Source organism: Equus przewalskii, chromosome 31, assembly GCF_037783145.1.
Source record: "Equus przewalskii isolate Varuska chromosome 31, EquPr2, whole genome shotgun sequence".
Classification (NCBI taxonomy): Eukaryota; Metazoa; Chordata; class Mammalia; order Perissodactyla; family Equidae; genus Equus; species Equus przewalskii.
The window spans coordinates 11,041,466-11,113,554 of record NC_091861.1 but is presented as its reverse complement, the minus strand read 5'-3'; the positions used below and the strand labels follow the sequence as shown (position 1 = coordinate 11,113,554).

The window sequence follows — 72,089 nt, the reverse complement described above, 5'->3', positions numbered from 1 at the left end:
CTAAGCTTCTCTCCTCCTGCCTGCTCCATGTCTGTCACTGGAACCATCATCCCACCAGTCACTCAGGCTTGGAGCCCGGGAGTCATCCTTTACACCTTCTCCCTCACTTGCCACAGCTTAACTGGCTCTTCCTACACCGCATCATATGAATTTGCTCACTTTTCTCCTAGTATCACAAGCTTGCTTCAAGCAGGCTCCGACTATGGTACTAACTTCTTCACCAACCTCTCTTCCCCATCCTCCCCTCCCCCTCTTTCAATTCATTGTTGACACTACACTATATTACTTGCCTCTTTTTGCTCTGGTCTTATCATTCCTGGGCTCAGAAACTTTCAACGGCTCCCCAGAGCCTAAAGAATAACATTCCAACTCGTCAGGCTGGCGTGCAAGGCTCGCTACCTGGCCCCAGCCAGCTTTTTCAAACCTGTCACCCTCTGCTCCTTTTATAGGCACCTACACAGCACTGCACTGGATTCATCATCCTTTCATCTTTGCATTTTGCAGGCTCTGAGATTCCTGTGGGATGCCCTCCTCCCGTTCCCCACGCATTAGAATTCTACCTTTTCCTCAAGGCCCAACTCAAATGCCACACCTCCGAGGAAGGTAGCCCAGGATCCCCCAGCCAGGCGTAATTTCCCCCTCCTCAACTTTCTCTGCTTGCCCCTCAAACACTCACATGCCTTGTCCTTCAGTGTCAGGGCACACATCTATCTGTCTTACAAGACAGGGAGTCCCTGGAGAGCAGGAACTGTGTCTAACCCCCTCGCACTGCTCACATCCAACGCTGGGTCTCATATGTCACCAGCGGCCCACAATCGTTCGTTAAATGGATGAATGTGTTGGTGAGTAAAACCCTCTATTCGAAGCAGTGTGAACATCTTTGTCAGGAAGATAAATGCAAGAAGCCCCAGGAAGCACGCACACCAGCAGATGTGCGGGAATAACACAGCAAGATTCTCCCTTCTCTGGCCCACTCTCCACTAGGAGAAAGTTTTCCTTCAGTTTCTCATTTAAGCTAATTCCAATTTTACATCATTTTTATAGGAATTATTCATTTCATTCTACCACGCTTAAAAAAAAAAGAAACTATTGCAACAACTTGGTCCTAATTTTGATCTTCAAATTAGAATGGCTAATGAGAAAACAGAGAAGGTCTTGTCTAGAGCCTCCTTCTGGGGAGCTCGGCTCCTCCTCAGCCTGCAGGCTGCATGTCCCTAGGCTCCATGTCTGTTTTGTTCATTGCTGTATTCCCGCAGCTTTGCACAGTGCCTGGTACACTGGAGCGGCTCAAAAAATGTTCGTTGAGCAAACAAATAAATAAATCAACCAATGAGTGAAAACCTTGAGCTACTGACCCAGGCTGCCCCAACTTGCCAAGAGTACCCCCCGCTCAGCAGTCAGGTGTCTGCAATGACCTTGGACCCTGGGAACCCAGGCACCTCTCCTAGCCTGCCTCTCCCATCAGCAGGCAATACCAGGGACATCTGGGGGTCTGCAGCTGTGGGAGGGTGGGCTCTTCAGGGTCAGGGGCAGATCAGCTACTGTTATGGCTTGAAATATGGCCTGTTGCTGCCAAGCTCTGTAGCCTGGGGTCCCCTGCTCTGATTATCCCCAGAGAGAATTGAGAGTCAGAGTTCTGTGCATCATACATTAACAGTTTGTAGAAAACGTGGCACATATTATGTTTTCATCCTTACAACAAGCCTACGTGGGACTTTGTGTTATCCCGACTTTACAGGTGGGTCTCGGAGGAGTAACCCATGTGCCTAAGATCACAGATCAACGTGGTCAGGCTGGGGCCAGGACCCAGGTCTGGCTGCCTGCAGAGTCAGGACTCTTCCCACCCAGGATGCGAGCCTGGTCATTTATATACCTCCGGAATGCAAGCACAGGCCTCAGAATTGAGGGGGTTAATATCTATCCTTCTACACAAAGGTTTAGCTTCTCCCAGGTTTCACCTGCCCCTGCCATCAACCACTCACACACTCAGTCCCCCACCAGGTAACTTCGGACCCAAAGGAGCCGCCACCCCTCTCGGCCCAGCCGCTTAAACTGCGCGGGCTGGGGCGAGGGGGTGGTACGCACGAGTACAGCTTTGGGCGCCTGGTTTGCAGGTGGCAGTCCATTTCACTGTCTAGGGATTGAAGCGGGACGCGCTCTGGGAGTGGAGAAGTGGCTCTCGGCTGGCCGCAGCGGCGTGGCTGCCGGCTGGCCCTCCAGCATCCCAACTCCTCTCCCATCTCCAGCTCCTGCGGACACCGCCTCTGCAGGGCCCGCGGGAAGACCCGAGAAATGAGAACACCAGCGACCCCTTGTGGGGCTGAGGAGGTATCGCAAGCGGCTATGAATTCCCGTGCACACCAAGCGGTGCTCAACAGACTGAACACACAGTACTGTCTCACACGTGGATCTTCTATGACTTTTTTTCAAATATAGATATATTTCTGTTTGGATTAATAAATTATAAACTCATTTAAAAGCTCATTTCTTAGTGCATTTTCTCTTTCTATGAATATAAAATATGCAATACTCTAATGAGCAGGAGGCCCAAACAATTTTGTTTAACCTAAACAGAGGTCTCCATTTCTAAAGGGTGTAGTGTGGATGGAAACACTGTAAAGTGCTGTGCACCAGTGAGGGCTGCTCATTACTTACTCTGCCTGGTTGACGCATTTACTGGTCAATGCCCAGGCCATGACTACGGGTGGGGTGTCTGGTCACTGCTGGGTCCCCATCAAGGGGCACAGGCCACTTCTGAGGCCTGACAACCTACTCCTCCTATGGCCAGGTTAAGAACTAAATAGCACTGTGAACGTCCATGGAGGGAGGAGCACCGGAGGCTGAGCGAGTTTGAGAGGGGTTTCATTTACTCAGCCTCCGAGAACAGAGAGAAGTGTCTTCAGGCTTCTCCTTCTCCCAGAAGGTGTCAAGTTTATAAACTGAGGCTATCAATGACCATAGCCCAGAAGGTCATTGTGTACAGTTTTTTCCCATCTATTAAAAATATCGTACTTATTGCCTTACTCTAATCAACCAGAAGAGCGAACCAGGAGAGGTGGGATTAGCCCAGTTTTCACAAATAAAGAAACTGAGTCATCAAGATGCTAAATGACTAGCCAATGTCACACAAGTAGCGTGAGACAGAGCCAGATCAGGGTAGGAGTGTCTGTCTCCTCCCACAGCATCACCACCACTATATCCTTCTGTCTTTAGCTCAGCACAGCACAGCCTAACCCAAGCGGCCAGTGGCAGACGTCCTTATTGTCAAAGTATTCATGCATCCGACAAAACTTTTGCGTCTTCAGAGCTGACGTGCTTTGTTCTTTCTATTAGGAGCAAGACGTTAAGGAAGCAACAATGACAGGCTCGCACCAGTTAAGCCGTGGAAGTCAGTGTAGAAGTCACTCTCCCTTAAGAAAGCAAAGAGTAATTCCATCTTCATATTCTGCTGCTGGCAGACAGGCCTCGTGCCTCCGGCCTGCAGATGTCCTGCAGTGCCAGACGTATTTCTGTTTCTCTCCTTGCTTTGCCAACTTACACCCTGCCTGTTAGTGACAGACATCAGTAGTTAAGGCCGGCAGAGAGGTCTCCCTGCTGAGAACTCGCATTCTCAGAAGCAACAAGGCCCTTGGGCACCGGGGGTAGGGGGGACACAGGCAGATGGAAGGCCATGCAGCTCCCAGCAACCTGCCCGAGAGCGGAGAGGGCGTCCTTGACACCAGTTTTCTTCGCTTCCCATGATTTATGTCATGCAGCCAGGCCGTTCTCTTCCCGATTTATGGCCACCTGTCCTGCAGAGAACATAAATTACTACATCTATGGCAATTTAAATCTCAGGAAGAGATAGGGGAAGACACCTAGGCTGGCTGCTCCGTCTCCTGGGGTATTAGAAGCAATTACGGTGGGATTGTCGGGCTGCAGAAAGCCTGCAGAAGATCAGGAGAGCTGTGCTGGCTCCCTGTGACCCCCGCCTGCCTGCCCTCACTCTGTGTTTGGGGTCAATCACGCTCCTTCTATAAACACAGGCTCCCAATGGAGGGAGGGTGCCAAAATTCAGAAGATTCAGAGAATCAGCCTAAACCCATGGAGAAATTTCAGGATGCTATTCCTGCAAGCACAGAACTTTCGCAATCCAGAGGGAAAGGTGCCAGGCACCAAGCAATGTGCTGGAAGAAGAGAGAGAACATGCTCTCTTTTTCATAAGAAAGGACGACCATCATTTCCCCAGATCACTTGGCTGGTTTGCACATAGGATCATTGAGATCTGCCCCGTCCCCAGCTTATTTTATAGGGAACACCCACAGCCTGAGTGAGAGGGGTCCTGATGATCACAAGTCATGTGAGACAGAGCAGGCTTCCTGACTCCCATCAAGGGTTCTGTCCTGACCCACCCTGCCTTTCTTCTCTTTGGAGCTCCTCTGCAGCCACAGGAAAGCAGGGAGATGGAATGCTGGTTTGTTCTGATGGAGAGGAGCAAGCACGTTTTGAGGAACAGCTATGTCTGGCATTGCTGCTTCTCAAAACTCTGCTCCCCTCACCAGTGTTCCACCACGCACAGGAACTCTTCCCTCCACATTTTATTGTGATAATTCTCAAACACACAAACAAGTTACAAGAATTTTACAGCGAGCACCCATTTACCAATCCCATTACCCATTTACCAATCAATCACCTGCACTCTAGACATAACTTTTCAGCGTATTTCCTTTATCATGAATTTGTCCATCCGTCAACCCATCGTCACTTTTTTGCATTTCCAAGTAAGTTGCAGACATGAGTAGACTTCACCCCTAAACGGTTCAGCTGGCATATCGTTTCCTAGTGTTAAAACGTTCTTTACTTTTTAGGGGAAGTAAGATTTACATGGAGTGAAATGTACACATGTTAAGTGTTCCTTCGTATTGACTTTTTGCAGAAAAATTAATTAATGCTGTTTTGAGTGTTGAGAAAAATACAACATTCCTCAAAATGATGGGATTTGCCTCAGGCTGGTCTGTAAGCCCCTCTTTGATTGTCCCTGCAAATCCACACCCAAGGGGGGCACTCAGATGAAAAGCAGCCATTGCTCTTCACTTCAGGAATTCCTCTCCCTAGCTCCCCTTGACCCACCGTGCTGGACTTCACTCCTGACTCCCTCTCTCTGCCTGGTGGCCTGGCTTGTTGCATGCCAGCTGTCTACCTTGCTGTAGCCTGGCCCTCATGCAGGACGCTGGTCTCCATGGACTCAGGTGCTGGCCAGAGACGTCAGGCCTAGAGTCTCACCCCTGGGGGTAACACGTAGGCTGGGATGACAGTAGTCACCCCAGGCTTCAGCTGGCCCAGGGACGGGGCCAGATAGTAGATTCTCAAACAGCAGGATGGGGAGGGAGGGACTAGTGCTGATCAAAGGGACCTAAATCATTGGCCCAAAAAAGGCCGTGAGCAACAGGACTCACATTGCAGGGGGCGAGTCTGGTCTCACAAACCCCAGCATGACTTCCCTGGAATGTGCTCTTTCATGATGGTTTTGACGTCACATGGCCACACCTCAACTGCGTTCCTTCCCCAAGTCTTCCAGGGCTTTGCCCAAAGCAGTTGTCACAACCTCCCTTCCTCCCCACACCCCCTCTACAAGTGACACCTGGGGGCACAAGTCAGGGTCAAGGCTGAGGGTCTCAGGAGCTGCAGCAAGGAGACCTGACACCCCCACACACACCTGTGACCCTGCCTTCAACGTGGAAGGGACCAGTGAAGACCAGCATCATTAGTTCACATTCAGAGTTTCAGCAAGATCTCGGTCCCAGATTTGGCAGATAACAGCACTGAAGTGCATGGATCCTGAATTATTGTTTGAGCAAAAGTAATGCAGGCTGATTATCACACATTTAGAGACTACATATAAGAATATATGTGGGGGCCACCCTGTGGCCCATTGGTTAAGTTCGCACGCTCCGCTTTGGCAGTGCAGGGTTTGACTGGTTCGGATCCTGGATGCAGACCTGGCACCGCTCATCAGGCCATGCTGAGGCGGCATCCCACATGCCATAACCAGAACAACCTACAACTAACATATACAACTATGTATTTGGGGAGAAAAAACAGAAAAGAAAAAGATTGGCAACAGTTGTTAGCTCAGGTGCCAATCTTTAAAAAAGAAAAAAAAGAATATATATATTTTCCCCACAATTCCGTTACCAAAAGGCATTGGTAACCCCATTAACATTTTGGTTCATAACCTTCCAGCCTTTTATCTACTTATATACATTTATATATTTTTAAACAAAATTTAAAAAAATAAAATAGTAAATACTATCTATACTGTTTTGTCATCAGCTTTTTAAAATTAATGTTATCTTAACTATTTTTCTATGCAATTTAAACTTATTCTCTGTAATTGTCTTTAACTTAACATTTTTTTGTTTTGAAAATTTTAATGTAGAAACAAAGGTAGAAAGAATAGTGCAGTGAATCCCGACACATCATCACCCACATTCTGTTTATCAAGATTTTGACAGGTTTTTCCATGAGTCCTTGTTTATTTTTTTTTTTTTTTTGCTAAAATAGTATACAGCATGTCCCAGACATCATGTCAGCTCGTCACCTCACTCCTATATACTTCAACACACCTCTCTAAAACATACAGATATTTCTTATATCATCACGATACCATTATCACACCTAACAAATTTTTGGTATCATGTAATTCTCCATCTGTAATAAAATCTGCCAAAATATCTAAACAATGTTTTTTTTTAAAGTTGATTTGTTTGAATCACGAATTCTAAATGAAAAATAAAGTTATTTGTGCGAGCAGGCATTCTGGGGACCAAAACACCCAGGAATGTTTTCCAAATTACCCAGTTATTAGGACCCCCTTCCGCTTCAAGACCATGTGTGAGTGGAGTTCTCACCACTTCATCTTGGAGACACTAAGCCGCCCAGTCCTACCTCTTCAGGGTCTCCAGCGGCTCCTTCCTGTCCATGATCCCGGTGTCTGGGTCCACTGTGGTTAAAATGCACCTGGACACACACACAGAGCATCATTCAAGGGACAAAGCCGAGTGACCTTGGCCCTCCCCCCTCTCCCGCACACGGTGGAGGAGACTCACCTGGAACAAGCCATCACCCTTTTCAGTTCCACGTCACCGATAAGAAGCTCATGCCACGAATCCTAGGGAATAAAGCACAAAATTTGCATAAGCACTTCTGAGCCCGAGCCCTGACACCCCTAGGTAGGGACTTCACAGGAAGTGACACCTAATGAAGCCACTTACGTCAAAGATGGCGGACTTTTACATCCATCCTGGATGACCTTCCCGGTCCCTCTGTGCCTTTGAAATGTCAGTTCATTCCCCTGCAATGAAATGCTTGCTCCCTCTGCTCTACTTGTAAAACTGGGACAGAAACTCACCTGCTACAGGCAGTCTCCCTGACTGATCCTGCTTGACTCAAGGAGGTGGGGTGGGGAACGGAGGGGACAGAGAGTGAAAGAGAGGAGGGGGTGTGGAGAGGCGGCATTATTCTAGGTTGTATCAGATCCCTTTGTGCATGCCTAAAGTGGATTAAGATCCTTAAGTCCTTGAGTAGATCTTGCATTATCTCCCTTGGCCAGAGATGCACAAATCAAGAGCAGACCCCAAAGCCTTGTTTTTCTTCGCATCTCCAGCCCAGGAAGCTCCTTGGGCATTAGCCTATGGCCTGGGTCACTGGTGCCTACCTTTCAGGACAAACCAAATCAATGCACTGCGCCCTTGGCACCCAGCAAGGGAGATACAACACACATATATGAAATGTTCATGATCAATATTCTTTTAAAAAGGTCCAGAAACTTTGAGAAAAAGCCTAATCAGGCCACACACTGTGGGTCGGTGTAATTGTGCAGGTGAGAATTATTCTGGCCTTTAGAGAAGAAATCCTCAGGCTCCTCTGGTCCCGGGAAGTTTAGGGAACAGATGGGATCCGAACTGAGTCTCACAGGATGGAGATTTTGAGAGGCACAAAAGAAAGGTGAGGAGACTCCAGGCAGAGGGGGCCACCATTAGTAAGAAGGACGCTGAGGGGACAAAGGACATCTGATTGCAGTTCTGACCTCACCTTCAGAAGGAAGTGCTGGCTGGCTGAGGGCTGGAGACAAAAATCCGTGAGTTAAAACAAACCTGCCCAGGCCTTTGTTGATCACGAGCCAGAGACAGACTCACAATTTAATTCTGATAGCATGTAGCGTTCTTGATATGCATATCGCAGATTTTTTTTTTTTTAATTATAAAATAGGTCTTAACTGCATGTAAAGCTGGGCACACGGGATTAGAGCAGCCCCAGCCTGTTCTGTGTGCATTTATCCACTAGGGGGCACTGTAGTCCTAAAACCATAAAAGATCCAAAAAGAGAGATAAGAGGGTTCCAGTTGGGAAATTAAATGCGCAATAAAAACTGCTGGAGGGGGCCAGCCCCATGGCCAAGTGGTTAAGTTCATGTGCTCCGCTTCGGCAGCCTGGGGTTCACCAACTCTGATCCTGGGCACGGACCTACACACCACTCATCAAACCATGCTGTGGTGGTGTCCCACGTAGAAGAGCTAGAGAGACTTACACCTGGGATTTGCAACTATGTACTGGGGCTTTGGGGAGAAAATAAAAGAGGAAGATTGGCTACAGATGTTAGCTCAGAGCCAATCTTCCTTACCAAAAAAAAAAACAACCCACTAGGGATTGAGTCACAAGTAAATAAGGTAAAAATTGTACCATAATGAAAGCATCTATTTGGCAAAGGGGAGGAAAAGGAGAAACTATTATATGCTGAGCTCACACTGTGGGCCAGAATTGTATTTAAACCTGAAGAGCCCTTGAAAGTCTTCCTACCAGAACACATTACGTGGAGGTGATAAGAAATTTAAACGGGACAATCCGGGTGTGGGAGAGGCACAGACACAGCATAGTGTGGCTTTAGAGAAGGGAGGCAGCTCTTCTGGGTGTGGTGATCAGAGCAGACTTCACAGGGGAGCTGGCTGCTCACCCGGGCTTTTAAAGAAGAGCAAGGGTTTCTAAGTGGGGGCAAGGGGCAAGATTCGAGGCAACCAGGACACAGGAGAATATATATTAGGTTCTCGGTCCAGTTTGCCTCTCAGAGCTTTTATTGGAAATAAAGGCTGGGAAAGCAAATTGTGGAGAGATTATGGAGGGACTTGAATGATGGAGTGGGCAGTTCAGACCTTTTGAGAAACGAGGAGTCACTGAAGCTTTTCAAGCAACGCCGTAACGCTGACTACTTGTCACAAATTTTTAGAGTAGAAGAGATCACACTGGTGTTCTGGGAGGCTTGGCTGCGGCCACATCCAGGACCACTCAGTGGTCCTGACTGAGATTATGAAGGTGTGATCTAGCTGCTGGCCCAGAACAGAAAGGGAGCAGATGTGGTTGCGGCTGAAAGGAATAGGAGCGAGGAAGGAGCCAAGGGTGACTTAGAAGCTCCGAGCCAGGGGGAAAGAAAGAATATGGCACCTTGACAGAAACTGCGAAGTGAAGAGAAGGAGTTTGAGGAGGTGATGGGGCTATGGGGTGGGGAGCACGTAAGGACAAGTTTGCTATGTCAACATGTGAAAATGCCCCACAGCTAGTTGGAAATGTGGGCCCAGCACTCCGGAGGGAGTCCACGGTTGGACATTTGGAAAGGACCTACATAAGGGTGACAGATGGTGAAGCTGCGGGAGAGGACGTGATCACCAAGGGGAGGTAGAAAGGACGGCCAAGGCCAGAGAGTTTGGAAGCCCCTGCCTGAGTGAGGAAGAGAAGGACAAACAGCAAAGGAGCAAGAGAGGGCAGTCAATGGCAGTACAGCCAGTGAGACAAAAGTTCCCAGAAGTGGTACCCATAGGTCCAAAGGGCAGGGTGACGATGAGCAGGAGGTCACACTGTGGTCAGGGAGGGGAGAAGGGTGGCATCAGTTTCCCTGCTGGGCATGGGGCAGAAGTGAAGGCTGAAGAAGTGAGGGCCAGGAGCACAAATGATGGGCGTGAAGGGAAGCAGAGAAGGACCACAATCACTGAGAGGTGGGTTCTGAGATGATGAGTGGGTCTGCTTTCCAGAAGCTTCCATGCAGCTGCTCAGTTCCCTCCCAGCTGACTGTGACAGCCAGCTCTCCCCCAGCTGCACCTGGCCCCTTCTCCAGACTGTCCCACAGATTTGTACGATGCAAACCGCTTTCTGTCACTCTCTTGCCTAAAAATCCTTCCCAGACCCCAAAATCCTGACACCAAGGACCTTTTCTCTCAGCCCCTGTCCCCTCTTGAACCCCAAGGCTGCAAGACGGCAGTTCTCTCATGTCTCCAGAGCCCTGCACATGTTCCCTCTCCCTCAATGCTTCCTCCTCCTTCTTCAATTGGCCAATCTTGACTCATTCATTCATTTAACAAAGAGTTAGTGGGCACTTCCTACGTGCCAGGCTCTCTTCTAGGAGCTGGGGGTACAGCAGTGGTCAAGTCCTGTTCTCAAGGAGCATGTATAGGGGAAACAGACAACAAACAATACCCAAGTAAACACAGTGTGTCAGGCGGGGACATGTGCTGGAGGGTACTGGGGTGTGCAGGCAAAGCCAGGAATGGGGCAGTCAGGGAAGGCCTCACCGAAGGGGAGGGGAAGGCCTCAGCAGGGAAATGAAAGAGGTAAGGGAGCGAGCCATGCAGATATGTGAGGGAAGGTATGCCAGGCATAGACACCAGCATGTGCAAAGGTCCTGGGGTGAGGAGCCAGCACGGCTGGAGCAGAGTGAGAGAGAAGGGGAGAGAGATAGGAAATGGAGCCCTGGATCTAGCAGGGCATGGGATCACACAAGGCCTTGATAGTCATCATAAGGATCCCATTTTTTACTTGAAGAGAGAGAGAGAACCACGAGAGGGTTTTGAGAAGAATGACATGATGCGAATTACATTTACAGGATTACTTTGATCAATGTGTTGAGAATAGACCACGTATGATGGCAGGGGTAGGTCAAAGGTAGAAGCTGGGAGGCAATCACAAAAAACCATGTGAGAGAGGGTGGTGACAGCCCAGGGAGGGAGTGGAGGAGGATGGGAAGAGGACAGAGCCACCAAGATCTGTCCACTGTTTGAACGTGGGAAGTGAGAGAAAGAGAAGAACAAAGGGTGGTTTCCAGTTTGAGGCCTGAGTAACTGGAAGTCAGAGCTGCCATCTACCCAGATGAGCAAGCCCGGGCGGAGCTGGCTTTGGAGTGGAAATTCAGCCCTCAGTCCTGGACATACTGAAGCTGAGATGAGACATCCAGGGAGAAATACGGAGACGGTGGTGGGAGAGTTCTGGTGTAAGGATATTGGTGAGGGAGTCCTCAGCATAGGGAAGGTTTTGAAAAACACAGATCAGAACCATGAGTAGAGACAGGCCAGCTCAGCCAGAGTGTGGTATTAACATCCAAGTTAAAATATGAAATGTTCCCAGTTAGGGAATGCTCCGAGTCAGAAAGCGGGAGAGCGCCTTCAAGGACAAGATCCAGTTCAAAGAAAATTCCTACCTCGGAGGTCCTCTCACCTCGTGGTACCATCTCAGAACTTTGGGGTAGGCAATGTCCTCAACACAACCCGTGACACAAAGATCACATGGTGCAGGGAGCTTGAAGGGGGCTGTGGTCAAGGGAGAAAGCTATTGTCTGTGCCAAGCTCCTCTACTCATTAAAGGAACAAAACGATTGCCACCTCTCCACGGCACTCTCTATGTCTTAAAGCTTCTCCACCAATTATCAACCTTGATTCTCACGTTTCAACTGGGCAGAGGCCATTTGAAATTATCTACATTTTATAACTGCAAGAGGCAGAGGCCTCCAGGGGTTCAAGGACTTGTCCGGGGTCATATGACCACTTACTGGAGCAGGCATATTGGAATCCAGGTGTCCGGATCTCACGCATGCCCCCTGAGACCCTCAGAGCTCCTTGGGCCTGTGGCACGGTCTGGGTCTGAGACCCGGCTCCCCTGCTCCTTGCTGTGGTGCGGCTTCGGAGGAACCGGGTCACCTCCCCAAGGCCCTCCCTTCTGGCTTGTAAAACAAGAATGCTAGCTTCCACCTTCCAGGCCTGCTGCCCGGAATAAAAGAGACAATATACGCAAAACACAATGGGAGCATGAATTAGAAATCCTCCTTCTCATTTCTTGTGGCCTGAGAAGGAAAACCCACCGGAGAAATGGCTTTCCTGGCCACAGCTGGTGAAGATGAATATCAACAAGACGGTCAGAGGCGACCAACACTGATTTTCCCTCAAGTCTAAGTCAGGCTGACCTGTGGTGGGCATGAGCAAGAACTGAACATGGAGGGACAGCCCACCCCAGGGTCTTGAGGGACAATGCACGCTGTTCACCCACCTCACGCAAGGAGCTGACTTGCCATCTTTAGAAGACAATGATAAGCTTGGAGTGTTGCGACTGAGTATAGAGCACCTCATATAAAACATTTGGGCGTACTTTTATTACCATCCATTGACTGACATTGCGTTGGTACTTTTCATAAGTTACCTTATCCAAATTGATCTTTTAACAAACCTCTAAGGCAACCCTGGGGAGCAATGGTCACCCCACCTTCCAGGGAGGGAAGTGAGAGTTAGAGGGACTGCACAAAGTCACGCAGAGGTCAGGGAGGAAGATGAAGGCAGACCTCAGACCCTCTGGTTTGAATGTGGGAATGAATTTTCTAGGAATTTTCTAGATTGCTTCTCTTTCGGCACACCTTGCTGCCTCCTCACAGCAAAACTGAAAGACAGAATTTGTTCCCCTGAGTATAAGGGGTTAGAACTCGTCACTTAGACTCAATTCTTCCCAGTGCACAAAGAGTGGGCCTTTCCTGTGTCCTTTACCTTTCCCTTCCCATCTACAAACACAGGCACAACCAGAACTCCTGAATTCCCATCTGACGGCCAGAGCCTCCGTGGAGTCCCCACAGCTGGGTGGCTGCTCCTCACTGAGCCTACGGCCACCAACCTCTGTCTTCACGGTAGACAAGGAGAGAATCAAATGAGACCTCCAAAGGCAATTATGAGGGTAAATCTGCTGCCAGAATCATGTGGTACATTGGAAACCCTTCATGCTAAGGCACAGTGCAGACATCTGAGGCCAGACTGAAGGTGGCACTGGATGAGTTTTAGGGCAGTGCCATCTCAGCTTGGGGCCAAAGCCCCTCCACCCCCCCACCCTCCAGCAGCCATGCTACAAATACCTGTACTCCCCAAGGGAAAGTCATCTTCAACAAGACGTGAGCTCATTCTGTCTTTGTTCCGTGGCCCGCACGGATCGTGTATTCCACGCTAAGCAAATTTGGCTCAAAAAAGAATCCGCCTCCTTGGGAATTCTCCTTAGAAGCCTCAGACCTAAACTGCTCCTTGACACCAGCATCTCTACCTCATCTCTATTTGTATCCACCACGCAGAAGTCTGCACTGATCAGGTGCTCAAGAAATCCAAAAATTGAACTGTCAGGTAGTATAGGGCCAATGAATAATGCATCCTTTGGAATAACCTAGTCCAACGTTGAAGACCCTCATACCTTAAAAAAAAGTGAAACCTAAGGAAAAAGGGCAAGGACGGCATAGTGTTACCTCTGCATAGACACCACACCCTGAAATCACGATATTGGGCCTGAAGTTTGTGGCTTTAACTTTCTTCTCCAGCCTGGAGTTCAGATCTGCCAATGATGCCTCAGAAAAGATCAAAAATGGGCTGGCATCTGGGTAAGCAATCTGGTAAGGAAATAGAAGTTGTTATAATGTGGCACACAAGGGAAGTTCTCAGAGGTCACATGTGTCTAGTTCCTGGAACCCTCTCCTCTCCCTACCCCCTGCCACACACACACACACACACACACACACACACTTTCTCTCTCTCTCTCTCTCTCTAAGTTCAGTTATGCACCACATAATGACATTTGGGTCAATGAAGGACCTCATATATGTCAGTGGTCCCCTAAGATTAGTACCATACAAGCTAGGTCTGGAGTAGGCTATACCATTTAGGTTTGTGTAAGTACACTCTGTGGTATTCACTTAAGGATGAAATTGCCTAACGATGCATTTCTCAGAAACTCTCCCCATTGTTGACACATGACTGTATTTCTTTAGTTCTTTTTATAGAAAAGTCACAGTGATTCAGAGGACTCAGATAGCCTTGCCAATAACAAGAATTACATGATGGAGTGAAGAGAACATGGCCTTGGGATCCTAGAACATCCCTGGGCAAGTGCCCTTGGGGAAGTCACTTTACCTTGCTAAGCCTCCAATTTCTCAAATGTCTAGTAAGGTGGTTGGGTTGGATGACCTCTTATGAGTGATAAAAAATATTCACTGATTCCATGGATATTTATTTTTTACACAACCCGCAAATCAACGTTGAGTATTTATGTTGCCCATAATTTTTTTGAAAGGCCATAGTAATTGTGCTACATGACATTGTGCTACCAACCCTACTTTTACAAGGAACCCTTATGGCCTTGTTCCCTGAAGAGCCAGTCTGGTCATTTTAGGTCTGTGGATCTCTGTAGCAACACTCATTTGCGCAATTGCAATCACACTGTAAAAAGGCTGGACTCCACATGCAATTACAGAATGGCAATGGCGTGGAAAAGACACCAGCATAGAACAGTGTTGGAACCCTGCTGCCACTGGAAGGCTTACATAAACAGGAAGGCAGATGCTCATGGGCAAAAATGCAAGAATCCCCCAAAACAGGAAACACGGATCACGCTCCCAAAGGAAGGGCTTTATTTCTGCCTATTGCATGTCCAGGCTGTGCCAGGCCTGGGGGCCGCCTGGCAACATGACAAAGCTGAGCTTAGCAGACATGCTCCTCTGCCTGACGGACTGTAGACAGCCAGCCTTCCACAGGGCACACCAAAGCCAAGGGATGCTCCTCTGACCTGGTCTGTGGGCCGGAACACGTCCTTTATTTGGTGAGAATTTCTCGGTCGCATGTGAGGCTCGAAGTGCACCAGGCGGTAGGGCCGCGTCTTCAGGAAGCTGGTTATCCACTGGGCCGCCTCCTCGCCACAGTCCCTGCCCTCGATCTCCAGGCTGTGCACTCTGCAAGGGGTGGCAGGAGCAAAGAATGGACATGGCTTTGAAAATCTGGGGACCCTACCACGTCTGACACCTATCAGAAGAGCTGCGCCAAGCCGTGATCTCGCTGCAGTTCCTTAATTATCAGAAGACATAATTTTAGCCAGGCCCTGTCTCTGAACCATGGGGTGTGCCTCAATTAAGGCACAGTTTCAGGTCTCGGTTTCCCCAGTTTTAAAGTACAGTGATACATACCCATGCCTCTCTACCTGGAAGGAATGCAGGGAGGATAAAGTAAGAAAATATTTGAAAAGATACTGAGTTCTCCAGAAGAACACTAATGTATCAGTGTACGCTTATAATTACCGCAAAATCTGGTTCACCCAGCTGGACAGCAACCATAAATCTTTATTAATAGGCACAGTTTTACTTTATCAATATGGTGATAATAAAACTGGATACAGCAATGTAAGTGAAAATATTCCACAAAATCTAAAACGTTACCGATAACAATAATCTAATCTGATTTGATTGCTAGTAATAACTCTGTAGGATTTGAAGTACCCCCTCCGTGACACACAGTGTGCAGGACTGTTTGGAAGTTATCTGTATTTCACAGCTGTAGAGAGGAAACACACCCTTAGTATAGGCTAGTCTTGAGGGCAGGAGCATTACCACTGTGGGAATTCAAGACAACTGTAGGTGGCGCCTGGGTACCACATGAGAGAATGGTGACTGCACAGAGAGAGTGATGCTCCTCCGTTTAGTGATAGGAAGTCTTTAACTTCTGGCAACACGTGAGAAAAACCTCTTTTAAAAAAGAAAGAACAGACCTGACGTCCAAAGACCTCTATAGGCAATAGTTTCTAGATAGAATTAGGTAGCATTTTATCTGTAGCCCATTTATCATTTCAGTGACCTCCTACATCTGCAATTGCACAGGTATCCATATAAGGTTTCCTTTTTAAATAAATGGGTTTAAGGTTTCTTAAAAATCTGAATAAAGTTAAAGAAAAGCATTAAGTAAATAAGAGTAGAGGTGGTTTGTGATTCGGCATAAACCACGGTTGTGTTATGCAAATGTCTGAACTTTGGGCAAGGGAAGGAGTCAGCAGACCTACTGGGTGTGCATTCTGTTTCCACAAATGACGAGCTCAGTGACCTTGGGGATATTTCTGATCTTGGGCCTTGGTTTCTTCCTCTATAAAATGGGGATAAAATCACAACCTTCTCGTGAGGATTAAGGATAATCTATACGAAGTCCACAAAACGATTCTTAGCTTTGGGATGCACTCAGTGATGGTAGTAATTACACCAGGGTTTTTTTTCCAGTTATTTCAAGTCATCTTTGTATACTTACTCCATAAAGCAAATATTTAATTAAATAAAAGCATCTATTCTCTAGTAAAAATGTATGTGTTTATTATATTATAAAATATATTGAAAATATATACTTTTTAAAAAGCATGCACTTGTAGATATCTCTATATAATTTTTCCTAGCTTTATTGACATATAACTTTGTATAAGTTCAAAATGTACAACGCATTATTGCTTCGAGACACTTATATATTGAGAAATGATTACCTCAGTAGTGTTAGTTAACACTTTCATCACTTCACATAATTACCACCTCTTTTTTGTGGTGAGAACACTTAAGATCTACTTTCTTAGCAACTAGCAAGTATATAATACAGTATTGTTAATAGAATCACCATGTTGTACATTAGATCCCCAGAACTTAGTCGTCCTTTACTGGAGTTTGTGCCCTTTGACCAACATCTCCCCATTTCCCCCCCTCAGCCCCTGGGAACCACCATTCTTCTCTGTTTCTACGAGTTCAGCTTTTTCAGAGTCCACATATGTGTGAGATCACACAGTATTTGTCTTTCTCTGTCTGACTTATTTCACTTAGTAAAATGCGCTTAAGGTCCATCCATGTGGTCACAAAAGGCAAGATTTCCTTCTTTCTCATGGCTGAATATGTTCCATTGAATATATATACTGCATCTTCTTTATCCATCCATGAGATGGACACTCAGATTGTTTCCCTATCTTGGCTACTGTGAATAATGCTGCAATGAACATGGGAGTGCAGGTATCTCCTAGAGATTCTGATGTTGTTTCTTTTGAAAATATATACCCAGAAGTGGGATTGCCGGATCATATGGTAGTTCTGGGGCGGGGGGTGGGGGGAGGAATTTGTAATTTTTATTTTTTTGGTGAGGAAGATTGGCCCTGAACTAACATCCATTGCCAATCTTCCTCTTTTTGCTTGAGGAAGGTTGTCCCTAAGCTAACATCTGTGACAATATTCCTCTCTTTTGTATGTGGGAGGCCACCACAGCATGGTTTGATGAGCGGTTTATAGCTCCACTCCCAGGATCAGAACCCACGAATCCTGGGCGGCCAAAGCAGAGTGTGCAAACTTAACCACTACATCGCCAGGCCGGCCTCCTGTTTTTAATTTTTTGAGGAAGCTCCATATTGTTTTCCATAGTAGCTACACCAATTTCCACTCCCATCAACAGTGCACAAGGTTTCCCTTTCCTCCACATCCTTGCCAACAATTGTTAGCTCTTATCTTTTTGATGATACCATTCTAACAGGCATGAGGTGATATCTCATTGTAGTTCTGCTTTGTATTTCCCTGATGATTAGTGATGTTGAGCATCTTTTCATGTACCTGTTCACCATTTGTACGGCTTCTTCAGAAAAATGTCTATTTACTTCCTCTGCCTGCTTTTTAATTGGAATGGTTTCTTTTCTGCTATTGAGTTGTATGAGTTCCTTATTTATTTTGGATATTAACCCTGTATCAGATAAACGGTCTGCAAATATTTTCTCCCATTGCACAGATTACCTTTTCATTTTGTTCAGTTTCTTGTGTTGTGCAGAAGCTTTCCAGTTCAACATTGACTCATTTATTTATTTTTGCTTGTGTTGCTTGTGTTTTGGCATCAAATCTAAAAAATTGCTGCCAAGGCCAATATCAACGAGATTTTTCTCTGTTTTCTTCTAGGAGTTTTTTGGTTTCAAGTCTTATGTTCAAGTTTTCAATCAAGTTAGTTTTTGTGAGTGATATAAGATAGGAGTCCAGTTTCATTCTTTTGCATGTGAATACTCAGTTTTCCCAACACCATTTATTGCAGGGACTATCCTTTCTCCATTAAGTATTTTTGGCTCTCTTGTCAGATATTCGTTGACCGTATATGCATGGGTTTATTTCTGGGCTCTTGATTCTGTTTCACTGATCTATGTGTCTATTTTTATGCTAGTACCATACTGTTTTGATTATTATAGCTTTGTAGTATAGTTTGAAATCAAGAAGCGTGATGCACTCAGCTTTGTTCTTCTTTCTCGAGACTGCTTTGGCTACTCGGGGTCTTTTGTGGTTCCATGCAAATTTTAGGATTGTTTTTTCTATTTCTGTGGAAAATGCCATAGGTATTTTGATAGGGATTGCACTGAATCTACAGACGGCATTGTGTAGTATGGACATTTTAACAACATTAATTATTCCAATCTATTAACATGGAATATTTCTCCATTTATTTGTGACTTCCTCAATTTCTTTCATCAATGTCTTATAGTTTTCAGTGTACAGATCTTTCACCTCCTTGGTTAAATTTATTTCTAAGTATTTGACTGTTTTTCATACTATTGTGAATGGGATTGTTTTCTTTATTTCTTTGTCAGATATTTCGTTTTTAGTCTTTAGAAACACAATTGATTTCTCCATGTTGATTTCATACCCTGAAACTTTATTGAATTTGTTGATTAGTTGTAACAGTTTTTGTTTTATTTTGTTTTGCTTTGTTTTGTTGAGGAAGATTAGCCCTGCGCTAACATCTGCTGCCAATCCTCCTGTTTTTGCTGAGGAAGACTGGCCCTGAGCTAACATCCATGCCCATCTTCCTCTACTTTGTATGTGCGACACCTACCACAGCATGGCTTGCTAAGCGGTGCCATGTCCACACCCAGGATCAAAACTGGCGAACCTTGGGCTCCTGAAGCGGAGCATGTGAACTTAACCACTGTGCTACCAGGCCAGCTCCTAGTTGTAACAGTTTTTAATGGAGTCTTTAGGATTTTCTACATATAAGATCATATTATCTACAAACAAAGATATTTTATTTCTTCCTTTCTGATTTGGATAACTTTTATTTATTTTTCTTGCCTGATTGCTTTGGCTAGGACTTCCAGCACTATGTTGAATAGCAGTAGTAAGAGTAGACACCCTTATCTTGTTCTGATCATGGAGGAAAAGCTTTCTACTTTTCACCATTGAGTATGATGTTAGCTGTGGGCTTGCCAAATATGGCCTTATTATATTGAGGTACGTTCTTTCTATATGCAATTTGCTGAGAGTTTTTATCATGAAAAGATATTATATTTTGTGAAATGCTTTTTCTGCATGTTGAAATTATCATACAATTTTTATCCTTCATTCTATTAATGTGCTATATGACATTGATTGATTTGCTTATGTTGAACCATCCTTACATCCCAGGGATAAATCTCATTTGATTATACTTTATGATCCTTTAACTGTGCTGTTGAATTCGGTTTGCTAATATTTTGTTGAGTATTTTTGCATCTATATTCATCCAGGATATTTACCTGTAATTTTGTTTTCTTGTAGTGTCCTTATCTGGCTTTGGCATTACAGTAATGCTGACCTTGTAAAATGAGTTTGAGAGTGCTCCCTTCTCTTCTACTTTTTGGAAGCATTTGAGAAGGAGTGGTGTTAATTCTTTAAATATTTGGTACAATTCACCAGTAAAATCTGTTCTTAGACTTTGTTGGGAGATTTTTGATTACTGATTCAATCTCCTTACTTGTTACTGGTCTGTTTAGATTTTCTATTTCTTCATGATTCAGTCTTGGTAGGTTGTATGTTTCTAAGAATTTATCCATTTCTTACAGGTTATCTTATTTGTTGGCACACAATTGTTCATAGTAATCTCTTACAATCCTTTGTATTTCTGTAGTATCAGTTGCAATGTCTCCTCTTTCATATCTGAGTCTTCTCTCTCTTTTTCTTAGTCTAGCTAAAGGTTTGTCAATTTTATCTTTTCCAAAAAAAACCAGCTCTTAGACTTCTTGATCTTTCCTATTGCTTTTCTGGTCTCCATTTCATTTATTTCTGCTCTGATCTTTGTTACTTCCTTCCTTTATGCTAACTTTGGGCTCACTTTGTTCTTCTAGTTCCTTGAGGTGTAAAGTTAGGCTATTTATTTGAGATCTTTCTTTTTTCTTAATGTAAGCATTTATCACTATAGACGTCACTCTTAAAACTGCTTTTGCTGCATCCCATAGTTTTTGGTATGTTGTGTTTCCATTTTCGCTTGTTTTGATTTTCTTTTATTTCCCTTTTGATTCCCCCTTTGACTCATTGGTTGTTCAGGAGTATGTTGTTCAATTTCTACATGTCTGTGAATTTTCCAACTTTCCTTCTGTTTTGATTTCTAGTTTCACACCATTGGGGTCAGAAACGATACTCGGTATGATTTCAATTTTCTTCAATTTGCTAAGACTTGTGTTCTGCCCTATCGTATGATCTATCCTGGAGAATATTCCTTGTGCACTTGAGAAGATTGTGTATTCTGTTGCTTTTGGCTAGAATATTGTGTAAATGTCTGTTAGGTCTATTTGGTCTAAAGTATGGTTTGAGTTCGATGCTTCCCTATTGATTTTCTCTCTGGATGATCTATCCATTGTTAAAAGTGGGATATTGAAGTCCTCTCCTATTGTTGTATTGTCTATTTCTATTAGTATTTGCTTGATACATTTAGGAGCTCCAATATGCATACGTATTTATGATTGTCATATATTCCTGAAGAAGTTTCCCTTTTATCATTATATAATGACCTTCTTTGTCTCTTGTTACAATTTTTGGCTGAAAGTATATTTTCATTAAATATAGCAACCCCTACTCTCTTTTGGTTTCCCCTTGCATGGAACATCTTTTTCCATCCCTTCACTTTTAGCTTATTTGGGTCCTTAAAGCTGAAGTGATACTCTTGTAGGCAGCATATAATTGGGTTTTGTTTATCCATCCAGCCACTCTATGCCTTCTGATTGGAGAATTTAATCTATTTACATTTAGAGTGATCATTGATAGGTAAGGACTTACTAATGTCATCTTATTAATTATTTTCTGGCTATTTCATAATTCCCTTGTTCCTTTCTTCCTCTCTTGCTGCCTTCCTTTGTGAACATTCCATAGTGATGTGCTTTGATTCCCTTCTCTTTATATTTTGTGTACCTACTGTGAGTTTTTGCTTTGTGGCTACCATAAGGCTTACATAAAACATCTTATAGACATAACAGTCTATTTTATGCTGATAACAACTTCAGTCTCATACAAAAACTCTACCCTTTTACTCCCCACTCTCTTTTATGTTTTTGCTGTCACAATTTACCTGTTTTCATATTGTGTATTCTCTAACAAGTTATTTGTAGCTATAGTTATTTTTAACACTCTTGTCCTCTAACCTTTATACTGGTTAAGTGATACATACCACAATATCATAGTATTAGAGTATTCTGAATTTCATTGTGCACTTACCTTTACCAGAGTGTTGTTTATTTTCATATGTCTTCATTTTACTAATCAGTGTCCCTTCATTTCACTTTGAAGAACTCCTTTCAGCATTTCTTGTAAGGAAGGTTTAGTGGTGATGAACTCCCTCAGCTTTTGTTTGTCTAGGAAATTCTCTCTCTCTCATTCATTTCTAAAGGATAATGTTGCCAGATAGAGTATTCTTAGTTGGCATTTTTTTCTTTCAGCCTGTAAGGTTTCTGCTGAGAAATCTGGTGATAGCTCTTGTAAGTTACAAGCTTCTTTTCTTTGCAGCTTCTAAGATTCTCTCTTTTTCTTTGATTTTTGACAGTTTTATTATAATGCATCTTTAAGTTGAGTCTGTTTGCTGACATATAAGCTTCATGAACTTGGATGTGCAAATCTCTCCCCAGTTCTGGGAAGTTCTCAGCCATTGTTTCTTTAAATAAGCTTTCTGCCACCATCTACTTCTCTTCTTCTGGAACTCCAATAATTCAAAAATTGTTTCTTTTAATGGTATCCCATAGATCACATAGGCTTTATTCATTCATTTTCTTTTTCTTTTTTCTTCGTTCTCCTCTGACTGGATAATTTCAGAGACCTGTCTTCAATCTCATAAATTCTTTCTTTTGCTTGTTCCATTCCGTTGTTGATGCACTCTATTGGATTTCTACTTTCATTCATTTTATTCTTCAGCTCAGTTTGGTTCTTATTTTATGATTTCTACTTTTTGCTTAACTTCTCATTTTGTCCATTTGTTGTTTCCCTGATTTGATTGAATTTTCTTTTTATCTTTTCTTGTATCTCACTGTGTTTCCTTTAAAAAGCTATTTTGAATTCTTTATTGGCTAAATCACACATCTCCTTGTCCTTGGAATAGGTTATTGGAAGATTATTATGATCCTTTGGCAATGTCATGTTTCATTAGTATTTCATATTTCTTGGAGTTTTGTGTTGCTGTCTTCACATTTGAGGTAGCATTCACCTTCTCCAGTCTTTACTAATTGCTTTCAGGAGAGAACTACCTTGTATCAGCCCCACTAGGAACTCTGAGGCTTTCTCAGACCTTCTATGGATACTCCTGCTCCATGCTTCTTGCTCTCTCTTGTGGCAGAATTCTTAAGCTTGTATGCCTTCTCAGTCCTGGAACACACCAGGCCAAGTGCTGACAGCCTTGCTTTTTTTCTCCCAAAAGTGGCACTAAGGCTCAAGTTTGTGGTCTTTCCCTGGCCCACAGATTGTGGCCACCTTTCCATGCATGCTCAATAGCTGTCTGCCAAAGCTTATCATCTGAAGTACACACAGGGAGCCAGCCAGGGTGGTGGGGTCAGAGGCAGTGTGGGTGAGGCATACTGAGAGCTGGAGGCACCCGTGGGCCAGTTGAGGGAATCCGTGGGTGAAGTGTCCCCAGCAGCTCATGGGCAGGTTTCATGATAGAGTCTGTAATGCAGTTAGTAGAATCCATGTCCCTTTAATGTCCTCCAAGAGTCCTGTTGAAAGTTCTCCCAGCCTCTTCCTACCCCCTAGTCATGCAGCTCATGATGCAATACTCTGGATGGGGTGAGAGAGAAATGAGTCTATTTGGCAACATCCAAACAGCTAAGGAAGTTGGATGTTCACTCACAGATGCTCACTTTCCCCCACAGGAGAAATCATGGGCCAAGAATATCTCTCTTCACCCTAAGCTGTGCTGCCTTGGGGGAGGGATGACATGGGTAAAGTCAAACTGCTCCTCTTACCCTCTCCATGGCATCCAAACACATCATTTTTTCCTCCACCAGTGTGCTGGAACTTCTCCAATAGAAACCCGGACTTCCACAAGGGCTCTCTCATCTGTGGGTGATTGTCTAAGACAGTATTTTCCAGGGGCCCCCGGACTCTAGCCAAGAGAAGCTGGAGCCAGTTCACAGGCCACTGCAGGGTCCACAGCCGGGACCAAGGTCTGTAAGCATATTATCCAAGGCACAGGTAGGCAAGACTCTCGGGTCCCTTGGTATATCATGCCAGATCCCACAGCTCCCACAAAGGCACTTCTGTCCATGGATGGAGGCCAAATTGTTGTTTTCAAGGGGAGGGACATGAACAAGGGATGTCTTATTCATCCATCATGCTGGCATCCTATATAATTTTATTAACTGTTCTTTATATTAAATGAGAAATTCGTATTAACAGTGCCAGGGTTATTATATTAAGCTGTGACATTAGTTCTGCTCAAAGTTTTCATGAATTTTTGCATGAATAAACCTTGTTATTGAAGTATAATAGTCATATAGAAAGTGCACTGTCATAAGTATATGGTTTGATGCATTTTCACACACTTCCATCCCACCCCTCCTAAATTAACCTCCTAAGAGTCAGAGGGCTGAAGTACACATGCCATGTCTGCAGAGTAATGAGCTGGTCTTGTCAACAAACACCAAGAGCATCTATCTGCCTTACTCTTTTCTGGATCAAGATGAAGAACAAATGAATGAAATAAAAATACCAAAATTCACACATCCAAATGGGCATTACCTTCCAAAGGAGTCACCTTGGGAAGCAATACAATCATTCTAATACTAATTATCACCAATCTAGAACACTCAAAGGAAGTGAGTCTTACTACTTTTAAAGTTAATCTCATTCTCTAAACCAAAAAATCATCTTTCATAGCTTTATTCACCAGACTTAGCTCCAAATGACTTTTTTTACCTTCTCCAAAAATCAAATCCACCATAAGTGAGTGAAGATTTCCAGAACTGAGTAGTGCATGAGAGGGTTAGCCTGTGTATGTGTCTGTGTGTATGCAGTGGGATGTCTAAAATGTTCATTTCTGAAGCATCCTGAGCAATGGCGGCATTACCAAAATCTACGTATCAAGACAGTCTTGAACGTCAGGTTCTTATTAGACGTCTTTTTGCTGGTACCCATGCAAAAAATCAGCCAGCCTCCTTTCTCCAGAGTCAAATCCTTACAGTCATCAAGGATCCATCTCAGTCCTGGGAAAAGCCCAGGGCTTTTCCTTAGCTGCTTTCACAGGAGAGGGTAAGGGCAAGCAGCAGAGGAGATAGAGAGAAAGGCTGCTTAGGACTTCAGTCAACAATAATTATCTTTACTAAGTTAAAGCATTTGCATATCTCTTAGGTCATTACAAAAATATGAAACATCTTCCCTCTTGACCTGACACTTATTTCCTTTTCAGCCTCTATGTGTAGGTTTTGGGGTTCAGGCTTATAAGCACCTGGAACTTGAGGCCTTTAAATGAGCAGAATTTTGTTCTCTGTCTTCTTCCTTCTCCTCCCACATTTCTCCTATGTTCTGAGCAGCCTTGGTTGTGTCGTTGGGTCCAGCATTCCTCTGACACATTGTTCCAAAGAATCCAAGCAAAAAAACATGAACGTTCCTAAAACTTTTGATAAAGATAAAATAGTATGGTTGGCAGCCGCTTTCCTGAGTAACTCATATAAAGTTCCTGATTCTCTGTATCCCATTAGTGGCTGGCATGGTTTGCGCAAAAATCAAGTAACAACCTCAGTGATGAAAACAGATGTGCCAGGACCTTTTGAACGTTACTTTGGGGCTCCAAGAACTCATCAGCAACCATTAGGAAACCATGGGCTGAGGATACATCTCTTTCACAAGAGAATGGCCTGGGCTGCCAAACGAAACCCAAGTCCAAAGGGTCCTTGACATCTTTACCCGAAGAGTCTGTGGGGACTTTAGCAGCAGATCTGAGCTCTCTCATTTTGCAATTTCCAAACATGCTCTTATTCAGTCTTTGGGGCATGGACCAAAAAGCCTGTGTGGAACCATGAAACAAAGTTCATACATCGTTCCAAATAAATGAACAATTAAATGAAAAAATTTAACCACAAGAAAGGATGGGTGAATTTCTAACCATGGCAGACAAACAGGAGCCAGGCTATGGAAAAACATAAGATAAAAATTGCCATAGGCTTATTAAAAAGTTTGCTTCAGACAATCAATAATGCAAATTAAATCAAGGAAATTGTCATTTTTTCCCATAAAAGTGGCAAAATATTTTGGAAACTAATGGTCAGAGTATAATTAGACAGATATGCCTGTAGGTATGTAGCTGGCAGAATCATTCTGCAGAACAATTTAACAACATATATCAAAAGTCCATACTCTTGTTTCTACCAAAACCACTGCTAAAATTTTTTCTCTAAGAAAATAATAGGAGATACGAACAAAGGTTTATGCCAAAAATTCATCACATTCTTCTTCTCACCTCAAAAAAATTGAAAACAATCCAATCTTTTGGATTTAATCCAAAAATTTAATCATGAGGCCATGTTAAAATGCATTAGAGGACACTCACAGAATGAAATATTATGCCAACATGAAAAATGATACTTTTGAGGATTTTTTATCAATCGAAAAAATACTCAACATATCAACTTAAGTATATAATGTTATTCAAGACTCTGATTTTTGTATTCCTTTAATTTTATTTTTAAAGGATTAGCCATAGAGACAGAAAGAAAATATGTCAAAATGTTACTTATAGTTATCTCAGACAGTTTTTGTGTTCCTCCTTTTTCTTGTTATTTTCCAATTTTTCAACTACAAACAGGTATTACTTTTATGATCAGAAAAACTATCAAATTAAAATAAAAACTGATTATGTTTAAAACTCTAACATATTATAAAAATTATACTGGTATTGTATTTCGTGACCTTTTTGGGGTCTTTAGACATTTTTCAGCTAACTCAGAGCTACACTTTTTGATGTGGTGTTATTTTCTATGATAGACTACGCATACATTTGGCATTCACATTGTATTTCAATTCAAAATGCAGAAACTGTAACAAGAGTATAATTAAATCAAATTTTAATTTTCCCATAAATAGGATAAAAAATCAGTTCTACACATGATTTCTTAGAAGCAAAGCTAGTTTTCCTGGAACAACTGCTTTCTTGCAGGCTTTCTGACGCTGGGGAAGGAGTCTCTGTACAGAGCAGCCTCTTGGCTGAATCTCGTCCTTCACTACTAGCCTTGGGCATCCACAGGTCCCATCACTCATCTGGTTGCAGCTGTTCCTTTCTATTTTGGACTTCCTGTCATGAGGACTAAATGTCACGGGTCACATAGCCATTTGCAACTCTTTTCCTAATTCAGTTGTGGAAGGTTCCAGGTCTTCCCAGGCAAAATAAGGCAGGTCCTACAGTAACACATAGATCTAATGTCACCTTGTCCAGGACACTCTCCTCAGTCACTCCTACCCCAATGTTGTCCTTTATCCTTTGGTGGTGTTGTCTCTGGCTGACATGTCCATATGCTTTTGTTCCCACGGTTTTCTACATAAGACTTTTACGTCTCTTGACCCCACATCCACACACATTTCTGAAGCTGCTTCTTTGCTCCTCCTTTAGATCATCATGATGTTGAGCACTTGCCCCTCCCTACATATGGTACATTTGTCATCAATGGGTAATTATTGATACTCTTTCTCAAGATTCCCTCCATAGCTTGCTTTTTCTGGAAATTGCATGAATAAACACTCAGGCCAGGGCTTACCTGCACTTATGCACTGCATTTGTAGGGGGTGTCTTGATGGGCAGCAGCAGGTCCTTCGTGTAGGGTGCACTGAGGGTCAGGGTGTCACCCTCACAGGTCAGGGAAATCAAGACCAGGCGAGGTTCCTGTCGAGCAGTAACCATGTTCCCGTCCTCACTGGTCACAAGCCAAAACCTGCCATTTTCAAAACACAAGATAGGCATGGACCACCATGACAGGCAGCCAGTCTCTCCAGGAGCACCAGACCACTGTTATCTCTGATTTCCTCACCGTAAACCTGGTGTGTGTGACTTTGTGTGTGTGTGTGTGTCTGTCTTCAACATCAACTCGGCAGCACAGCAAGACTGAGTCGGTCAGTTAATTTCAAAGGATTTACTAACCACTCAAGCATCCAATATAATATCGGCAGAACATTTTGAGCTATGTGGTGACACAGAAATCAAAGACGTTAATTAGATTTTCATTTCAACTGCCAGAAAGTCTGATCACTTTCATTAAATGTGCCTCAAGGAGATGACAAGAATCTATTTCACAGAAAGTCTGTAAGGACAGGAAGAAGCACAGTGGCAGCAACACAGTGGGCATTGGGCTCCTGCTGACTGAAACAAGACTGTCGCTGAATTGTTTGCAGAGCACGGAGTTCAGCTGACCAGCATGCAATGCCTCTTAAGCCTTGCCAAATCCACCCCCACCTTTAAAAAAAATTAATGTTTCAAAATTCAGAGCTGTGAATTCTGCAATTTGCTAAAAGTTCTATTGTTAATGTCAACGATATTTTTTCTGGCCCGGTATTCCTCGTCTAGAAGTACTTCCCAGAAAAAAAGATAAATGGATAAATAAGAGGAATAGAAAGAATCGTTTCCAGAAAAAGAACAATGGGTTTGTGTAGGTTACCTCTCAGCTACGGAGGAAGCTAACCATATTGACATTTTGGTAATTTCAATTCACACTGGATCGAATGATTACAATTACAGAAGTGAGTTTGTGCTTTGGGGACCCACAGACATAAGAATAAGAAAAAAATAGGGCAGACACTTGAGGCCATCACCTCCAGTAGGTCACTATGGCTGAGTCGTGCAGCCACACTAGAAAAGTGAGGTTAACGTAAGCCCCTTCCCAAACTGCCCTTTTATCTGCCCTTCATCCTGGACACAGACAGAGCTCTGCCCTGCCCCAAATCCTTGGTACCAGCACATGAGTACTTTTTCTAGTAATTCTTCCTAGTAAGAATGGTAGCCTGAGCTTTCCCAGATACAGATCTGATCGTGTCACCTCCTCTTGCAAAATCCCTCCACAGTCCCTGCTTTCCTGACTCTTCAGCAAGGCAGGCAAGGCTCTTCATAAACCAGCTGCTCTCCCAGCCGTTCTCACCTCCCCGCGCCCTTACACATGCCAGCCTTTCTTTCTCTTTTTAATTTTTTTATTGCGGTAAAATATAAATAACATAAAATATCTCTTAGTTTTATACTCAAAAGAATTGAAAGCAGGGACTCAAACAGATACTTGTACACTCAGGTTAATAGCAGTATTATTCACAATGCCAAAAGGCGGAAACAACCCAAGTGGCCATTAACAGACAGTAAATATGAAAAAAAAAAGTGATTTTAACCATTTTTAAGTGTACAATTCAGTGGCATTATACATTCAAAATGTTGTGCAACCATCACCACTGTCTATTTCCAAAAACCTTTCATCACTCCAAACAGAAACTCTGTACCCATTAAGCAATAACTCCCCATCCCCCCTCTCCCCTCAGCCCCTGGCAACCTCTAATCCACTTTTTGTCTCTATCAATCTGTCCATTCTAGATATTTCATAATTGGAATCATAAAATGTTTGCCCTTTTGCATCTGGCTTATTTCACTTAACATAACGTTTTCAAGATTTCTCTACACCGTAGCATGTATCAGAATTTCATTCCATTGGGTTTATATAAAACATTGTTTACCCATTCATCCGTTGATGGCCATTTGGATTGATTCCCTCTTTGGGCCATTGTGAATAATGCTGCAGTGAACACTGGGGTACACCGATCTATTAAAGTCCCTATTTTCAATTCCTTTTGGCAAATACCTAAGAGTGCCCCAGCCTTGTCCCCAGCATACATGCCCTCCAAGCCCAGTGTCTTTATCCAGCTTATTCCCACTCTCAAGAATGTTCTTCTCCCAACTTACTTGCCTTAAAAATTCATAATCACTTTTAAATTTTCAGTTCAAGCTCTGAAGTCCTTCCTGATCAACCCAGTTTCTGATGCTCCTTTCTCTGTGCTCCCTCGCACGTGTCACATTGAGATGGTTATTACACAGGACTGAAAGCCTTGTTGGTTTCTCTTGATACACACTCTGGTAGTGTGATGACAAAAATAAAGAACTTACCATAGTGTCTGGTACAAATGCCAGCTCTTATTATTGTCTATAGTAATATGAGCTCAATACATGATCTATAGTAGTATATGTATATATATAGTATAATTAGTAAATTATATACTATATATAGTGTATCTAGTAAAATTACAACGGCTTTTGCCTCTGGGGTCTATGAAAACACATAAAATCAATAAATTCTACCATCTTTCAGAGGGCACTATACAAACCATGGAATATCTAAGATTCCCGGCTTCCTTCCTGAAGCAAAGACACATAGCTCACCTTTCAATTATGCCGTGAGTTGCCCTCTGTCTGGGGAGCTGAAGGAGGAAAGGTACAGCCCCATCAGTCTGTGTGTTACCTGCAGAAGCTGTGAGGGCTGGTCTGAGAGGAAGGAGTTTGAAGAGCAGACTTGCAATGAGGCCCAGGACAGGCCTGAAGTCAGACCCAGAAGAGGACAAAGCCGCTTGCTCAGGGCCGTTGCAGCCTTCGCTGAACCCCAGGAATTCACACAGATCGCCACCACCCAGACGGGGCGCTCATAAACCCACTATTTACAAGCCACCGGTGTGAGAAAGAAAACAAGAGCCGTGGTTCCACTGCTGTGTGGCTCTGAACCTCAGTTTCTTTATCCATAAAAGAGCGCTTGGGAGGATAAAGAAAAAGAATGTATGCAATAGGTCTTTTTAAGCTGCAAGAATCTTAAGTTTCAACCGCTGTCATTAGAATTCTGTGCTCCGCCTTGGGGCACTCTTTGAGGTCTGGGCTTCGCGGCTCCAAGCTTCCCCAAGTTCTCAAGAGACAATTACTAACAATAAAGTGGCAGGGACCAATCCCAGGAAAGCTGAGCCCTTGGCTGGAAGGAATTTCAGAAGTCGGCTTGCGCACTAGCAGACACCTGGGGACCGAAACCACACCTCATGCGGAGCGCGAGAAGCGAAAGAGCCCGTGGGAGATGGAAACACAGCCGACGCACGAAAGCGGGTGGGGACGCAGAGTCCCGTCTCTGGGGTCTGCTGTCGGGAGGGGACGGCCCTTTACTCTCTTTTCCTTGCCCCCTCCAGCTCCCAGTTTCTTTATAAGGGGAAGAAGGGGTTGTGAGCGGACTCCAGACCTCCCCGCTCCCTCGCGCGTCCCCAGCCCACCCCGCGCTGCGCCCGCACCCGGCCCGGCTGTACCTGTCCCGCAGGTGGCCGCTGCGCAGCCCCATGGCCGTGCACTCGGCCGCGCTCACCGGCACCCCCCTGCAGGACTTGACCGGGTAGATCCAGAGCTGCGCCACGGTGCCCACCTGCTGCAGCCGCCCGCGCCGCCGGGGCCTCGCGCGGCGCCAGGCCACGGCCCCCAGCGCCACGGCGGCCAGTCCCAGCGCGGCCACCCCCAGCCAGCGGGACCGGGGCGGCGCGGGGAGGCCGAGGCGGGCCAGAGCCGAGGAACCGGCGGCGCCCATGACCGAGCGAGCGCGGGCGAAGCGGGAGCTCCGGGCGACCCAGCCCCGAGGCGCGCACTCCCCTTGGCCCGGAGCCCACAGGGAAGGCGGCTCCTGACCCCTTCTGGGCCTGTCAAAGGGCGTCGCGTACGTCTCCTGAGGGGAGGCCCCTGGGGCAGTGGAGGTGGGAGGTGGCGGCTCAGCTTCAACGCGATCTTTGTCCCATTGCCTCCTCCACTTCCGCCCCCTGCGGCTGCAAGGCGAGGTACCCACCCCCACGATCGCTGCAAGTGACTAGTTTATTTACGTATTTGTGTGCTGTTTAACCTAAAATAGACAAAAGTACAAAATTTGCAGGACAGAGCGTGATCTCGAAATTAGAAATCAGGCAGCGAGCAGATCCCCTTCTTGGGGATGGCGGGTGGCAGGGGGCACAGCGTGGCTCGTGCGGAGCGCCCAGCTGCCTTCCGCCACCTTTCCTGCCTGCCACGCAGGGCCGAGGGAGCTTGCTGCGCGTGAGAATCTGAGAGTTCATGGATGAGACCAGGCCCTGGAGGCCTGCGAGGAGTGGGCGGTCGCCCGGGCAATGAGCAGCGGAGAGCGCCCTCTACAAGTCTCAGAATTCCGTCGGCTCCTCCTGGCAGGAAGCCTCAGAGATGGAGGGGCATTCCTCAGGGTCTTGACTAGGAAGGTTGGTGCTGAGGAAAGGTCCGAGGCTTCTTAGGGCAGGAAGCAGTGTGATCCACCCTGCAGGCACCGACTTCAGTCACTTGTGATTTCCAAATCAGGTCCTTTTTCAAACAAGGTCAGCCATTAGGGTCAGGGCGGTCTAGGATCCTTAGGTTCCTGTTTGATGTGCCAGAAAATGTTATCCTGACACTTATTAAAACAGTAACGAAGAGTTTATTCAAGACCACTGCTCCTCTGATACCAGGAACGAGACAAGGATGCCCACTCCTGCCACTTTTATACAGCATAGTGGTGGAAATCCTAGCCAGAGCAATTAGGCTAAAAAAAGAAATAAAAGACATCCAAATTGAAAGGAAGAGGTAAAACGGTCTCTGTTTGCAGATAACATGATGTTATTTATAGAAAACCCTAAAGACTCCACCAAAAGTCTGTTAGAACTCATAGATGAATTCAGTAAAGGTGCAGAATACAAAATCGATATACAAAAATAAATTGCATTTCTATACACTAACAATGAAATATTAGAAAGAGAAATTAAGAAAATCCCATTTACAATTGCATCAAAAAGAATAAAATACCTAAGAATAAATTTAACCATGGAAGTGAAAGATCTGTACACTAAAAACTATACGACTTTGATGAAAGAAATTGAAGAAAATACAAATAAATGGAAAGATAGCCTGTGCTCATGGATTGTAAGAATTAACATTATTAAAATGTCCAACTCCCAAGGCAGTCTACAGATTCGATACAATCTCTATCAAAATTCCAATGGCATTTTTCACAGAGATAGAAAAACATTCTAAACTTTGTATGGAACCACGAAAGACCCAAAATAGCCAAAGCAACTTTGAGACAGAAGAACAAAGCTGGAAGCATCACACTTCCTGATTTTAAAATATATTACAAAGCTATAGTAATCAAAACAGTACAGTATTGGCATAAAAACACTCATAGATCAATGGAACATAGTAGAAAACCCAGAAATAAACCCATGCAAATATGGTGAATTAATTTACAACAAAGGAGACAAGAATATACAATGGGGAAATGGCAGTCTTTTCAAAAAACAATGTTGGAAAAACTGGAAAGCCACATGCAAAAGAATAAAGCTGGACCCCTATCTCACACCATTCACAAAAGCCAACGCAAAATGCATTAGGAACTTGAACACAAAACCTGAAATCATAAAACTTCTAGAAGAAAACATAAGTGATAAGTTCCCTGACATCAGTCTTGGTGATGATTTTTTTGGATTTGACACCAAAAACAAAGGCAACAAAAGCAAAAATAAATAAGTGGGACTACATCAAACTAAAAAGCTTCTGCACAGCAAAGGAAACTATCAACAAAATGAAAAGCCAAACTACTGAATGGGAGAAAATATTTGCATATCATATGTCTGATAAGGGGTTAGTATGCAAAATATATAAAGAACTCCCACAACTCAATAACAAAAGAAAAAAATCTGATTTAAAAATGGGCAGAGGAACTAAATAGACATTTTCCAAAGAAGACATACAAATGGTCAACAGGTACATGAAATGGTGCTCAGCATCACTAATCATCAGGGAAACACAAATTAAAGCCACAATCTAACCTCACATCTGTTAGAATGGCTATTAGCAAAAAGACAAGCGATAACAAATGTTGGCCAGGATGTGGAGAAAAGTGAACCTTCATGCACTGTTGGTGGGAATATAAATTGGTGCAGCCACTATGGAAAACAGCATGGAGGTTACTCAAAAATTAAAAATAGAACTACCGTATGATCCAGCAATTCCACTTCTGGGTATTTATCCAAAGGAAATAAAAAGCCTAAGTCAAAGAGATACCTGCACCCCCATGTTCAAAGCAGCATTATTTACAATGGCCAAGATAGGGAAACAATCTAAGTGTCCATGGATGAATGAAAAGAAAAATGCGGTATATGTATACAATGGACTACTACTCAGCCATAAAAAAGAAGGAAATTTGACCATTTGTAACAACACGGATGGACCTTGAGGGCATTACGCTAAGCGAAATGAGTCAGACAGAGAAAGATAAATACCATATGATCTCACTTATATGTATAATCTAAAAAATCCAAATTCATAGATATAGAGAACAGATTGGTGGTTGCTAAAGGCAGGGGCATGAGAAGTGGGCAAAACAGGTGAAGGTGGTTAGTAAGTAAAATCTCCTGGTTATAAGATGAATAAAATCCGGGGATGTAATGTACAGCAGGGCGACAAGAGGTAACAATACTGTGTTGTGTATTTAAAAGTTGCTAAGAGATTAGATCTTAAAAATTCTCACCACAAGAAAAAAATTGTAACTGCGTGAAGTGATGGATGTTAATTTATTGTGTTAATCATTTCAGAATATATTCATATATCAAATCATTATGTGGCACACCTTAAATTAATACAATGTTATATGCCAATTAAAAGAAAAGACTATTGTAATAGAGGTATTACAATAGGGCTCAACTCTGAATACAGCTAAGACAAGTGGAGATTTATAGCCCAGGAGCAGAGTGAGGGGGTCAAGTGGATAGAAAAGTTACTAAGAGGAGACATCAAGGGTAGGAGGATGCTTGCTAAGCTGACTTAACAGATTCTTGCTGAAGGCAGGTCAAGGTCTTCTGTGTCAAAGGCAGGGGATGAAAAACTTCGTCAGCAATCAGTTATCAGGGTATGGATTCTCTCTGAAATGACTTAGCAGGATTCTTGCCAAACTGGATTATGCAGGTGTGACAAGGACAGGGCAAGGTAGAGTCCAAGTCAAGACGAGGGCCCAGAGGAGCCAGACTAAAGCTTGGTCAAGGAGAGAGTCGTTATCAGGTCCAGCTAGGTACATGGGCCAGGATGCTACAATTCAAGACCCCACCAGAATTGTCCACACGGATGGAGGGTGTCTTGTACCAGAGAAGGGAGAGTCCCCAGAGGGGAGTGAATCCCCTTTGTCCGGCTGGTAACACACTTCAGGGCCCTTCAGTGCTCAGGAAAGATCTGTCCTTGAACATTGTTTCCACTGTAAATATTTGGGCCCAAACAGATTATATCTGTCTTGTTCTTTTCTCTTCCAACCCCAGGGTTCCAACCCTCTTCCCATTCCTGTGAATCCAGGAATTGTGTTCAGAGTCCAGAGGTCAGTGTTGCTTCAGCTGTTGGGGTAGATAATGATCTCACCTCTTCCTGGAATGAGCTGGAGGGAGAAGGGGCTTGGAGTAAACCCAGCTTCCCCAGAAGAAAAGGTGACTGATGGTGCCGTGTGCCATGGGGGAAGAGAGTGAAGAGCAAGACATCTCAGCACAACGCAAAACTTGAGCTCCACATTCTCCACAGAAAAGACTGCTCGAGGGCACTAAATTTTGTGTACTTCTGTTGATCTCTCTCCCTCATTTCTCCTCAGAAATTTAAAAGGAAAAATGTGATTCTCTATTTTAATGGTTGATTTTAAAGTTAGTATAATTTTTCAATTTCGTCATTTCCAAAATGTACTTATGCCTATAGCTAACAACACTTTTACCTCACAGGGTGCTGGGAATGGAAGCTAATTTTGTGGTTAAACCAGGCTCATTTTGCCCACTGCATGGTACACCAATCAAGATGATAAATTTGCAGCAGAGAAAGAGTTTATTCACAAGGAAGCCAAGCGAGGAGATAGGAGAACAAATCTCAAAACCATCTCCCTGAAAATGGAGATTAGGAATATGTCTGGGTAGAGGGGCAGGGTGGTCTGAAGTGGGAATCGATGATTGGAGGTAAGGAGAAGTGGGGTAATTGATAGTAGTAGTCAAACCTCATGGCTCTTCAGAGGACACATGTTCACAAAATGATGGAATGATGGCATTAGTATGATCTGAGGGTGGAGTTTTCAGCCCCCTGATGTCAAAGGGTCACCTGTCAGTCATTCACACAGGCCCGGATGATAGCTGAGTGCTCTTAACTGGCCTGAACTGGATAAGGAGTCAACCCCCAGTTCCTAAAAAACTCAAGCACCGGTTACCACGGTGACCCAGGCGTCAGAGATGTTATCTACAGGCTGGGTTTTAGGAATGCATTATCGGACTACTTTTGCAAACAGATGACTGACTGAGTGTAGTTAAAGCAAGTTGGCCCCCTGCTTTCAGTTTCAGTCCCAGACGCAGCAAAGGAAAACGGAGAAGGAAGAATAGGTGCTCCTCACTGGCTGCTGGGCGGTCTCTTCAGTCACTGGCCATCAGGCCTGAGATGAGCCATCTGTGTGGTTCATGATGCCCCCCGGCTCCCCACCAGTGACAGGAAGTAATGTTTGTGGAGTCCGATTGTGTCCCTGGAGGGAAGCCCTGTGCTCAGTAATCACAAACGGTAAAGAAAAATGAATGACAGTGACTGAAGTTCTTATATAAAATGAGAAAAGCCCTGGAAGCCGACTCATCAATACCAGAGAAAAACTATAATTGAGATTCACATTTATTAGTAGTAAAGAAACCACAAATTGTAAATGGGTTAATTCATTCACATATTACTTGAATGAGAATTCTTGTTTCGTCATACCAGAATAGTTCATTTCTCTTTGTTACAAAAAAAATTACTCGCACATTAAAAAAATATGTTCACGCTTCCTTCCTCCCACTCCTACTCTCAAAATTTCCTTCTCTTTGAAATCCCATTCTCTCCTTTATCACAGTTGGAATCCCAGGTGGTGCATCTGGCAGTTACATGCAACAAGTTACTTTTATATGGCTTAACAGAGGCATGATCAAATATAAAAACAAGGTCTATAAAATAATTTCCAGACTCAAACACAACGTGATTTCCATAATGGCCAAGTCAAAAACACATGAGTGAAAAGTTGGTAGGACTCCAAAGCCACGTAAAGACCACCTAACAGGAATTTGTGACTGTGCTAACATGTAAAAGTATGTCAGGAAACCTGTTATTTTCCATGAAATGACAGATGATAAAATGTAAACCTTTTTTTTTTTAATTTTGCAGTTATTTAGCTGATCCTTTAAACTTTCTTTACTCATCAATATTGTCAAGGTCTGGAGAAGTGTAATAGCTATAGTAACATTCAAGATAATTTTATAGGCAATCATTTATTTAAGTCAAAAATAGAGATTCATTTCCAGGATGAAGACAGTCAAAGCCTGGTAATAAGGACTCGCCGGGGTGGTGGTGCTGCTGTCGTCAAAATCCTCATCAATACCTCCAGGATGCTGAAACCTGAATAAATGATAAGAATCTCTGATTAGTTGGTCATTTCTCCTACTGGTCATAAACAATTCCAACATCCACAAAACAGCCTCTTATTGAGGTTAAAATGCAAGAAATATAAACTATGTCCTGCACCAAATTACCTTCACAGAAAAAAGCAGCCTTAAGACTGAGTCATTCCCCCGTTCTGGCGACAGCCCAGAGCAAGGGATGTCTCTCATGTGCCATGTTGGGGTGCCAATGGGAAGAGCCCTTCTGAAAGCCATTGGTCAGGCAACTAAAAAATATGCCTACACCCCATGAGTCAATAATTCCACTTTAGGAATCTAACTTACAGAAAAACACAATTTTGAAATGTTCTGCATACAAAGATATATACTACTATATTATTTATAACAAAACTGGATATAGTCCAAGTGTCAAATATTGTAAAATGGTGTTTAAAAAGTATCATATATTTATGCAATATAATATTATGAAGCCATCAAAAATGACATTTGAGGTGCCGGCCTGGTGGCGTAGTGGTTAAGTTTGCATGCTCCACTTCAGGGGCCTGAGGTTCACAGGTTCAGATCCCCCCAGGCTCAGACCTATACACCACTTATCAAGCCATGCTGTGGTGGCATCCTACATACAAAAGAGGAAGACTGGCACAGATGTTAGCTCAGCAACAATCTTCCTCAAGCAAAAAGAGGAAGATTGGCAATAGATGTTAGTTCAGGGCCAATCTTCCTCACTAAAAAAAAAAGAAAAATGACATTTGAATAGACTGAAGGGCTGTGAAAGTGCTTATGATACATACTTCTGTGTATATATATATATAATATGATATATGTATGCATATGATATATTTATCTGTGTATATATATCAATATAGACATGATATATCTATATGCAAATTATATATAGCATACAGATATATCTATCTATATAAATTATATAGACTTATATAGAAATAAACTATATATAAATCAGATAGATATCACATATATCTATAATTGTATATAATTATATATATTATCACATATATATATCATTATATAATATATATTATACAGATCTTGGCTACATTAAACAAACAAAAAAGCAACCAGAATAAAATTTATAAACAGGGATAATGAGTGATTTCTTTCTTCTACTTTTCCAGTATTTTCTAAATCTGCTGTGATGAACATGTATTCCATTTATAATGGAACAGATAAACTTTTATATAATTAAATTTTAAATGGATAAATAAACAACTGAAGGAACCCTGGTGCAAGCATTAACTGCTACTTTTTGTACAGGCTTTCATCCACCTGTCGTATAAAGGAGATATCCCAGAATGCAGAAACAGTAGCGGGCTCACACTTAAAGTAAATGAGTAACACTGGTGTTATTTTTTTTTTTAAAGATTTTATTTTTTTCCCTTTTTCTCCCCAAAGCCCCCTAGTACATAGTTGTATATTCTTCGTTGTGGGTCCTTCTAGTTATGGCATGTGGGACGCTGCCTCAGCATGGTCTGATGAGCAGTGCCATGTCCGCGCCCAGGATTCAAACCAATGAAACACTGGGCTGCCTGCAGTGGAGTGCGCGAACTTAATCACTCAGCCACGGGGCCAGCCCCAACACTGGTGTTATTTTTAAAGCCCAATAGAAATGCATCACCAGAAAGGAAACCTCTGGGTGCTTCTGGGGGTGGGGCAGGGAGACTTGACACGAAGTTCCACCGGTGGGACTCCTGGGGCTGGCACTCAGGGAGGAGAAGCAGAAGTGCCCAGGGTGTGTGGGAAGTGGCGGACAATGAAGCTGAAAGAGAGCTTGGGGCCAAATGGCAAACAGCATCTATGCCACACTGAGGACCGCAGCATGCCACACTTCCCTCTCCACACCCACAGCTTCCACTCTGCTTAAATCACATGCTGTCACCCCAGCCTGGCCCCTCCCCCCTCCTGTCACCCCACTCCGCTCCATCCCACACCTGGCTCAGACAATCTCCCAAAAGCACGGTTTTGACCGTGATTTGGGCTAAACATGTCCCACAGCTACCTTCTCCGGCAAACTAACTGACAAGAACCTACAGCACGTGGCTTCACCCCTCCTCTCCATCCTCATCTCTCCTCACCCCTGCTCCAGTCCCTGTCCCCCTAGGTCCCTGTAGTAGGTTGGCCATCCTAGGAGCTTCTATCACATTAGACTCCTGGCGCACTCTCTTGACTTTCCTTCCTCCACAAGTTCAGGTTCCATGTCCACTCTCAAGCTTTCCTCTATCACCCTTCCCAGAAAGAATTTGTTTCTCCTCTGAACCCATGAAGCACTGCATCTCTCCTGAGTTACAGTTATCTTTTTACACATACAAATGCATGGCATAAGGTTGTGCAAAGAGCCTCTTAGCTCTACCTCTTATCAGCTCCTATCTGAGCCTTTTTTCCTTGTCCTTGAAAATGCTGATTACCACATCTATCTCACAGAGACCCTACTAGGATTACAAAAGGTAACACTTAGGCTCTTCAATGCACAAAGACTCCTGGGAAGCAATGAATCCTGAGTCCGAGTGAACCACAGATGCTCCTTGCCTACATCCATTGCAAAACAGGATCCAACGGAGTAGATTTGAGAACAAGCAATACAGAGGACACCCATTTGTTAAGGTATCTCAGAGGCCACTGGGCGCCCTCAAATGCAGACAACATATGAAAGAGCTTGGCTCACGCACTGATCTGGGTCCAGTCAATTGTGGCCTAAATCACAGGAACACAGGATCAGTCTCACTCAAGCCAGATGGCTCAAGCTTGGGTCCACTTTCCCCAGATGGGGCTTTAAGAAATGGTAGACACTTAAGAACTTCCAAATTTTCTCTCTAATGCGTACCGCACTTCATCAAATCCAAGACACATCAATCCTAAAATATACCACTATTTTATGCATCACTAAGATTTTTCAAAAGGGCATCCTGAATGTTATAAGAAGCTTGCTGATTTCAGAGATGTTAAAATATGGTAAAAATAGGGATCTTAGAACTGATGAAATATAGTTTTGGTTATGGAAATGCCTAATCATAACAGGTAGCCAACAGAAGATTCTTTCCTTTTTGCCCATCTCAAGGGGAAAGCCAGTCTCATCTTTATATCCACTATGGCATCTAAGACTGGGCACTACATGGGGTAGTTGTTGCAATGATGACACTAAAACTCATTGCTGATATTTATTGAGCACATCCTATATTTCGTTGCAATGCTGCAACTTTATATGAACTAATCCTCAAAATAACTTTTACTGGAGGTCGGCCCAGTGGCACAGTGGTTAAGTTCACACACTCTTCTTTGGTGTCCTGGGGTTCACCAGTTCAGATCCCGGGTGTGGACCTACCCACCACTTGTCAAGCCATGCTGTGGAAGGCCTCCCACATATAAAGCAGAGGAAGATGGACACAGATGTTAGCTCAGGGCCAGTCTACCTCAGGAAAAAGAGGAGGACTGGTGGCAGATGTTAGCTCAGGGCCAATCTTCCTCAAAAAAAAAAATAACTTTTATTGATTGTTTTGAATACTATTATTATTTCCACTTGGCAGAGAAGACAATGAGTCTTAGAGGAGTGAAATAACCAAGTTAGGGAATGGAGCTGCCAGGATGACAAACCCAAGTATATCTAATGCTAGGTCCAGACTCTCTGAACCATGCTGTCCTGAAGGATGAGAAGGCAAGATCGTGAGAAGGTCAGGCCAGAATTAGAGAGAAGGATGGTCAAATGTTTTGGAAATGAGGTGACTTTAAGAACTGGGTTATGGGTTTTATGAGAAGAGTTACTCAAAAACCTCGATTTGAGGTCTTCCGACTGACTTTCTCATTCCTATAATTTGGGGGTTAGGCATTCCGCTCCAGGACTCAGGGTTTTATTTGGCCTGATGGAATCAAGGTGAGAGCATTATTTTCTACCTTGTAATTCAGAATTCAGGCACCTTGATGCCCTGATCTTTTTTTTCCAAACCTTAAATCATATTTAAAAAGGACATTTGATGAAAAGCATTTGATTCAACTTTTTTCCTCAAGTTGATTTTGAATAATTTAAACATTTCTGCTTCCCTTTTCCATCAGAGACAGAAAAACTAAAGAAAGAACTCTTGAGAATGGCTCACCATCATTTCCTTATTCCTTAAAGATCTTCCCTAATGAGCTGGGAACATAAACTTGTCTTTCTGCTGAGGCTCCTGCATCAGCATTCTATAATTGGATGGGAAAGTGGGATGGAGAAAGCTGGAAGAATACAGATTACTGAGAGGAATAAAAACAAAGGGCATTTTCCAGCTCTGAAGATTAGAACACAAACTGCTCATTCTCCCAAGAGTTAAAGCAACAAAGCATAAAAACATCTCAACACAAGAAAATGTGACAGTAACTTCAAGGCGCAGCATTCCAGAAGCAAAGCTGACCTTTTACCACATCAGCATAGTGGATCCGTCACTCTACCATCCGATACACGGGGTCACCCACTTTCAGGCTTCCAGTTTTTTCCACCGAATAATAGATCCCAAAAAGGGGGGACGACTTGTGTATTTCCTTCTCAGAAGGATCACACAGGCGGTAGCTGAAAGAAGCAAAAGTCCATCATTAGGCACAAAAAAGAAATAATTTAAATGCTCTCGATAGAATTCAAGTCTTCACTCTCAGGTTATCTATACAGAAATAGCGAGCCTTTTCTACAATATTGACAGCAGTCTGTGAGCAATTGGTCAAACTGCAAATAATCCTGGTTTTTCTAGACGCACCCTGAGAGTCTAAAAAATTTTTCCATGGCTTCAGTTGGAGGTCAAAAAGAGAAAAACTTATACGTGTTACTTAAAATAAATACTCTGTCTACATGTGTATCTCCAACTTCACGACACATTGAAACAAGTGCTCATGCAGTCTCAAAACGGAAACACCCTGAACCCTAAAACCTTCTGTTTAATGTGGGTAAGCATATGCTTTCCACCTCTCCGCGTTTATAAGCCCCAAACTGGGGTTCTTTGGTGAACAAAGACGAAGACAGAGATGCAGTTCACAGCGGGGCTGGACTATTGCTGAAGTTAATTTTTTCAAAACGCTTGTCTAAAGAAAAAAAAAATTTACTGCATCTTAAAAATCAAAAAACAAAACAGAATTGTAAATCTAAAGGCTTCAAGAAATAACCTCTTTTCTAACTTAAACCCATTCAAAACAAAAACCAAATAGAGGAAAGGGAAATAAAATAGGATACACCTCCCAAAAAATGTTAACTTAGATTTAAAAACACATTCTAGGGGCCAGCCCGGTGGTGTAGCAGTTAAGTTCGCACGCTCTGCTTCGGCTGCCTGGATTCACGAGTTTGCAGCCCAGGTGCACATCTACGCATCACTTATTAAGCCATGCTGTGGCAGGCGTCCACAAATAAAATAAAGGAAGACGGGCAGAGATGTTAGCTCAGGGCCAATCTTCCTCAAAAAATAAATAAATGAATAAAATAAAAAATAAAAATAAATAAATAATAAAAAACACATTCTATCTTGAGAACTAAAGTCAGCCAAAATTCTTTAAATAAACATGACATAAAAGCAGCTCCTGGATAAACAAACTCTGACAATTCATTACACTCCAATTTTTCTAACATTTCATTATACAACCTCAATGACTCTCATATTCCTTGATACGGATTCTAATAAAGGAATCTGAGTTGCAATAAAAATAAAGTATTTGATGTCTTAATATGGAAATACACACGTAAATGTTATTAAAAATTGATATGAGAGAGATGAAAATTTCAAAACGTAGTATTATACAATTAAAATTTGGTCAAAAGCAATAGAAAATCCATCCAAAAAAAAAGGAAGCAACAAGTACTCACATGAACTAACAGACACAGACCAACCAGAAGGCAAAGTGGAAGGTGCTCGAGAGAACACCTACACCCACAGGATGGGGATAATATTAGAAACACATTGACGTTCTACCTCTTCAGGGTTTCCAGTGGCTCCTTCCTGTCTATCACTCCAGTGTCCGGGTCTACGGTGGTCAAAATGCACCTGTCATGCAATAACCAAGGGTTAGGTGATAGTTAAGAACCAATGAGCGAGCCACGCCAGAGGTCCCGCCTCGAGAGAATCCTCACCTGGAACAAGCCAAAACCTTTTTCATTTCTACGTTGCCAATTAGGAGTTCATCCCAGGTATCCTAGGAGAAAAGGCAAAGTTATCTTTTGAATTAAGGTTTCATTAGTCTTTAAAGCAGTTTATTCTTTGGCTGGGAGTAACTATGCAGCTAGCAGAATAAAGCAGAGCAAGAAGATGCCAAGAACTCTCTCCCAAAAGGACTCAAAGGGAGGCAGCGTGTCGGTGAGTCCAGGATCCACTTCTTGACTCACAATCTCAGAAACCTGACTCTGTCGGCACACCGGGAACAGACCTTCTCTCGGGGGCAGTTTGCCATGAGAATCACAAATTAACTGGAGGGTTGATTTATTGATATATAACAAACGAGAAATGTATAGCTTGCAAGACCAGCCCACTTTTTCCTTATAGTTAAGCTACAATGGAAGCCAAGTTAAAGTCGGGTCCTTCTTTGATGAGTGGGACATCACCCAAGCGAAGTCAGTTATAAGATTCACACTTCAACACTTCTTCCTCCACACAGAGGCAGCCAGACCCGGGGTCCTGGCATGCCACAGCTACTGGCCCTGTTTTGCTCTCCCACCTTTGAACAATGGCACTGCCAACGTCTGCCACAGGGCTTTGATCAATCCTCACAACTCTGAGGGAGGTACTGATATGATCCCCATTTTACACAAAGAACTGCAGGCAGAGAGAGATGAGAAAATTTGCTCCTAGTCACAACAGCTAGGTTTGAAGATCTTTCTGATCCTGAAGACGAGACTTTTAACCACCCAGCTTTTAACTATATCTATATCTATCTATCTACACACACATATATACATACATATATATGGAGGTTATGCAGATCACATTATGGAGACGCACAGTCACCCCTCGGTATCCGCGGGTGACGGTTCCGGGAACCCCCGCGGATACCAAAATCCGCGAATGCTCAAGTCCCTTACATACTATGCAGTACAATGAATACAGTCAGCCCTCCATATCCGCAGGCTCCGAAACCCGTGGACAAGGAGCACCGGCTGTGTACATACTTATATAATTCATATATATACACACACATACATATATGTAAGGAGGGCATGTTACAGGCCTCTCGTTGATAGGGAAGCCATCTATGAAGTTTGAATTTCACGGGACAATCTTTTGTCCAGGCCTCAGGAGGAGAGGTGGGAGGCATTGGGGGGATGGGGCCCCACTACTAGCTGCATAACCAAAAACAGTATTTCCAATCAGATGTAAAAAAAATGTCCCTTGAAAAACTGTTTCCTGATCTCAACCCAAGAGCAGTTTTTGAAGACCATGGGGTCTGAGGGATCTGGCGAGAAACCAGTCTCCGAGTGTGGAAATGAGGCGTCTATTGCCCTCACCTGGTCACTTCAGACCCCCCTCGCTGGGCATGAGAGAGGACCATGTCTGTTTCTGCAGGGGGCAGGGCGGAGCAGGCAGCAAGGGACTAACACACAGCATTTCCTTTCCCACCGCTGACGACCAGGCTCCGGTCAGGCTCCGGTCCTACTTCCGGGGTACACTAGCCCCCAAGGGCCTATCGGGGTGATTTAGCAAACGCACAACAGGTACTCCGGTACCTAACTGGGTCTTCTCAACTAAGAAATCTCCTACAGGATATGACCACAGCTAACAGACTGAGTGAGCTAAAAAGATCTCTGTCGATGCCTTGGGTTCCCAACCATCATTTGTGAAACTTTCTGGGTGGAAATAAACTACAGTTCCAACCAACCAGTTGACGAATGAACTATGTAACCATTCTAAGAGGCAAGGACACAGCACGGAACCAATGGGATCTCTATATCCCAGCCAGGACTTAGTACCAGCACGGTAATAAGTGGTTCGAATAGCAAAACTGCAAGACAACCTTCGCGGGTGGCTCAGCTCCTGCGGCATGCGACCTCCCATGGGGTATGATCAATAATATAGGTCCCGGGCCGGGAAGGGACCGGTGATGGGGGGCCCGGGCCTGGAGGCGGCCGAAAAGACTGGACGCATTTTACCACACGAGGGCGCTGCGGCCACAGGACTGTGAGCCCATCAAGCACCCGAGGCCTGAACCCCGAGCTCTCCAGGCACCTCCGTTCACTTTCTTTTTACAAGCGGTGATGAGTTTCAGTTTTCAAAGCCACATATGTGTGGAAATTCTGCCTTAGGACTATGATATGAAGCAGGCGAGTCTGAAAAGTTCAGTTAGGTTTCCGAGCTTAACAAAACAGATTTAATCTTCTCTCACACTATTAGGCAACGGCAGGACCCAGTTTAGAGTAACAAATTGTCCGGATTCATAGGAATTGTCTGAAGCCACCCAGATGCCAAACTCTAATTATTTCTTCAAATATTAACCACTTTATATAATAATGTCACCCATATTAATGATTGCCAGCAGCATTTTGGTCTAAAGCATTATTTGCAGTAAAAAAAAAAAAATACTGAGCTAATTAAGTTTACATGTAATTATTAATTTTTATTTGAGGAAAATAATAATACATTTTAAGTTATTGAAAATGAATCTGTTAATCATGTATGAAATTAAATTTTCCATTATATTCTACTAGACACGCAAAATTCCGTCGTCTTCCCTATACACAAAAACCACTTGAAGAGCTTACAGCTCCCCCTGCTGGTGGGTAGGCTCTCTGCAGCCTGGCAAAATCCAGGCCACTGTGACTGCGTAAAGGGATAAAGCCATGGAGTTTTTGAGGCTGAGGAAGAAAGGAAAGGAAGAGAGGGGGCCTGCCTGGTGGCACAGCAGTTAAGTTCGCATGTTCCGCTTCCGCAGCCCGGGGTTCCCGGTTGGGATCCAGGGTGTGGACATAGCACCACTTTGCAAGCCATGCTATGGCAGGCGTCCCACATAAAAAGTAGGGGAGGATGGGCACGGATGTTAGCTCAGGGCCAGTCTTGCTTAGCAAAAAAGAGGAGGATTGGCAGCAGATGTTAGCTCAGGGCTAATCTTCCTCAAAAAAAAAAAAAAGGAAGGGAGAAAGACAGGGGGAAAAGGAAAAGAGCTGTAGATAATGGGCTCAGCACTGAAATAATCCTGAGAATTCACTGAATTTGCAGACATCTCATAAACACTGAATTAAGACTACATAATTTCCCATCACAAGCAGCACCCAGAGAAAGATGTAAAATAAGGGTGGGGGTTGCTGTAGAACACACAGAACACAGATGAGGGCGTCTGTTTATTCGAGACCATCACTAGAGTCCGTATAGGCATTTGCCAAGTACAAAATTCCAAGTATGAAACTTAAAATATCATGACCAGCACAGAAGAATCTCCCTCCTTTCCTTTCTCTCTATATAGTTATATACATATATATATATGGCTATACACACACACACATATATATATATACATACGACTATACACATATTTATAGAGAAGGAATAGATATATACAAAGAAAATTTATACCTATATATTCCATTTTGTTCTATATCTCTGTTATAGTCATATATACATTTTTTTGCATATGTACATATGGCTATATGCATACATACACACATATACACCTACATACATATATTTAGAAAGAGGAAATAGATATAGAGAGAGTTTATATATCTAGACATTCCATCTTTACACAGTCATGTACCCCATAACAATGTTTCAGTCAACAATGGACCACATATACGACAGTGGTCCCATACGACTGGTACCATACAGCCTAGGCGTGTAGTAGGCTATACCATCTAGGTTTGTGTAAGTCACTCTATGATGTTCGCACAACGACGAAATCGCCTAATGATGCATTTCTCAGAACGTAGCCCCACTGTTAAGCGGCACATGACTGTAGAGAGAAAGAGAGAGAAAAAGGGGTCGGGGAGAGGACAGCACCAGGTGAGAATGGAGGCCAAGGTGAGCTCTTGAACACCAACTAACCATAGAAGGACAAGAAGACATCTGAGCATAAGACGGTGAGACAGACAATAGGAGCCTGAGGGTCTGCTCTTGCAATGGGCTGTGAGTGAACTTACCCTAAAGAGCACAGTCAGATCGGCAATCCTCATCAGACCGACAGCCCCAGAGCCTTGGCACCTGTCCTCAGGCCCTGCTCTCGTGCACCACCCCCACTCTTTCACCCCCTGAATCTCAGTCACAAGGTCAGGGCTGCCCCTTTTCCTGCTCCTGAATTTCTAATTGCTACTCATAAGTTCACTATATTGTGTCAGACATACACTTGTTAGAAGCAATTTTAAGCTATGTTGAGATAAACCGAGGGAATGAATAAGTAAATAAACACAATTGTTATTTAGAAATCCTTAGCAATTTTTCCAGTTTGGTATCAATGACCCTACAAGATTACAATAAGCTCGGAAAGTCATCTCCTAGAGACTAACGGAATACAGGTGGGATGTGTATACGATGCTCACAGTTTGGGCATTAGGAAGGAGATGGGAAACTCTATTTCTTAACAATGAATAATGTTCAAGATGATGCTGCGTGCAAAAAGCACATCTATATATACCACATGTAGGATGATTTCATTTACAAAAAATAGCTGTATATATAGCTACTTGTGTATATTTATAGCAATGTATTTTTAAGGTTCCTCAAGTTTAAACAGTATTATTTGTTTCTTTATAAATTTCTATTTTCTTCTTTTTCCCTTTTTTGCTGTATTTTTTATAAGAAGCATGATAAACCCAATAACACATTTTTAAAATCATTTTAGTCTAGAAAGTTTCTCAGATTCTTTCTGATACCAAATACACGGCATCTTTTCCAACACAGTTCTGCAATTCTCTGACACCAACTGCTGTCCAAGAAGTGAAGGCATTTCTGACACTGACTGCTCAGAGCTAGCCAGAGGTTAAGGGCTCAGTCCCACAAGACTGCCCCCACTCAGATGCCAGTCTCAGGTCTCCCGAACTTCTGACGAAACAGCTATAAATGCAGGGTTCCCATGACCCCCTCCTCAGGTTTGATATTTTGCCAGAAGAGCTCACAGGACTTGAAAAGGACTTTACGATGACCAGTTCATTATAAAGGATACAACTCAGGAAGAGGCAAATGGAAGAGATGCACAGGGAAGCATATGGGGGAGGTTCCAGAACTTCCATGCCCTCTCCCTGAGGTGCACCACTCTCCCAGCACCTCAAGGTGCTCACCAACCTGGGAGCTCTCCAAACCCCATCATCAGAGGTTTTTATGGTGATTGCGTTACTTAGGCATGTGATTGATGAAATCTTGGCCATTGGTAATTGAACTCAACCTCTAGCCCCTCCTTCCTCCCTGGAGGTCTGGGGCGGGGCTAAAAGTTCCAACCCTCTAATCACGGCTTTGTCTTTCTGGTGACCAAGCCTTGGTCTTTCTGGTGACCAACCTCCCTCCCCATGCTACCTACCCCCGCCCTCCAGCCACTCACTTCATTAGCATAAACTCAGGTATGATTGAAGGGGGCCTGTTATTCATAACAAAAAGCGCTCCTATCACTCAGGAAATTCCAAGGGTTTTAGGAGCTGTGCCAGGAACTGGGGACAAAGACCAGATATATATTTCTCACTACACCACACAGTTAAACTATCTCAAACCAAAAATTGTTTTTCTATTTTTAAGGTGTATAAGCAAAACAATATTCCTTAATGTCCTATTCCAAAATTTAATCTCTCCCTATAAAGAAACCCTTGGTGTTCTTCCTACAGTTAGATACACACACATACCCTGTGCTGAGTGCTCCTTTCTCTGGGCTCCTGTGAGTGTGGTTACCTATCTCAGCTGCTATCAGTACCACAACCTTCCAGCCACTGAGCCCTCCATCCTGCTTTGTCCTGGGACCCCTGCAGGCAGACACTGGGAGTCCATTTCTGTAACCTTAGCATCTATCTCAGAGATTAGCACCCAGTTAGCCCTCAATAAACATTTGTTGCCAACATGAATGTTCCAGAATCTTGGCCAATGTATGAACTTGCAAGAAATCAGTTTCCTTAGCTAAAATAAAAGTCTCCCTCACAGCCAAACTTCCTGCACAAACTAACACAGGATGCCGTACTCGAAGAATTACGAACTTACATGAGACACAACTTTTCACTTATCAAATTAGTAAAAATTATAGGCGACAGTGCTGGCAGGAGTATAAGGAAAAGGGCATGTTTCTGCCCACCTTGTGGGAATATAAATTGGTACAAGGTTTCTGCAAAAGGATTTGGCAATATACATGGAGAGCCTTGAAAATGCTGATTTAGCATTTCCTAAGAATAACTTTAGAAATGCAGACAAAGACTGGTTACAAAGCTCTTTATTACTTATGTAAGAGAAAATGGAAAATAGCCTAAATGCCCAATGGTAAGGGAATGGCTAAGTAAGCTATTGCACAGTCTGTGATGGACTAATACGGGCCCACGAAACCCACGCTAATGAAGAATTTGTAAAAACAGCTGTGTTTGCCATATTCCGTTAAGTGAAAGTGGTGAAATTCAGCACCATCTATGCAGCATCATGCAGACAATATTGGAAACACAACAAAATGTTATCTCACAGGCTACTTTTTGACCATAGGATCGTTAGAGATTTTCATTCCTTCCTTTAAACTTTCCGTATGTTTCCAACTGTACACAGAGGATGTGTTACTTTAAAAAATTACTTTTATAAATAGAAAAAATTAACCTTATCTGAAAAAGATTCTTGAACTGAATCATTGAAAAGCTTCCCACATCTCTGCAGCCCTGGTTCCAGATCCCCTCGGGGCTTTCTCACACCCCCAGGTTCCAGCAACGCTGTGTAAAGAAGCGATAGATTTTCCCCTTAAAGTGGAAGTCTCCTCCAGTTACACAGGGGCTGCTGTGTGCTCCTACAATCGCAGGAGTCACCTTTCTGTAAAGCTAAATGCATAATAAATGTGCCAGGAGGAATTTGCTGGCTGGGGCACTTGGACCCAGAGAGTTCAGGAAGAAGAGAAGGACACAAGCCTGAGGCTTTCTGCAAAGCTAGTTTCTGTTCCCCGGAGGCCCCTACTTAGAGGAAGACCAGTAAGAGGTTACAAAAAGGGAAAGAAGAGACCTGCAGATGTGGCTGTTTCTCTGTCTCTGAAGCGTGTTCACCGAGTTGGATACTTTGTGGGGCTGACATGGCTGAATGTGTCCCACTCATATGCCGGGCTCTTCTGAGGGAAGTTAGGGCCACGAGGATTCCAGCACCTCATGGACATAAGAGATCCTCGTCTCCCCTCGGGGTTCAGCTCCTGACTGAGAGGCTGAGGGGTCCCATGCCCACCAATGGTGGCGTCTAGGAGAGGCAGCCATTGACCCCAATTCCCAAAGGCAGCAGCCTGGCCTGCTTTGGGTTGCTCTTCAGCACCCTAGGTCCAGATGTGAATTATAGTCCTCCAGAGGGCCTCAAGAGAGAGGGATGGGGTGGGGGGGGGGGGGCCAGACAACTCCTACCCACCCCTACTCTTCCATCTCTACTTCAACATCTCTATCTGATGGGCTTATCTCAAGGGCAGCTTTGTAAGCCAAGGGCCACTCCTCACTGACGATGTATGTGCATGTTTGTGCAAGCACACCTGCTCAAAGGGAACACCCATCGAAGGCTTTCGTTTCCTCCTTGTTCTGAAAAGCAATCTCTTTACAGGCGGGTAAGATATGATAAACACAATTCAATGGCCAATCCCTGCCCCTAATTCAGTCCAACAAGGTCACACATACTCTCAAGCTTGTCCATTCAGGACCAAGGATAAATGGGAAAAAGCACAGTGAAGGAAATCTTGAGAAATGGGCCTCATACGACTGTTAGGAAGATTAAAGGTGTTCACTTATAAAAAAGTTGGAACATAGTGTGTGCAATATAAGGGTTGGTTAAAAATAAAAAAGCCAACAAAGAGGTCACCTCGGAGACGGGGTTCTGAGAGACATTTGTGATAAAGTGCCTTTACTGACCACACACTCACACACGGAAGGAAAAGGCAAAATTATCCACCTTTAGGGCTGCAAAGAACCTTTAAAATCCTTTAAAACAACTTTAAGATCAGAAAACAATGCTCAGAGAGGTTGAGGTCAAGCTCACAAGGATGGAAGGACCACGTGGCCCTGCTGGTCTCCACGCACACGGGCGGTGCCTGCTGACTATCATCTTGCTCCAAGGAAAACCCCAGGCCAGATGGTCCTGCCCTGGCTCATGCCAGAGTCACCTGGGGAGGCTGAAAAGTCCTCCGCCCAGCCTGCACCTGGACCCAGGCTCAGGACTGTTGAAAGCTCCCCCCGTGCGACGTGCAGCCAGCGTGGGAACCTCAATCTCGGCAGATCTCAACACATTTCCTCTAAGGAGACTCTAAGTGACTCTGACCCCACTTACCTTCCTGGCCATGGGTTTTCTGGGGGTGTCTCATTTACTCAGTGGGTGCAGTGGTGGAAAAAGCTGTGGGGGGTGGTGTGGAATCCCACAGAAGCATCCTCCTCATTTCTTCTTTTTTTTTTTTTTTTTTTTTTTTTTGAGGAAGATTAGCCCTGAGCTAACATCTGCCATCAATCCTCCTCTTTTTGCTGAGGAAGACTGGCCCTGAGCTAACATCCGTGCCCATCTTCCTCTACTTTATATGTGGGACGCCTGCCACAGCATGGCTTCATAAGCCGTGCATAGTTCCACACCCGGGATCGGAACCAGCAAACCCCGGGCAGCTGAAGTGCAAACTTAACCGCTGCACCACTCGGCAGACCCCCTCCTCATTTCTTCTTGATATGAAAGGGGCAGAAGCTCTCCAGGGTTTGGCTCCACATTCTTCATCTCCTTTCCTACCCCTTAAAAGTCTCTGTGGCAAATATTTCAAGTCACTTTTTCATTTGCTGAGAAGTAAATGAATACGGAGATCTCCTTAAGCAAGGGACTAACTCTGTCGGCAAATTCTTCTGAAACGTGAACACATTATTACTCCCTCCACCCAGGACTCTGTCTCTCACGTTTTCATCATTTTGTCTTTCCAAATCGGGACCAGCCGGTCCAAGGTCTTCACTTGAGGCTCCTGACAAACTGCGCATGTCAGAAAAGCTCCCCGGATGAGAGCTGGGACCACCCCCCCTCACTTGCAAGGTGTACCAGAAATGCCTAAACGCCAGCAGTCCGCCACATGCGTTCCCCAGGCCTCTTCTTGCTGCTTCTCATTCACTCAGAAAGGAAAACGACTTTAGATGCTCAGCGTGCTTCCGGCAAAGTCAATAAACGTGAAATCTGGGCTGGTCTTCACTATGCCAAAGCTGATGCCTGCTCTTCCTCTCCCTTTTTTTTTTTCATTGCTGTTAACTGTCTTACTTCTTCCAGAAGCAGAGATCTGATCTTCCCGACCCCACAGGGAGTGGGGGCCCAAAGTAGTTTTGCTAAATGGCCTGGCAGTGGCTTGAAGGAGCGAGAGTTGTGTAGATGGTTTAAATTCATGGACTTCTGGCAGACGACCAGGGCCCAAAGCCTCACTTGGCCACACACTAGCTGTGTGATGATGGGCAAGGAACTCAATTTCTCTGAGTCTCAGTTTCCACATCCGGAAAAGAGAAGTGAAAACACTACTCGCCTCAGTAGCTATTAAACATTTTCCATCATGAACGAAGAAAAAAATTACATTTTATAATCTATTGCCAAAACTTGGAAGCAACCAAGATGTCCTTCAGGAAGTGAATGGGTAAATGAATTGTGGCACATCCAGATAATGGAATATTATTCAGCGCTAAAAATAAATGAGCTATTAAGCCATGAAAAGGCTATGGAGGAATCTCAAATGCATATTACTAACTGAAAGAAGCTAATCTGAGAAGTCTACATGCTGTAGGATTCCAAATATATGACATTCTCGAAAAGGCGAAACTATGGAGACAATAAAAAGATCAGTGGTTGTGGGGGGGGGGTGAGGGTGGGCAGAGATGAATGGCTGGAACACAGAAGATTTGTAGGGCAGTAAAAATACTCTGTATGGGGGCTGGGCCAGTGGCACAGCGGTTAAACGCGCACGTTCCACTTTGGCGGCCCCGGGTTTGCCAGTTCAGATCCGGGGTGCCGACATGGCACCGCTTGGCAAGCCATGCTGTGGTAGGCGTCCCACATATAAAGTAGAGGAAGATGGGCACGGATGTTAGCTCAGGGCCAGTCTTCCTCAGCAAAAAGAGGAGGATTGGCAGCGGATGTTAGCTCAGGGCTAATCTTCCTCAAAAAAAAAAAAAAAAATTCTGTATGATATTAAAATGGTATATACATCATTATACATTTGTCCCAACCTATAGAATGCACAACACCAAGAGCAAACCATAATGTAAACTATGGACAATGGCTGATTGTCATGTGTCAATGTGAGTTCATCCTTGGTAAAAATTGTGCCATTCTGGTGAGTGGTGTTACTAATGAGGGAGACTTTGTACGTGTGGGGGCAGGGGTGTATGGGAAATCTCTGTACCTGCCTCTCCAATTTTATTATAAAGCTAAAAGTGCTCTAAAAATATAGTCCTTTAAAAAAACTACATATTATCTTGTTTCCTAAAGCTGTCTCACACACACACATCCCAGATAAAACTTAAACAAAAGTTTCACAAAACAACTCTTAATCTTTCTACATGTAGCCTACTCTGATATCTTTTATTCTATTCCAGTCTTTTTTTTTTTTTTTAATTCTGGTCAGGGCCCAGCTCATATTACAGCCCAATAATGGGTTGTGACCTGTAGTCTGGAAAGGGGAAGTAGGATTAAATGAGACAATGCACATAAGGGAGCTGGCCCAGAGCCTGCCACACTGTAAGCATCTGATAATTGGGAGCCATGGTTGTTATTGTTATTTTTGCTACTGTTTTATACATTGCTATTATTATCATTGCTACCTCAGAGATGCCTGAAGCCAGGCGAATAAACATAAGCATCCAAATAAAATCCTAACTCGTCTCAACTCAGGTTTTGGGGACTGAAAAATCTGGTAATGAGGATTTGCAAAAATTCTGTTTTTGACCAGCTGCAAAGTCCTGGAAGGACCCATTTCACACAGCCAGGGAGCCGTGGGGCTGGAATTCAAACCTCAGCTGTCTGGCTTCAAAATCCACCGCCTCTCTAGAAGCTTCTTGGAGAAGCACTTCCTGAGTGACAGGTAACAACATGTCAAGAGTTTTCTGCGAGCTTCTCCACAGTCCTTTCAAAATGTGCAGTGAGGAATGATACAAACAAGACATTCCAAAAAAAATGTCAAGTCCTGCCCACGAGGACAGCGAGCAAAGTTCGGGAAACACACCCCCGGCAATGGTCAGCTACAGAGATAAGAAGTATTGGTCAACTTCATTATTTTCAAACTCTATTGCTCTGCATTCCCAGAACTCAAACACAGCACACTGGCCCGAGAGAACCCGCCCTTGAAAATGTGCTTAATATTCTGTTAAATGGAAAAAGTACAAAGTACTTTGGGCCACAAAGAGCAAATGTTGCACAATGCATTCTCCTATTGCCCTATATTTTTGCAATAAATAATGGCCTAAACTTTTGCACCATGCTTAGATTTACTATTTTTCTTTATTATTAGTTGGTCTATTAAATATTGACGTGCGTTATCATTTTACATTAATATTTAACAGAGTCCCACTAACTGAAAGGGTTATAATTGTGTCACGGTGCCAGGTAGTGAAGCTAATGCATCAGGCCCTTAACTACTGGGCTTCCTAATTTCAGGGAGAATAAATCAGCAATATTAGTATCATTTTGTTGTAAGGATTTTTTTTAATATGCATAACCAGAGGACTCTTCTAGAAAAATCAGAGTGTTCCACCTTACTATTTCTGTAAGCCCATCACCATGCAGGAATAAAACCACAAATGGACTTGGCAGCATGAGGTCACTGCACATAGTTTTATCAAAAAAAAGACTCCACCCACTTAAATTGCCTAAGAGAATACGATTAGGCTTACATTAGCCTTTGGTTCAGTTTGACAAGTCCTAGGAGAGCAAAATTCTGTAGCCAAGACTGAGAGTATCTTTTCTCTTATTCCTCCAGCTCAAAATCTTAAAGTAAAATCAGTATCTTCAGTGGGACAAACCAAGAAAAATTTTATTCCCAAAAAGAAAGTTTCTCAGAAAATAATGGACCAGTTACAGGATTCTTGTGGAAGGATTTTTGCTTCATGGACGAATTTCTACTACAATCTATAATCACATGCCTTATTAATACCGAGCACTAATTCGGTGTTTAACAAGCATCCAGTGACTTCAGACTTAGGTGCACTCTACTAGAAAGTACGGGAAAGTGGAGCAGGGAAGAAATAGGTGGGTTTACTGGGAAGCTAACAAGACTTGAGCCTGAGGCCCTTTGAAGCCCTGCATCTAATTCTGTTTTCATTGCTTTCTTTCAGTAATATTTGTTGGATGAATGCAAATCATAATTATTTCCTTGTTCAAAATCATTACCAGCTCTGCAATATCCACAACACGAAATCCAAACTCCTTGGCATGGTGGCCTCCAGCCAGCTCGGGGTCCAGCCTCTTCCTGCCACTTCTCCCCCAGTGCCCCTGTGATTTTGAAATACTCCTGCGCACCCCTTCATGTCAGGGCCTCTCATGCTTCTGGGCCTTCCAAACGGCTGCCTCCTTTACCCAGAATGACCCTTATTCACCCTCGCCAGCACACACTGCACACACACCCCTACACACAGAAACAGAGTGGCTTCTGGGTAGCGTGATCTGGTCCCCCCCACCCCCCACAGCACCTCCCATCTCCAGGCAGATTTAGGCACTTCTACTTCAAAGCATCCATGGCACCTGCTAAGCATGTCCATTAAAGGACTTTTCATGCTGGGCTGTCACTGTCTCATGACCATTCCTCTCATATCAGAAACTTGGAAGGGCAGGGTCCGTCTCTTTTCATCTCTGTGTCCATGGCTCTTGGACACAGTGCCTGGCCCATAATAGATGATCAATTATAAAAAAAACATTGTTGGGGCTGGCTCCGTGGCTGAGTGGTTAAGTTCACACGCTCTGCTGCGGTGGCCCAGGGTTCGGATCCTGGGCGCGGACATGGCACCGCTCATCAGGCTACGTTGAGGCGGCGTCCCACATCCCACAACTAGAAGGACCTGCAACTAAGATATACAACTGTGTACGGGGGGGGGGGGTTTGGGGAGATAAAGCAGAAAAAAAGAAAGAAAAAAGATTCGCATCAGTTGTTAGCCCAGGTGCCAATCCTTAAAAAAAAAAGATTGGCAACAGTTGTTAGCCCAGGTGCCAATCTTTAAGAAAAAAACAAAAAAACAAAAAAAACATTGTTAACAAATGGAAAGAGGAATTAAAGAAAATAAATAAGAAATGACAGGATAACATCAACAAGTAGACAACTTCTGTATACACTGCTATTTTTTTAACTATTAAATAATATGAGGTACCTACATGTGCAAGGATTTATACTGGGCTCTGTGCAAAGGCTTATCCTAAAGGACAATGTTTACCAGCAAAAAGGGGCACATTTTACTCACACAAAAGGACATGTGGGCACCCAGGGGAGCAAAGAATTGAGAAGGTGTTCAAGAGCCTCTCCTCTCAGACGTATGACTTGAGATCTCTAAATCTGAACCAGCACCTTAACACCTCAGACGGTGGAGTTACGAGTCTTGGGTTCTAATGCGAGAGCCACCACTTACACACCTAACAAGTTGCGTAACACCCCAGGCTTCAGTTTCCTTATAAAAAGAAGAAAATAATACAGACTTCACAGGATTGTCTTAAGGATCAAATAAAATAACTTGTATGAAGTGATTCATCAGCTCAGTGCCTGGCATCCAGCTGACACCCAATAAACGCAATTTGTTGTTGTTACTTCCAGTGCTCATAAAATTTAGCCCACCCTCAGGTTTCATATGATTGCTGATGTTTCTTATTATAAAGCAACACCAGCTATACGTATTCCATGCACAGATCTCAGGTTACAACTGGTTCGGATGTGGCTGTCCCTTCAGAGCTACAAAGGACTCTGTCTGCAGAGGGTGGAAATTTCTGGAGTCAGCCACATAGGAGAGCCTGTGGGTGCTCTGGGAGAGAACTCAGGCCACAGCATAGAATGTCTCCAGGGCCCCGTTCACAGGCGCATCTCCTGTATCCCTGCTTGGTCTCCATTTTAGGGTCTGGGGCTTCCAGGAGTCTCAAATCTGTGAGCATTCCTGGGTGGTACAGAAAAGGGAGAGATGGCTGTTTCATCTTCATTTCCCTTTAGTGATCTCTGAACTATGATTACACGTTCCGGCCCAGTTCCAGACTCACTACAGTTGGGGGTTCGATTGCTTGCTTTGGGTCCCAGCATTAAAGGGTGAGCAGCGCCCCCCTGAGGCCAGCGAGGTGATGGTGCAGCAACTAAACAACTCCACAGGGTTAAGGTGACCCTTGGGGAAGGATAGTCTCCCCCACTGCCAACCTGGAGGGTCTGAGCTGGTGCCGGCTAAAGGAGACAGTTCCGTTAGTGTCTCGAACAGCACATCTGAGCACAACACACAAACACGGTGAGCCACCTACCTCCTCAAAAGCATCACAGCCCGTCACCACGATATTTGGCCTGAAATTGTCCATCTTCACTTTCTTCTCCAGCCTGGTATTCAGATCTGCCAGGGAGGCTTCCGAGAGGACCAGGAGGGGGCTGGCGTCCGGGTAGGCCACCTGTGCCAAAAACACAGCAGGATCAGGCTTCACCGCCCTGTGAAATTCCTCAGCCCAATGGCAAAGCTGAGCACAGTCCCGAAGCAAAGCCCCTGAGTGCAGAAGGGAAGAGTGGTGCTCAGGAAGGAGAGGCGACAGGGCGGGCTTGGAAATGGCTGAGTCAGCACTGGGACATGGTTCCTGCCTGCTGGGCCTCAAGAGGGCTCCCAGTCCACAGACTGAAGGCAGCAGCCAGGGCTCACGGCTGACATCACCCTCCAGGCCGCGTCCTCTGTGTTCCTTGCTCCAGCTCCCAGCAGTGACCCTTCCTACGTCATCACCACACAGCGCAGGTCTGCTGCTGATCAGCTATACTCTCGTAATGATTTCTTTCAGCGGCGTCTATTCTCCCAACGTGCGTTTATTAAGCGCCAGCTGTGTATCAGGCACTGTTCTAGGTGGGAAATAGGACAAAGCAGATGAAACCCTGCATTCCAGGAGCTTGTATAGGGAGTGTGGCAAGGACTTCCTGAGGTGCTTGCGTTTTAAACCCTACCTCCCTGCAGACCCAGCGGCTTTGGTCTTTGGCCTGGCAAGGAGGGCCATTCTTATCACGAGAAGGTGCGTTCTCAGGGCCTGAAATACCCAGACCACACTGACTGTGGAGGGAGCGCTTGGAGAAAGCCTGCTTCTGTCATTTTAGGAAACCTGGATTTAGTCCCAAACCAACCTCTCTCTTTCACCTCCCTGACCCGCTTTCCCCTGGGAGTCACCCCTGGCTTCTCCCTCTCCACAACAGTAGTTCCTCCTGATCCAAGGTTTCGCTTTCTGTGGTTTCGATTACCTCTGGTCAACCGCAGTCCAAAAATATTAAATGGAAAATGCCAGAAATGATACATAAGTTTTAAATTGTGCACCGTTCTGAGCAGCGTGATGAAATCTCGAGCTGTCCCCCTCTGTCCCGCCCAGGATGTAAGTCATCCCTTTGTCCAGCAGATCCATGCTGTATCTGGTCCATTAGTCACTTAGTAGCCGTCTAAGTTATCAGACTGACTGTCACAGTATCGCTTTGCTTGTGCTCAGATAACCCTTTATTTTACTTATTTACGGCCCCAAAGCACAAGAGGAGTGATGCTAGCAATTCAGATATGCCAAAGAGAAGCCAGAAAGTGCTTCCTTTAAGGGAAAAGGTGAAAGTTCTTGACTTAATAAGGAAAGAAAAAAAAAATCGTATGCTGAGGTTGCTAAGACGTACAGTCGGAATGAATCTTCTGTCTGTGAAATTGTGAAGAAGGAAAAAGAAACTCATGCTAGTTTTGCTGTTGCACCTCAAACTGCAAAAGTTACAGCCACAGTGCTGATAAGTGCTTAATACAGGAAAAACAGATACATATTGGGTTCAGTACTATCCACGATTTCAGACATCCACTTGGGGTCTTGGAATGTGTTCCCCATGGATAAGGGGGACCCAATGTATGTCTCATAGTCTATCCTCCACGCGTCCTGGAGAGCCCACTAGACTCTCATATCCTCTTCCCTCTCCATCCCCAATAGCTGCCCAGGTCACGCCCTCAGTACCACTCACCGGGGCCATCACTACACTTTCCTAACTGGGTCCCTAGAGCGGCCCTCTGTGGGCCAAGAAGGAAGCCAGAAAGAGAGCTGTGACTGATAGAAGCGAAGGCAGCTCTCTGTAAACTCACCTGGTAATTCTGTACAAAAGGAGGGAAAATGTCCCTTGATGATCTTCCCTTCATGTTCTTTTCAAACTGAACCAGCCTGAAAGCTTCTGTTTTCAAGAAGTTGGTGAACCACTGCGCTGCCTCATCGCCACAGTCTCTGCCCTTGATGTCAAGACCAAATAGCCTGGAAGGGTCCCAAGAGAGAACCACGGTTACTTTCTTGCATCGACATATTGAGAGATGGCATCAAGACAGAACACGGCACTGTTGGCACCTGACTATCCCAGACGGCCAGTAAGTGGTCTTTGGCCAAAGCTGGAGAGAAGCGGAGTGGGAGGAAGCAGAATGTGCTCCAGGGAAGAGCTTGTCAAACTCTAAAATGCTTGTGACTCGCCTGGATCTTGCTAAAATGGAGATTCTAGTTCCGTAGGCCTGAGATTCTGCATTCCTAACAGGCTTCAGGAAGCCTATGCTGCTGGTCCATGGACCACACTTTGAGCAGCAAGGATTTAGGATAGTTTCGGAAGGGGAGAAGGACTGCAGGGTGGTAGCTGCACCGTGAGCCTGGAGTCTGGCAGATCTGGTTCAAACTGGCCCTCTGCCAGTCTCCAGCCTTTAGCAAATCATTTAACTCCTCTGACCTTCTGTCTCCAGTCATAAATTGGAGGTAATAACATAGTACCTACTCCACGTGGTGGACACAGATTCCATTAGGTAACACAGTGGTCTTCAATGTCTGTTAGACACGCCTATCCTATCTACTGTCAAATCTCAATGCTGTTCTTCTAACATTTCTTGGACCTCTTCCTTCTCTCCAAATCTCCTTCCTGGAGCCACTGTTTGGGCTCTGATTAATTCTTGGCTTGGTCTCCAAGCCTTCTCATGGTCCTCTTTCTCACCACCTTCAGCCTTTCCCCTAAAACTTTCCTCAACCAACCGGTCTACTCCTTCAAACAGATCTGATCCCGCTGTTCAGCAGGTTCTCAAGCATCTGCCCCCGGGTTGAGCACTTCCCTCAACCCCTGCACAACAGCACTCACAGCTAAGTGCACACACCTCTACCCTCAGCTTCCACCCACTCAGGTGAGCTCGTGTTGGTGCTCTGAAAAGCAGGGAGCACTCAGTGGGATGGGGGAACGTCATTAGCCAGTGCCCATCCCCACTCCTGATAGTTATCCCTTCACCGTCCTCACTCCCTGCCGCCCTCGCAGCAGACCACATCCACCCCTCTGTCATCCCACCTTCTTTGATTCTTTCAGAATTTTATAAAAAGTCCACTTTCTTCCACATTTTTTTTTTGATTGGCACCTGAGCTAACAACTGTTGCCAATCTTTTTTTTTTTTTTTCCTGCTTTTACTCCCCAAATCCCTCCAGTACAGAGTTGTATATTTTAGCTGTGGGTCCTTCTAGTTGTGGCATGTGAGACGATGCCTCAGCATGGCTTGATGAGCGGTGTCATGTTCACACCCTGAATGCGAACCGGCAAAACCCTGGGCGACCAAAAGCCTGGGCCACCGAAGCGGAGTGCACAAACTTAACCACTCAGGCACGGGGCTGGCCCCTCTTCCACACTTTGACACAAAATGTTCCATCATCAACATTCCATAGAAAAGAACTGACCCTCCTTGTGTGAATACAATAGAACTTCATCAGTTAGTAATCTACTAATTCCTAAAGCAAATAACCTGCTAAAAAATACTGAAGAAGACATAAAAACTTGAATGGATTTTTATAAAGAAAATCCAGACAATTTTACTGGAAAGTTCTACTAATAATCAAAAGATAAAAACTACCAATCTTATAAAGAAAAAAAATTTTTTTAACTGCCATTTAAAGTAGGAAAAAAACAATATCTAGGACTAAATCTAACAAAAGACGTACATTTCCATTATAAAGAAAATTATAAAACTTTATTAAAGAAGTAAAATACAACATAAATAAATAGGGGAAGATAACACATTCATGGAGAGGGAAGCTCTATACAATACAGATGATACTAGCAATTTAAGAGCTAACATTTATTTAAGTGCCTGCTATGAACCAGGCACTCTTCCAAATGTTTTATATATATATAAAACCATTTCAATTTTCTCTAAATTGAGCCACAAGTTCAACGCAATTCCAATCAAAATCCCAAAAGGATTTTACATGGATTGACAAGCTGATTCTAAAATTTATGGAAGAATGAAGTCCAAGAATAGTCAAAACACTTTCAAAGACGAATAAAATAACGAGGATGCTTTTCTTACTAGATATCAAGTACAAAGTTAAAATAATTAAGGTGGTGTAGTATAGGATCAGGAATTGATAAATAAACCAGTGCAACTGAGTGAGAGCTCAGAAAAAGGTTGACATCTCTTAAGGATCTTAATAAACAGTGGAGGTGGCATTATAGGTCAGTGGGAAACATACGGATTATTCAATAAAGTGCTGAACAACTGATAACTACATAAAAAAATCATATTGGATTGCAACCTCAAACCACATACAAAAATAAACTCTAGAGGCAATGAAGACATAAATGAAAAAAACAAGTTTCAATAGCTTAAAAAAATAGTAGGATGGGGCTGGCCCCATGGCCCAGTGGTTAAGTGAGCACACTCCACTTCGGCGGCCCGGGGTTTTGCCAGTTCGGATCCCGGGAACGTCCGGACATGGCACCACTCATCAGGCCATGCTGAGATGGAGTCCCACACAGCACAACCAGAGGCACTCACAACTAGAATATACAACTATGTACTGGGGGACTTTGGGGAGAAGAAAAAAAAAAGAAGATTGGCAACAGTTGTTCGCTCAGGTGCCAATCTTTAAAAAAAAAAAGAATAAATGTAAGGCATAAAAAACAAATAGTTGGAGAATATCTTTATAACTTGGAGTGGAGTATATTTTTTAATTCACAAAGAAAGTGCTAATCCAAAAAGCAATTAATTTGAATATAATAAAATTAAGACTGTCTATTTATCAGAAGAGACCACAAGAAAAAATAAATGAGCGACAAAGCAGGATATTTGCATCTCATAATTGACCAAAGATTTGTGTAGAGTCGATGAAAGAATAACTACCTGTCAATAAGGGAAAACTTGGGCATAAAATACGAAAATTAATTTCAGAGACCAGAAAACATAAGGTACCAATGATCATAAAGAAAAAAAATATTCAACCTCATTAGAAATCTGAGAAATACAAATTAAAACTACAAAGAGATACCATGTGACTCATTTTAAAGATATTTACAGAATTTAAAGTGTAAGAAAATCTAGATAATGAGGACTAGTAACAAACAACCCAGCTGATAAGGACACGAGACAATGGACCCTTTCTCCGATGAAGTGCAAATTGCTACACTAGTTTTAGGAAACAATGTGACATTTTCTTACAAAAACTAATGTGAACATACCCAATGATTCAGCAATTCGACTCCTAAATTAATTTCTTAAAGAATTAAAGACATGTCCAAGAATGTTCAGAGAACATCGTTCATATTAGGAAAAAGACTGCAAACATTTATATGAGCATGGACAAAAGAACCAATAAGTAAACTGGAGCACATTTATACGGTGGAAACTACCCAGCAGTGAAAAAAAATGAATTACAGCTACCAGCTACAAGAAGCAAATGGATGAATCTTAGAAACACAACGTTGAGTAAAACAGGAACTTGCAGAAGAACACATACAACACAGTAACATTTTGATAAGCTTTAAAACTAAGCAAAATTTAACCGTGTATTATTTAGGAGCACATACATATTCAGAAATACTATTTACAGTAGCAGAAGAATGAGGGAAAAAAAAGAAATTCAGGATACTGGTTACCTCTGAGGGGTGGAATATCAGGAAGGTATCTGAAATATTTCTTGCTCATGTTGTATTTCTTAAATTGTACACAGGTGTTTGTTTCATTACACTGTTTTATACCTTACATATACTTTATGTGTATTCTTTTGTGACGTATCAAGTATTTAAGTATATAATACTATCAATAGTCAATATAGTTTGTAACTGAATGAAACCCAGCTAGAGAAATTTCTTCTTTTTCCAAAGGAACTATTATTTCAGTTATAAAGAAATAAAATTTCTGTTGGACTGTCTGAGTTTAAAGTCATTTCTTACTTTCTCTCACTTTAAAACATAAACTTGGACTTTTTAGACCATAATTACTCATAAATCTTTCAGAAAATTAAGAAGACATTCGGGTCTATAATTGGTCTCAAACAATTTAACCCCACACAGGGCAAACAGGGACGGCTGATTCAAGAAACTAACAATAAAAGTCAAAAAATTAAAATAAGCTCTGTGACATTGCATCCTTGTCCATATGGCTGTGTTAAGGGATTTCCTTTACTTTTTTTCCAACTTGAGGTTGTTGGTTTATTTTATTTTATTTTAGGTTCTGGTGAGCTGGCTATGATAATCACTGTTTGTCACTTACCATCTACTTTGTATCATTTCTTCAATTTTTTAGCAGTTCCCATGGCAACCAATCCCTTAAAAATAGCTTATAAATACAGGCCACACTAGTTACAGCACGTCTAACCAGCTGGAGAGGGTAGAATGCTGATTATGTTCTCTCCCTCTCTGTGTCAATCCAAACACACAGCTCCCAGTGGCTGGGAGTCACTCCAAACTCCCAAGATTCTCCATTCCCCCCTCAGCCAGAAACACAACTGATGTGTAGAACAGAATTATACAAGAACGAGCTGCACTTGGAGCCTTTGTCAGGCCTGGATCAAGCCCCTACATGATCCTCCTCTCTCCGTCCAGGAGGGTTTGTATCCCCCCAGAGTCTGCCTGTTTAGGAAGGCAAAGAACCTTGGGGGGAAACCTTGATTAGTGTCAATGGCAAAGTGAGTCTACCAGGCCACATCCATATCTGTCACTCATCACATGTCAGCTAAGCATTTACCCACAAGCTGTGAATGTCCTCTAATCAAGACCTACAGTTTTTCTTTTCAGTGAATTTCTTTGCTCAAAACCTGTGATGTGTGGAAAAGCTTTTCCCCTCCCCGTGTGCAGGCATTAAGAGCAAAGGCCAAGGAGGCAGCTGGGTTCAAATTCTAGCTCTGCCTGCTGTTCCAGTGATCTCAGTCTTGGTTTCCTCATTTGTAACGCGGAATTAACAGCATCCACCTCATACGCTTGCTGAGATAAGTAACTGAAATACTGTATTCAGTGAATTATTGCTTTGAGCTTTTGAAATTTCGGAACCTTGAGTGATGGATTTCAGCTCGGACACTTTGCCTGTAAAAGCATATGATCAGGGCACGGGAGCAATCTGTGGCTCTCTGAGCCTTCGGACCTTTGGACAACCCCAATTTCCACATGCTGAAAATGCTCAGGGGTTTACAAAGGGATCCAGAGCACTCATGACAAATGTCTCTGCCTCTAGGACTTCCTGATAGCATGGGATAAGACCCCGGTGAGCCCTGGAACCTGACAGCCCTGCAGGGGTCCCACAGACTGAAATGAAGTCCAGGCCTGAGGCGCATCTCTGCCCAGAGGTGGAAATTTCTTACTTCTGACTCCTGCCAGAGATGCCTCAGCCTCAATCCCAGACCTGAGAGGCTGCAGAGTCACCTTGAAGAGCTCCAGCATCTTTATCACCCGATCCTGAGACACAGCTGGTGACGTCTCCACCAACTCCCCTGTCTGCCTGGCTGGAGGGCTGGCAATCGGAATAGAAGCCCATCCGACTTGAACTAAAGGAGACAAACCCTAAAGATTGGCCCTTTGTACCCCCTCTATATTTGTATTAATCATGCTTTTTTCTTCTTATTAGTTTTTAATGCTTTGACGTCTTGGGGCTTTGCTGATGCTGAAGGAAGTGCCTTTCCCAGGACTAGTCGATTTCTAGAGAGAAATCGCTCACCTGTGATGAGCCTTTCATATGCTGGCAACCAATCCAGAGGCCCCACCCCCAACCACCTCCTGTGTTGGGCTCTTCCACTCTGGACCACTATTCACCAGCCCTAATCACCCAAGGCCAAGTACCAGACAACCAGGGACAGCCCCTAAACCCAGAGCTCACTGAAATTATTCAAACCAGCCAATCCTAAGCCTGCTCATCCTTCTTCACCCAGTCCTTCCTGCAGAAACCACAATAAAGGCTCTTGTTCATGTTTTTCTCCGCTCCCTCTGCCTCCTAACCAACCCTGGTACTTCCCGACATGGCCCTGCATGGCATGGGCCTCGGTTTCTAGAGATTTGTGAATATAAAAAAGTATTTCTTCATGACAGTCACTTCTGTGTCTGCATGTCTTACCATATCTGATTAAAACAAACCCTCAGCCTCCTTAAAGCAATATTCTGCTTCACCCACTCACCTGACCACCAGCTCCAGCCCAACCCAGACTAGACTTCTCTTGAACACTTCCTTCACCAATCTCATCACCTATGTACAAACTGCAGTTAGACAGAGTGCAGGGAGGAGCCCAAAGGAAAATCAGGTCTGGCGCAGGTCCCTGGAGGCCCCCAGGCAGAGCACCTGCAGTCATGGAGAGTGTTTGAGGAAGGTTGCTTGCTCGGCAAAACCAGCTGGTCCATGTCCGGAGCCCTGAGGATCAGGCGATCGTCCTCATAGGTGATGGAGACCAGCATGAGGCGGGGCTCCTGCCGGGCAGTGACCATGTGTCCATCTTCCTTAATCACCAACCAAAACCTGCCAAGAAACAAACAAGGGCATGCTCAGAGAATCCTCTTCCACTGTCTCAGGAACTATTTCATCAAAATCCTCCCCCTGCCTCGACTCGAGACCCAACAATTTTTTCTGGACAATTATCCCAAGCTGGCCAGATTCTTTGGGTCTAAACATTGGGGCCCCCAAAAGGAGCTTGTCTGGCAAGAAAGAGTCGTGGGAGAGAGCGTCTGGCCAGCAGATGAAAATTGCCAACTCTGAAATTCCAGAAAATGAGGCCAGTTGAGGGAGCTTCCCTTACAGTTTAGGTAACTATGTTGCCTCCTTTGGGATTCTGCTTTGGTCAGAAACCTCCCCGGGGCCTGTTAATACATCTCTAAGCCCCTGGTGGAAGCGAAATGCCTTCCAGGTCTTTTTGCCGTGGAACAGGATGACGTTGACCAAAAATACTGGTTTAAGGGAGCTGAAAGCCTAGACAAAGGTCTTCTAATATTTGTCACTCCAAGAGGACCTAAACCAGCCTCTACTTGGTTTAACTTGCTGTGGCACGTGGATCCTCACCAGGAAACCCTAACCAGCCTTTCAAGCACACATTCTAACTCAGAGAACAGAGAGTCAAGCAAATTGTGTCTTAGATAAGAACGCCACTACCTCCTGGAGAGCCCACTGATCCAGGCTCAGTGCTCACACTCGGGGTCTCAGAGGGAGAATGGGGTGAGTGGAGAATGGGAAGGGAGGCTGATCTGACTAGCTGGTTATGCTTTTACACACATTTTGAGTTACATTTTGAGCATACATTTTGAGTTACAGCACCCGAACGATTTGACTGGGAAAAAAAAAAAAAAAGAAGAGTAGCAGCTTTAGGGAAAATAAGTTTCGACATCACTAGTTCATGAAAACAGAACTGGCAGACAAGTGCAGTGAGTGGAGAATGCTGAGAGCACTGGCGAGTGAGCGGCAAGTGAAAACTGGGGCTTTGCACATGTGACCAGGATAAAAAAGGACAGCCCCTTCCAGAATGAGGGGCAGCTCCTCCGAGGGAGACATTTCAAAATATGACTGGAGCCAAATGGGAATATCTGAAGTGACCTGATGAGGACATCTAATATCAGAGTGCAGGGAGCTCAGTGTCTGCCCTGTCCTGACCCTGAGGTTAGTCCTACTTTTGGAACCTCCCAGTTAGGCAACCTATCCTTATCCAGGTGCTGGATGAACAGTCCCTTTCGTGCAACCAAGCCAGCAGACAATGGCTGGCATCTGTGCGCTCACTGGCATGCATGTAGGTGTGAGGGCATATAGCAGGGGTGGTGGTGACATGTAAGGACATTTTAGAAATTGTCCTGGCTACTCCCTCCCTGGGTTTGTGATGCTGGGCAGTACCAGGCCCCCACCCCTCTGAAGACTTCATCTTTTCCCTTCTAGGTGTCTTTGGTTCCCAGAGTTCTCTGACCCACTCACCTGTGGGGTGAGGGTGGGTTCTGGAACCCAGGGAAATCCTACCTACTTTGTTACAGCCCTGTTCCCTCGGGGCTAGGCCCTGTTCCCTATTTCCAGCCTCATTCCGAGGTGCAGAGTTCTGGAAGACCCTGTTCTGGTTAACCCCCGCAAGCTTGCACCCTGAACTCCCAGCACAGCCCGTCCTGAGACAAGACTTCCTCTGAGATCTGCGCACACCCAGACACACGTCCAAACAGGAGTCCCGCCCTGCTTGCACATTGCTTCTGACAGTCAGCCCACCCTGCCCTGGGTCTGCTCTCACATCCATCCCTCAACTTTAGCCCTTCGCTCTGGCTCTCAACCCCTGCCCTTAGCGCCAGTCTGTTGCATAATCACGTGGGAGTTAACCCCAGGACCGTAACAGCTAGAAGCAACAGCCAGAGGTTTTGTGCCAACTCCTCCACCTGAAGATGCCAGTGGCGACTTGCAAGCATTCTTACACCGGGACAGGACAGAAACAAGAAGAGCCAAGACTGCTCTCTGCAACATGGCCCAACCACCCTCATTACCCCATCAACCTGGGTAATCACATTTTTCACCTCTTACACACAAACAATGCCCAGCAAATGAATAATGAGCTCTGTTCCGCCAGATCAGAAAGAAAGAACAAACAAGTCTGGCGTACAGATTTCTTCATGATCAAGTTATTCCAACCGAGTCTGCAAAACTAAAAGCCAGCACCTTCATTTTACACATAAAACAGGAGTGTGTGGTGTGGGCATCGTGCAGGAACCCAGCGCTCAGATTCTCGGAAAGACAACAGCGCTCTGAGCGACCAGCAGCGGTGGGAAGCACCAGCCCAAGATGGCTGGAAAATCTCATTTCTAAACTTACAAACTGGCCTGGGAAAAAAGGAATGACTGAGCCCAAAAAGGGGCAAAGCAGGGACCCCACTACAGAAAGGGGGAGGGTAAAGGCAGGAGGAATCCGGGAAGTAATGACACTCAGGACAGTCAACTTAGGGACTCCATTTCTCCAAGAGACAACAGTCTGTGCAGAAGGCATACGGGGCTGGCTTCAGAAGGCGTCTGCACACATTTATATGGTCGGGTCATATAGGGCTGCTAAGAGGAACGGATATTTACAAGGTCAAGGAGGGCAGCCACGCCAATGCAGACAGCCAATGCCAATGCCAGCGTTCCGCTGGGCGGACTTTAAACATGCTCACAGCTCAGGGTACTCAAGCCAAGGATTTCAAAAATATGTTAAGAGCTTTGAAGAAAACAGCTCTAAAGATTTGAGGCACAGAGCACGAATAGAGGAAGATCTCAGCCTCTTAGAACAGACCCAAAGACACAGGTTCAAATAGAATTTAAATAAAGGAGTTCTTTCCTACATTCAGACTATCTGTAGTTTTGTAATTGAAGTTTCAGGTTGAGAGAACAATAGCGTCCTTCAGCAGGGCTCTTTCCAGCTTTCTTTCAGTTTCAATCATCCTTTAATAAATACAATCTAGATTAGATAGGGTCTTAGAGATCAGCAAGGTCAACCTCTTTCTTTCACAAATGAAAAAAACTGATGTGCCAAGAGGTTAAAGGACTTTGCCCAAGTTCTCGGTGCAATCCTGCCCTTCCAAATCACACACTGGTTTCACAGAAAGAGCGCGAGTGTCGCACTCACAGAGATCTGAGCTCAAATCTCGCCAGCATCCAATGGTTTTGTGATCTTGGGTGTGACACATCCTTTCTGATACTGTTTCCTTATTTTCAAAGTGGAGATAATATCCAGCCCACAAGACTGTTAACGAGGCTTAAATAAGATCCTCTGCATCCCAGGATTTAGCTCAGTGTCTGCTGCATACGAAGCACTGAAGAAATGTTTGTTCCATGCCTTCCCTCCACCCCATCCCAAGCATGTATTCTTCAAAACACGGTAAAGTTAACAGCTCCTTTTATTCTAGGATGCCCACGGAAGCAGAAAAGCAAAGGACGAATATTTTCTTTCCATGGAAGCAACAGTCACAGCAAAGGAGTGACAATGAGAAGTGGGAAAGCAACAGTCATTCAGATGATCAGATGAAATACTGATAAGAATTGGAAATCTCACTGTGAAACCACCCCAATCCTTCAGGCGGGGAAGAAAGGAGCACAAGGCCATTGCTCTGGACGTGCATCATCAGAATTTGCCTCTCTCAGTTTTCGGAGGGCGTCCAGGACCACTGCGCCCGAAGTCTTCCCAGCAATCAGAAAGCTTTTCTTCTTTTTTTTTAAGATTTTATTTTTTTCCTTTTTTTCTCCCCAAAGCCCCCTGGTACACAGTTGTATATTTTAAGTTGCGGGTCCTTCTAGTCGTGGCATGTGGGACACCACCTCAGCGTGGCTCAATGAGCGGTGCCACGTCCAAGCCCAGGATTCGAACCAACGAAACACTGGGCCACCTGCAGCGGAGCTGGTGAACTTAACCACTTGGCCATGGGGCCGGCCCCCAGAAAGCTTTTCTAATCCTTCATATTTGAATAAACTGTAAACATGCTCCTCTAATGGTCCAGATAAAACCCTTTAATTATAGCATCAGAATCACATGGGGAGACATTTATTTTACATTTTACTTTTCCTTTTTCTCCCCAAAGCCCCCCAGTACAGAGTTGTATATTTTCAATTGTGGGTCCTTCTAGTTGTAGCATGTGGGACACCGCCTCAGCATGGCCTGATGAGTGGTGCCATGTCCGGGCCCAGGATTCGAACCGGCGAAACCCCGGGCCTCCAAAGCGGAGCACGTGAACTTAACCACTCGGCCACGGGACCGGCCCCATGTGGGGACATTTAAACACTTTACACCAGTTGGCTTCACTCTTGGTGATTTCCATTCTGCAGATCTGGGATGGGAATCTCAGGAAATTACAGTTTTAAAAAGCTCTAGAATGAGAAATCTGGGGTGGAGGGGGATGGAAAATCCCCCATGAGTTACACAGTCTGCATACCCAACACTTCTCTAAAGCAAGTTGAAGTCTTCCAATGCCTTGGAAGCTCGCATTTCTTTAAGAGGACAGCAGTCTTCAGAGAAGAGTGAAGACATGCGTCCCAGAGGGAACTCAGGGCAGCAGCCTCTGCTAGCAGGTTCCTTGAACGAACTACTTGGAAACCCCCCTCCCCACTAGCCACAGGACCACAGCCAAACCATCCCAAGCAGACAGGAAGGCATCTTAATCCTAAGGAAGCAAAGAAGGAGATTCCATTCTTCCTTAATCACTCTTTCCAGCATCCTTCACTGTTAAGAAAACCTTCTCAATATCCAGCTGCATAATTCTGTGTCAAGGAGTATGTGTGTGTGACCTCACCTTTGGGGTGACTTAAATGACAGAGAACCTTTTCTTTTCCAAGGGAAGGGAATGAAATTTCTATGTGCCAGGCCCTGTGTGGGGAGGGACCCACATAGTTCTTCACTGAGGACCACTCTGCCTCTGGGGTAGGGGACACATTATTCTCTTAACAGCAAGTATTACACTTGCAATTCCCCGGACACCCTCTCTCCCCAACATAAGACTTCACTCTGCTCATTACTCATTAGAGTGGCTCAGGTCTCCCCACCTGCTGGGTCTTCCAGGCACCTTCGCCAGGACTGGAGACCTGCAGGAAACAAGCCCCAGCAAGACCAAAGCCAGTCTCCTCCAACAAGACTTGGTTTCAGCATGGCTCCCGTATGCCCACTAGTGCCAATAGCATTTTATTTTCCCACTCTGGGGCCATATGCTAAGACAGAACCAGAAAGTTTAGAACTTGCAGGAGCCTTGGAGATAAGCAAGTCAGGTCCTGTCCTTTCATAGGAAGAACCTCTCATCCACAGAGGGACAAGAGTTTACCTCTATCTACTTTTCCAAATCGGAATCAGACATGAACTTGACGTTCTTGGCTAAAGAATCAAAGGCAGAGGGTCCAACAAGCAGCCCAAGAAACCCACGTGGCAAACCTATTTTCTCGGGGGCAGGCCCCACCTCCCCCAGCTCTCCCAGCACGTCCCGCGCTGCCCCCGCGCCCGGCCCGGATGTACCTGTCCCGCAGGTGGCCGCTGCGCAGCCCCATGGCCGTGCACTCGGCCGCGCTCACCGGCACCCCCCTGCAGGACTTGACCGGGTAGATCCAGAGCTGCGCCACGGTGCCCACCTGCTGCAGCCGCCCGCGCCGCCGGGGCCTCGCGCGGCGCCAGGCCACGGCCCCCAGCGCCACGGCGGCCAGTCCCAGCGCGGCCACCCCCAGCCAGCGGGACCGGGGCGGCGCGGGGAGGCCGAGGCGGGCCAGAGCCGAGGAGCCGGCGGCGCCCATGACCGAGCGAGCGCGGGACTGAGCACAGGCGACCCGGGCAGGGCGGGGCGCGGCGGCGCTCGCGGTTCGGGCGGGCGGGAGGAGCCTGAGCTGGCTCAGCCCCCGGCCCTGGCCCCCTGGCCTCGCCGCGGTGGCCGCACGGGTTAGGCGTAAACGCGGGGGCAGAGACTAGGCAGTGATGGGGGAGGTGAGGCAGAGAGCGGCCGGGGCCCAAAAGCTAAAGGGCCACCCGCCCACTTTCTCTGGGGTGGTCACTTTCGCTTTGCTTCTCCGTGTTCCCGGTTCCCTGCGGCGCGACAGTCACCCATGCCACGTGGCCCGTCACCCACCCCACTCCACCCCGCTCCCTCTGCTGCCCCCTGCTCTTCGCCTACTGCCCACTTGGGTGCTTGATTGGAGCATAGCGAACAGTGACGGTGGATTGCGGCTTGCAGAATGGAACATTTGATCATGTTTGGGAACTACTTTTGCTGACAGATAGCTCTGAGAGCTGCAGACCTTTCAGCCCATAATCCACTCCGCGGAGACTGCTGCGCCCTGAGCGCCCTCTCACGTGG

General features: G+C 44.5%; 2 protein-coding genes across 2 annotated transcripts in view; both read right to left on the bottom strand.

Moving 5' to 3' along the window:
• MTARC1 (mitochondrial amidoxime reducing component 1) overlaps window positions 1–31,130 on the bottom strand; it is a 33,338-nt gene extending 2,208 nt beyond the window's left edge. Inside the window, exons 1-6 of the mRNA XM_008529229.2 lie at window positions 30,652–31,130; window positions 27,108–27,281; window positions 14,880–15,042; window positions 13,567–13,707; window positions 7,089–7,150; window positions 6,928–6,999 (exon numbers count right to left, since the gene is read on the bottom strand). Of these exons, the coding sequence (XP_008527451.1) occupies window positions 6,928–6,999; window positions 7,089–7,150; window positions 13,567–13,707; window positions 14,880–15,042; window positions 27,108–27,281; window positions 30,652–30,923 (884 nt within the window). The 5' untranslated portion in view covers window positions 30,924–31,130. The remainder of the gene's footprint in view (window positions 1–6,927; window positions 7,000–7,088; window positions 7,151–13,566; window positions 13,708–14,879; window positions 15,043–27,107; window positions 27,282–30,651) is intronic.
• Window positions 31,131–36,016: 4,886 nt separating this feature from the next.
• Window positions 36,017–71,690, bottom strand: MTARC2 (mitochondrial amidoxime reducing component 2). Its single transcript, XM_008529230.2, has 8 exons — window positions 71,261–71,690; window positions 65,627–65,800; window positions 59,165–59,327; window positions 57,342–57,482; window positions 42,884–42,945; window positions 42,726–42,797; window positions 41,190–41,344; window positions 36,017–36,790 (listed from the first exon to the last, which is right to left on the bottom strand). The coding sequence occupies exons 1-7, from the start codon at window positions 71,530–71,532 to the stop codon at window positions 41,218–41,220; spliced, it is 1,011 nt and encodes a 336-aa protein (XP_008527452.2). The 5' UTR covers window positions 71,533–71,690; the 3' UTR covers window positions 36,017–36,790; window positions 41,190–41,217.
• Window positions 71,691–72,089: the final 399 nt, after the last annotated feature.

Bases quoted from the DNA above. Each gene is read 5' to 3' on its own strand.
- MTARC2 (XM_008529230.2), bottom strand. From the start codon at position 71,532: ATGGGCGCCGCCGGCTCCTCGGCTCTGGCCCGCCTCGGCCTCCCCGCG. The intron at 65,801-71,260 runs GTACATCCGGGC...GTTTCTTGGCAG, and splicing joins AGCGGCCACCTGCGGGACAG to GTTTTGGTTGGTGATTAAGG. The intron at 41,345-42,725 runs GTAGAACGTCAA...TGCTTCTTTCAG, and splicing joins CCACTGGAAACCCTGAAGAG to CTACCGCCTGTGTGATCCTT.